The following is a 66,293-nucleotide window of genomic DNA, read 5'->3' as shown; positions in this document are numbered from 1 at the left end:
GCTGGAACTCTACTCTAACTCTTACTGCTGCAGTCAATGTGGTGTGCATGGGGGAGGTGGGGAAGAACCACAGAAGCTTCCTGCCTTATGTAGCCAGAATGCTACAAGTACTTGGGATACCCATTGAAATGTTCATCTGTCCTTGCCCCCCATGCACACCCCACTCATTCATGCTGATGCTCATTCTCTGATTGGATGTTTTTCTAAAAGATACGCTCCCGGAATTTTGTGGAAGTTCTATGGCCTGTTATACAAGCTAGACTAGATGATCACCATAGTCTCTTCTGGCTGGGATCTTTGAATCTGGTTGGTGTGGAAAGGAGCAAGGCTATTGTCCTATCTCAGCCTTGTGAGATCTCCACTTTTTAAAAATTTTCCTGGTCTTTGTGTGGATATGCTGTCCACTGTGCAGGTGTATACAGGAAGACTACTTGTACCTCTGCCCTTTTTCTGCTCTGTGTGGCTTCCGCACTGCCTGTTGAACTTCCATAATCCATAACACTGAAGAAATGGGCTGCTACCACACTTGACCAATACCCAGATCATGAAGCCGCTTGGAAGACGGTGTCAGTGACAAAACTTGGAAAAGGACTGGCTTAACACAATTACTGGGGAGGATGTGTCGGTTACAGTTTTGTACGGGTATTCATCCCAAACTTCCTGCATGTAAGGAAAAGGTCTGCCTTTTATTTAAAAAAAAAAAAAAAAAAAAAATTAAAATCAGTATTCCTATTTTAAAATTTGGCACACTCCTCAACTAGTGTGGTGGTGTAGCCTGAAGAAATTAGAAAACTTAAATGAGCATCTGAGCCCCATACCATTTAAGAATTAAGCTAAATCAGTATTACCCATTCTGATACAGATTTTTAAGAGGGCTCACACAAGAGGATTGCACTGATTTAATTAAATCTCTTTCTAAAGCAATAGTTTAATCAGTACAATTTTAGTGTTTAGGTGGTGGTCTATAGAGGCTTAAAACTGCTACTGTATTACTATGGTACAGGGCACTGAAATCTTGATTATAATGGCTTTAGAGTCCAGTTGGGAGATGGTATATGGGGGGGAAAAACACAACAGGAGGTTGTGGGAAAAGTGGACAAACAGGTCAAGGAGACTGCCTTTGTGTACAAAGTGGAGGAAGTTAGAGGGTGATGTAATAAATCGGAAAAGTGGATAAAAGGAGGAAGGCACTAAATGGTTACAATCCTTTAAAAATAAACCTGTTTTTGTTACAGTGGAGAAGATGGAGCAGTAGAGGAACTTAGAAGGATGACATGGTCAGAATTATGGGGGAAGAAGAGGCTAATTGCAGTATTCTGAATGGAGCCACAGAAAGCCAGGGAGGAAGAGGTTGCACTAATCAAGAGAAATTGGAGAGATGTATGAGAGTTTTAACTATTGTCATGGAAAAGTCTAGGTTTTGAAGATGTTGTGCAGGGAGAAATTTGAACTGGGCCTGGATGTGTGGGTTTAGAGAGGGTGGTGTTGACACCAATGTTATGGGGCTGAGTGACAAGGAAGAGGGTAGTGGTGTCAACAGTAACCAATTGATTGCATGGGGAGAGTATGGGAGGGAATACAAGGAATTCAGTTTGGGTACATTAATTTTAAGTTAGAGAGGCCAAGCAAAGTTGGGTTGACTGGAGGGAAACTGGCATAGAAATAGCACTGGAAGCTGTGAGAGCAGATGATGTCACCTGGAGGCGTAGAGGGAGGAGAGGAGTGACCCCAACATGGAGTTTTCTATAAGAGAGCTGTAGGCTGGGGAGGAGGGGAGAGAAGAGATTCTATGGGAAGAGAGGATCAGAGAAGTAAGAGAAACAAGAGAGGATGGAATTGTGAAAGCCCCAGGTTGACATCTTTTTAAGGTAATATTTCCCCCTAGCTCTTCATAGATTCATAGATTCATAGATATTTAGGTCAGAAGGGACCATTATGATCATCTAGTCTGACCTCCTGCACAACGCAGGCCACAGAATTTCACCCACCACTCCCACAAAAAAACCTCACACCTATATCTGTGCTATTGAAGTCCTCAAATTGTAGTTTAAAGACCTCAAGGAGCAGAGAATCCTCCAGCAAGTGATCCGTGCCCCATGCTACAGAGGAAGGCGAAAAACCTCCAGGGCCTTCCAATCTGCCCAGGAGGAAAATTCCTTCCCGACCCCAAATATGGCGATCAGCTAAACCCTGAGCATATGGGCAAGATTCATCAGCCAGATACTACAGAAAATTCTTTCCCGGGTAACTTGGATCTTACCCCATCTAAAACCCATCACAGGCCATTGGGCCTATTTACCATGAATATTTAATTACCAAAGCCATGTTATCCCATCATACCATCTCCTCCATAAACTTATCGAGTTTAATCTTAAAGCAAGATAGATCTTTTGCCCCCACTACTTCCCTCGGAAGGCTATTCCAAAACTTCACTCCTCTGATGGTTAGAAACCTTCGTCTAATTTCTAATCTAAATTTCCTAGTGGCCAGTTTATATCCATTTGTTCTTGTGTCCACATTGGTACTGAGTTTAAATAATTCCTCTCCCTCTCTGGTATTTATCCCTCTGATATATTTATAGAGAGCAATCATATCTCCCCTCAACCTTCTTTTAGTTAGGCTAAACAAGCCAAGCTCCCTGAGTCTCCTTTCATAAGACAAGTTTTCCATTCCTCGGATCATCCTAGTAGCCCTTCTCTGTACCTGTTCCAGTTTGAATTCATCCTTCTTAAACATGGGAGACCAGAACTGCACACAGTACTCCAGGTGAGGTCTCACCAGTGCCTTATATAACGGTACTAAGACCTCCTTATCCCTACTGGAAATACCTCTCCTGATGCATCCCAAGACGACATTAGCTTTTTTCACAGCCATATCACATTGGCAGCTCATAGTCATCCTATGATCAACCAATACTCCAAGGTCCTTTTCCTCCTCCGTTACTTCTAGTTGATGCGTCCCTAGCTTATAACTAAAATTCTTGTTATTAATCCCTAAATGCATGACCTTACACTTCTCACTATTAAATTTCATCCTATTCCTATTACTCCAGTTTACAAGGTCATCCAGATCCTCCTGTATGGTATCCCTATCCTTCTCTAAATTAGCAATACCTCCCAGCTTTGTATCATCTGCAAACTTTATTAGCACACTCCCACTTTTTGTGCCCAGGTCAGTAATAAAAAGATTAAATAAGATTGGTCCCAAAACCGATCCCTGAGGAACTCCACTGGTAACCTCCCTCCAACTTGACAGTTCACCTTTCAGTAGGACCCGTTGTAGTCTCCCCTTTAACCAATTCCCTATCCACCTTTCAATTTTCCTATTGATGCCCATCTTATCCAATTTAACTAATAATTCCCCATGTGGCACCGTATCAAACGCCTTACTAAAATCTAAGTAAATTAGATCCACTGCGTTTCCTTTATCTAAAAAATCTGTTACTTTCTCAAAGAAGGAGATCAGGTTGGTTTGGCACGATCTACCTTTTGTAAAACCATGTTGTATTTTGTCCCATTTACCATTGACTTCAATGTCCTTAACTACCTTCTCCTTCAAAATTTTTTCCAAGACCTTGCATACTACAGATGTCAAACTAACAGGCCTATAATTACTTGGATCACTTTTTTTCCCTTTCTTAAAAATAGGAACTATGTTAGCAATTCTCCAATCATACGGTACAACCCCTGAGTTTACAGATTCATTAAAAATTCTTGCTAATGGGCTTGCAATTTCTTGTGCCAATTCCTTTAATATTCTTGGATGAAGATTATCTGGGCCCCCCGATTTAGTCCCATTAAGCTGTTTGAGTTTCGCTTCTACCTCAGATATGGTGATGTCTACCTCCATATCCTCATTCCCATTTATCATGCTACCATTATCCCTAAGATCCTCTTTAGTCTTATTAAAGACTGAGGCAAAGTATTTGTTTAGATATTGGGCCATGCCTAGATTATCCTTGACCTCCACTCCATCCTCAGTTTTTAGCGGTCCCACTTCCTCTTTCTTTGTTTTCTTCCTATTTATATGACTATAGAACCTTTTACTATTGGTTTTAATTCCCTTTGCAAGGTCCAACTCTACTTGACTTTTAGCCTGTCTCACTTTATCCCTACATATTCTGACCTCAATAAGGTAGCTTGCCTTACTGATCCCTCCCTTCTTCCACTCCCTATATGCTTTCTGCTTTTTCTTAATTACCTCTCTAAGATGCTTGCTCATCCAGCTTGGTCTACAACTCCTGCCTATGAATTTTTTCCCCTTTCTTGGGATGCAGGCTTCCGATAGCTTCTGCAGCTTTAATTTAAAATAATCCCAGGCCTGCTCTACCTTTAAACCCATAAATTCTTCAGTCCAATCCACTTCCCTAACTAATTTCCTTAATTTTTGAAAGTCAGCCCTTTTGAAATCAAAAACCCTAGTCGCAGATTTATTTTTGTTAATCCTTCCATTCAGTTTGAACTGAATTAGCTCATGATCACTTGAGCCAAGATTATCCCCTACAACCATTTCCTCTATGAGGTCCTCATTACTCACCAAGACCAAATCTAAAATGGCATCCCCTCTAGTCGGTTCAGCAACTACTTGCTGAAGGAATCCATCAGCTATCGCATCTAGGAAAATCTGAGCCCTATTATTATTACTAGCACTCGTCCTCCAGTCTATATCTGGGAAGTTAAAGTCTCCCATGATCACACAGTTTCCATTAGTATTTACTTTATTAAAAACATTAAAAAGGGCTCTATCCATATCCAAATTAGATCCCGGCGGTCTATAGCACACCCCAAGCACTATCCCAGGGGAGGCTCTAATAGTTTTCTTCCCCAATTTAATTTTTGCCCAGACAGACTCAGTCATACCCATTTCATCGCTTCTTATTTCTTTACATTCTATCTTATCATTGATATACAGTGCTACTCCACCACCTTTACCTTTATTTCGGTCTTTCCTAAACAGCACATACCCTTCAATACCTGTAGCCCAGTCATGACTACTATTCCACCAGGTCTCTGTTATACCTATGATATCTGGTTTCACTTCCTGCACCAGTAACTCTAGTTCCTCCATTTTGTTACCTAGGCTCCTTGCATTAGTGTACAAACATCTTAATTTTTGCTGTTTAGCCTCACTCACATTCTGTACCCTATTAGGCACGGTTATTTTACTACCAGTATAACCTATTAGACTTGTATCTACACTGCCCTTCCTCCTACCTACAGCTGTATCCACTCTTACTTCATTTTCTTTCCACTCTATGCTGAATTCTGGCGTGGAGATTACCTGGACATCTCCCAACCATCTCCCCCAAATTCCTAGTTTAAAGCTCTCTTAATCAGTTGTGCCAGCCTCCATCCTAGAAGTCTATTTCCTTCCCTACTCAGATGAAGTCCATCCCGAGAGAACTGTCCTCTATCCATGAATGCCTCCCAATGGCCATACATCCCAAAGCCCTCCTTATAGCACCACTGCCTAAGCCATCTATTGATAGTCATAATCTTGTCACACCTTTGTTGCCCTTCTCTAGGAACAGGCAGAATCCCACTAAAGATCACCTGAGCCTCAATTTCCTTAAGCGTCCTCCCCAGCCTAGCATAGTCTCCCTTAATACTTTCCAGCGAGAATCTAGCCGTATCATTTGTTCCCACATGAAGGATAATTAGGGGATTCTTTCCCGCTCCCTTTAGAATCCTTTTCAACCTCAGGTCTACATCCCGTATCTTAGCACCCGGAAGACAGCACACCCTCCTATTTTCTGGATCAGCTCTGGTTACAGGCCTATCTATTCTTCTCAGTAAAGAGTCCCCAATCACATAGACCTGCCTTTTCCTAGTGACGGTGCTATTCTCCAGTCTATCCCCTGTTCCCTCTGGCTGCAAGTTCTTTCCATTCCCATTCTCCCTTGTAATCCTTTTTAACCCATCCTGTATCCTATTGGGGCTCATATTTGGTGTAATCTCCATTAACTCTTCCCCTTTTCCTATAGGACTAACCTCTCTTCTCTTCTTCCTTGCCCTGTCACCCTCAGTGACTACCTGCTGAGCCCCTTCTTCATTTTCCAACTCTGCAAACCTATTCTTAAGCTCTATTTCTCCTTCACTAGCCCGCCTTTTCCTCTGCCTAGTTCTTTTAGTCACATGCTTCCACTGACCACTTTCCTCACCCAGTCTCCCCTCAGAATTCCCTAGTCCTGCTTCCATCTGCAAGTCTGAGCTTTTCCCTTCAGATACCTCATGTCTTTGCTCCATAATCTGCTCAAACCCCTTCCTAAACTCTACCAGACTTTCCACCTGCATCTCCAAACCTCGGATCTTTTCCTCCATCAGCTCTATCAGACGGCACTTCATGCAGACAAAACTCTTACCAGGTGCCCCCTCCAGGATCATGTACATACCACAGCTTCCACATCCAGTCATCTTCATTGTGTCATCTGCTACATGGGTCACTCCCACTGCCACCTCTGTATCTGTCATATCCTTTCCACCTAAATCCTGTTAATCTGGGAAACACAAACCACACCAAAACACCACCACCCACAGCAAAACCAAACCCCACACGAGCACCACAAGACAAACTCCCCTTTCAAACTCCCACTCAAACTCCCCTGTTTACAGCTCTGTTTGCTAGCTCTTCAATCTGGAAACCTGGGTAGAAAGCAGTAGTGCTAATTGGGGAGGAAGGGGTTGATGGCAGCAGCAACCCCCCTCCAAAGTTCCATAGGCTGCAGAGCTGAGGGGGTCGTGGCCTGATCACTTACAAGCCGTGGTCCTATACTGAATCAGTAAGATTGCTGCCAGAGCTGTCTGATGTGGTCACAGTGCTACTGGAATTTGACCCAGCTGCCCCTCCCATACAAATGGAGGCAGGGCCAGATCATCAGTGAGTGTGACTCTGTGCACCAGGTTGCAACACCAATGCCACTGAAATTTGGCCTGGCTGCACCTCTCTGGCAGAGGGGGAGGTTGTTCCTATATGGTGGAGAGCAGGGGAGTCTGCCAAGAACTTGACTCCTGATGGCACTGGCTTATTTGGTTGGGGGGGGGGGGAGGAGATTCCAGCTGGGTGTAGGAGACCTGGAATCCCTGTGGGAGGAAAGGGGAGGACATGTGGGGACTGGAATTTGCCCTCCTTGGAAGATATACCTGAATAGTGCTGATGGCACAAAGTGGACATGGGTCCCAAATGTACAAGAATGGTGATCTCTCCCCATGCACAGGGGAGGGTTGTGTGCATATTACAAAGCCACAATGCCTAGAAGTGTGTGTTCAGCAGGGTGGAGAGAAGAGCAGCTGGCCATGGTTCCTGCCTCACCAGGTGCCTAGGGCTGCTGTGGATGGGACTGCAGTGCAGAGCAAGGCTCTAACCTTCCCACCTAGCTCTTGTGAAAGCTCTCAGCCATGTGCTCCTCCAGGCAGGGCAGAGCTTTTCTTGCACAATAACTAGACCTGGCGCCGCTAAACAATCTGAATATATTTGCTGTTTGCCTGCTGGGACAGTAGCTGTGCGCCAGCGAAAAGATGAAGCAGTCTGCTGGGGTGGGGTATGGTTGCCTTTTAGCTTCTGCTCCACAAATTTCTGTAAGGCTGCTCGAGAAGCAGAGACCACCCTTTACGCGCCCTGCCTCTTGCCAAGAGTAGTTTCTCAAGGCTTCCCTTACTAGCCTGGGGCCTTCTTGGCTCAGCTGAGAGGTGTGAGGGGTGTGTGACAAGCTATCAAAAGCAACTCCACGTGAACACTCCACGTGCACAGCCTCGAGCAATTCACTAGCCCCCCCGCATGCCATAATCTCCCTCGCCTGCTTGTGAGGAGCCCATTGCAGTGGCATTAGAATGTCATAAAAATGGCCATAGTGCATCAGCCCAAAGGTCCCTGTCGCCCAGTATCCTTCCTGTCTTCCAACACTGGCCAATGCCAGCTGCTTCAGAGCAAATGAACAGAACAGGCAATCATGCAGTGATCTATCCCTTGGGGTCCACTCCCAGCTTCTGGCAGTCGGAGGCTAGGGACACTGAACATGGGCTTGCATCCCTGACCATCTTGGCTAACAGCTGCTGATGGACCTATCTTCCATGAACTTACCTAGTTCTTTTCGAACCCTGTTATAGTTTTGGCCTTTACAACATCCACAGGTTGACTGTGCATTGGGTGAAGAAGTACTTCCTTTTGTTTGTTTTCAACCTGCTGCCTATTAATTTCCTTAGGTGGCCCCTAGTTCTTGTGTTAGCTGAACCAGTAAATAACACTTCCTTATTCACTTTCTCCACATCGTGCATGAGTTTATTGACCTCTTATCATTTGACCTCAGTTGTCTATTTTCCAGGCTGGAAAGTCCCGGTCTTTTTAACTTCTCCTCCTCCAGAAGAAGTTCCATAACCCTCATCATTTTTGTTGCCCTTCTCTGTACCTTTCCCAGTTCCAATATATTTCTTTTGAGAGGGGGAGACCAGAACTGCACCCAGTAGTCAAGGTGTCAGCCTTGAGGGCAGGCTGCTCCACCTCCAACAGCCCACGCCCTGGAACCGCAGCCTGGCCTGTTGAAGCCGGTTTCGTTAGCAGGGCTGCTCTCCGGGGCCTTGGCAGCTCCACAGTAGTCAGACAGTATCAATCCATTGCCTGGGGAGCTGTGAGCATGGGTGGGCGCCTTTGCACACCAGCCCGTGGCTGCCGGGGGCGGCACTGCAGGGGTTAAAGCCAGCGGCGAGGGCGGGGCCCCGGCTCTCACCGCAGCAGGAGCAGCGGCGCTGACTCACCTGCCCAGGTGCACCCGGGGCTTCCCGCTGTGCGGCGGCGGCGGTGGCGGCAGCGGCTGGGGCGCAGGTGAGTTCGTTCCCCCGGCCGGCGGCTCCCTTCGCGTCGCCTGCCCGCTCTGCTGGGGGCTCTCCGGGGCCGGGGCCGGGGCCTGGGCCCGGGCGGGGCTCGCTCCCGCCTGCCCTTCCGGACGCGCAGCGGGCCAGCTGCAAGGCCGGCTTTGGGGCCGCTCCCCGTAGGGCTCGAGTGGCTCCGTGTGCGCGCCGCGCCTCTCCCCTCCCCCGGCTTACTTGGGCCCCGACGGGTTTTTGCTGTCTAGGGCTGTCAGGCCAACGCTCCTCTTCGCTTCCCCGGGGCAGGTGAACGGGGTGTGGGTGCGTGGTTCAGACGCGAAGGCCTTGGCTTGCGCTAAGACTAACCTGCAGAGACGCGCGTAGAGGGCGAGGCGGGCAGCCACGCGCAGGGTTTGCTTATAGAAAAGGGCAAAATAATTCATTACCGCTCCGAGGGCGCGGGGGCCCGTTCTCCAGCAGACTGTTAGATCCCTCCAGGAACAATCCTGCCATTTTTCTCTTTCTTTCCTGGCGCAGTTCTAGTCCAAAAAGTACACACCCGCCCAAATCCAGCATGGCCTTAACGATACTGCATTATATGCTCACCCGGGCTGCTCTTCTCCCTAACGCTAAAGTAAGGAAAGAGTGTCTTTAAAAGAAAACTCTCTGCTGGAGTACGAAGAACATGGGTCACCTTTCCAGTCCTCCTGGGTAATGGTTCTTTTTCGTTGAAGCTGTTCCTTAGGACCAGGCTTTAAGCTTTTCTGTGACATTAACAGATTTTCACTATAGTAAGGTTTAGCATATATTGGATAGGCTGCTTTATTCTGAGTTAAACTCTAGACGAACATTTTGTTTGTGTGGGTGACACTCTTCCAGGCTGGAAGGCCTCTCTTCTGGAAGTAAAGCTTTTCTATACAAGAGCCAGAAAACCTAGTGGACAGCTGATTTAATCAATTGTCTAGGCATACCAGGGCCTTAAAAATCTCACTTATTGGAGACACTCCTAGCACCTAGGCCAACAAGATATGTTAAAAAGATTGTGAGCCTTTGAATTTCTTTTTTGTTGTTGACTTTAATATGTGTAACTACTGGGGGTAAAAATCAAACCTGTAGGGTGAAGCAATTCGGCATCACTACTGATTGGCTAAAAAGTTTTGTTTAAAGATGTATGTTGTTAAAAATATACCTTTTCCAAGTTAAATTTTGACTAATCTTTTAACAACATGACATAAATGTCCAAAACACGTGCACTATACTCTTGATGATAATTTGGTACAAGCACCACCGTTTTAAGATCCTCTTCAAAATTAAATCATCATATGCTTTACCACTCACAACTGATGCTAAATATTTTGTACTGTAGGAGAATCCAATGTCTGCACCCAGTTCCATTCCTAGGTTAGTGGGGACTGGAAATGTTGAGCCATGTGCCTAACTCTCTGTGTTGGGGACAAGAAGGATAGTTTGTATCATTCGATAGTGACTTTCCTTTAAAGGAAAGTCCTTAGGTTTAAAAAATTACTTATTTATGTTAACACCTTTTAGATTTTTAAAACGGTAACTTTGTAATGTTGATTGAGCTGAAAATTACAAAGTAAGCAACGCACCAGTTTCATTTTCAGCTTCTCTCACAGTAGTACAGTAATATTCCTGATGCTCCCAGAATGAGCAAAATTTAGTTGTCTAGTTGTGGTGGATTCTGAAGGTCAAACTAAACTATACTGGAAACCTTGTTTAAAGTAGGCTCTGTAGAATTGTTAAGAGGGGATTGCTGCTGGAGCGGGTCCTTACTGTAGGTTTCATTATGATAGCTGGTGAATGTATATGAATGTGATCAGACAAATATCCATGTTTATTTCCTGGTTTGGAAGTACTGAGCTAAAGCAAAGACTTACAGAAATGAAGTTCCCCAACTGTGGACCACAGAGTTCTTGCAGGTTGTAAGTAGAGAGCAGGCTGATCACATGGGGCAGCTCTGTGTTTTCAGTTACAGAATTGTATTAAGATAGCTTTAGCACTTATTTTCTTAATGTTAAATGTCCACATAAGTAATTACTGTAGTTGTCAGAGGAATGGGATATAGTCTGCATAATTGTGAACAGGAGATTCATGAGACTCTGTGTGAAAATGTGGACTGTAAAATTTGAAAACTCCTGCGAACCTGTTCTTTATTTCTGTGTGTATTGTGGGGATGACTAGGAAGGTCAACTAATGTTATTCTACAGCAAGCTGCCAGGCTGAAATGTCATTAACGTGTGTATTCATATGAGGCATCTAAACTTCTTTAAATGTTTAGCTTCCTTAATGTCATTTAATTGTAGTGAGGTTAGGACATTTGCAGATTAAACCCTGGACTTCTGGAGGTCATGAACTAGCTGGAATCCTGTCCTTTTAAATGTATTAAGCATTGCTAAATCGAACAGTAGGATAGGCTTATAATATCAGGGCAACAGTTAGGTTTTTTTTTAATATGGAGACAATACATTTAAAATGTTGAAAACATGCTACAATCTGAATCTTGTTATAGCAAAGTTATTAGCAGTTTTTATTTTAAACACTAGAGCAGTATAATCCCTGATCCTTGCTCCAAGGAGTGACCACTCAGGTCATCGCTGAAAGGGAACAAAACCTGGCTTCTAAACAAAGCTTAGGGATAAACTGGATCTTGCATGTTCTCCTGGTTGTCTGATAATTTTAAAGGGGAAAAAAATTGCAGCAGAGGTTATAAGAAAGATTTATCTGTCTAGGTAATTCTCTATATCCAGAAACACCTTACTGTGTGCGTTTAAAAACAAAGCTTTTGTGGTGCGTGAGTGACTTTGACGTCCACTTTTCTCATTCTTGTATTTTTCCCCACATCTTCTGGCAACCGTAAAAAGATAAGTTCCATGTACATGGCAAAGCTTGACGCATGCCATGTACATGGCAAAGCTATGTTTGACACTGCGCTACTATAGCAGATCCTCATGCTATTAATGGCAAGGTATGTCAGCAATTTGTCAGATGATGCTTATTGAAGTGCTAATCCTCTTGCACCTTCTTCCTTCTGTTTAGGAAAAACAGTTAGGCTGACTCTTCCTGAAGGATCCTTGTGCTTCTTCCTAAGATCACACAGTGTGTACACACACAAGTTCACGTGTGGATTCATTGTAATGGATCGCTACAGATATTTCATCTTTAACCAGAAAAGTATGGTTGTGCTGGGGTTCTTGCAGATAGCCTTTGCTACAGTGTGTGTCATCAGTGGATTAATGGATGGCACCTTCAGAACACAAACAGCGCTGAGTAAAACGAGAGCACCCGTCTGGGCTGGAATGGTAAAGTTGCATATCTTATTTTTCTGTTTACTTATCCTATTGGGGGTTATAGTTCAGAAGTTGGCTCCCTCTGGGAGAACTTCTGCTGACTCTTTTCCAGCACCTCTCTTGGAATCTGGTATTTGTCCACTGCTCTGAAAGCACAAGAGTGGAGAGGCACTGGGAAAATATTTGGGGATATTGCAAGGTGAAGGGGGGAGACCTTCAGCGGGGACTAGAATAACAAGACACACTGTAATTCCACTTTTATTTCATCAGGCATGGGATGATTTAGAAAATGAGGCTGTGGAGAGTTGCCATTTTAAAAGTTGTAACCAAAAGAAAAATGTATAAAGCTAATGACTGTATTGAGCTTCAATGTAGTGGTGGGACACAGAGGACCCCTTCATTTCATAAGATTGACTCAGTGCCCATATAACACAGCTGAACTTTTCACTGAAAATGAATTGCAGTAAGAGTACAATAATACCCTAATTGGTTTTAACTTCATTATTAGGGGCAGCACCGCTTCATTGATGTTAGGGATGAAAGCTTAATAATTGCATCGAAGCTTTATAGGTGTTCTGAGCAGCTCAGATTCATAAGGTTTCCCATATGAAAATATTCCTACTATTCATAAGTAACATACTATTGCTACAGCATAATGTGATCAGGAGTCATTGCTGCACGGTGGTGGTGCCTTCTTGGGTTGTCTGTCTGTCGACTGCTTCTGAAGAATAGGTTCTCTGTTATCTAGTCAGAGCAGGTTGTCAAGTTACTAAAGTGCAACTTGTGTAAAACTTTAAATAAACTGTACCCTGGGAGTAAAATCCTGGCCCCATTTAAGTAACTATCAAAGTTCCCATTGACTGCAGTGTGGCCAGGATTTCATTCTAGATAAGTGTAGATAACCCAAAGATGCATATCTTTTAATATGGGTTTAGGGTTGGGGGGCAGGAGAGGTGATGTAGAGGGGGATGGGAATGGAAGCCAGAAAGCTTTCATCAAAAAGTATACTAGAGCAGTGGTTTTCAAACTGTGGGTCGCGACCCAGCACTGGGTCCCGGAATGTAAGGCACTAGATCACAGCGGCTCTGGTCAGCACTGCTGACCAGGCCGTTAAAAGTCCCATAGGCGGTGTTTCCCAGCTAAGGCAAACTAGTCCCTACCTGTTCCAACACTGCGCTGTGCCCTGAGCCCCCCTCACCCCCACCCCAGAGTCTGCACCCCTTGACCCCTTCCCGCACCCCAACCCCCTGCCAGAGCCCTGAGTGCCCCCCAAACCTGCAGCCCCCTCCTGCATCCCAAACCCCTCATCCCCAGCTCCAGCCCAGAGCCTGCACTCCCATCCCAGAGCCCTGAGCCCCTACCACAGCCCTGAGCCCCCTCCTGCACCCAGAGCCCTGAACCCTTCACGCACCTCAACCCTCTGCTACAGCTCTAAACCCCTCCCAGCGCCAGCCCAGACTCTGAACCCCTGATTCCTGGCTCCATCCTGCAGTCCTCACCCCCGCACCCCAACCCTGAGCCCCTCCCACACCCCAAATCCCTCATCCCCAGCTCCTTTGGGTCACGGGCATCAAAAATTTTCTTCAACTGGGTCGTGAGAAAAAAAGTTTGAAAACCACTGCACTAGGGTACCACAAACGACTTTAACTCTGCTCTTTCGTTCCTGCCATCTTGTGCAGCCACCATATAAGGTACATTGGGTGTATGCAAACTCTTTATTTCCATGCTTTCCAATGTTTGAGGGTAAACATAACCTTACTCCAACATACATTAGTAGTTCCCTGCTCCTTTTTGTGAGTTTCTTGACTTCCACCAGATTATTTTTACTGCACCTTTATGTTAAGATTTTATCCGTTAAGTTACTGGCACACATTGACAACATCAGTTCACATTTAATAAAGCTTTATTAGGGGAATGTTTCTGTTCCATAGTGCCTAAAAATACAAACAAAATATTAAAAGTACAAAACTCATTAGTTTTTCTCCCTGTTCCTCACATGTCCCCAGATCTCCCCTCCTCACTGTCCATGTACTCCAGCCAATTTACTCAGGGAGCTGCTGACCCAAAGCATCCTCTTTCATCCTGGACTCGTACCTACTTTCTGAGTCATAGCTTCTTTCCTTTCACAAAAGAGCAGGGAACTACTAATGTATGTTGGAGTAAGCAACTTTTTAGTAGCTCACTGGTGCCTTGGCACATGTTGGCTATTGCGCAGCTTCAAAGCTGTTCTTGGGGTTGTCAATACAAGAGTTGCAATACCATATCAGACTGTGGCCCATCTAGTCTGGAATCCTGTTACTGACAGTGGCCAACATCAGACGATTCAAAGGAAGGCGTAAGAACTTAGCGGTAAGATAATCACCCAACAAATTATGTCTCATCCTGATCTCTACTAGTTAGACAAGCTTAAGTCCTGAAACAAGAGGCTTGCCACCTTTACCTCAGCCCTACCTGGCCAATACTCTGCCCCATCCTCATCTTTGTCACTCTTACCAGAGTGCACCACTTTGGGCTTGGTCTCTGGGACACTATGAAGGGTAGTAGAACTGTTTGGTCTCTGCCGCTCCAAACTGGGATTGCCAGAATACAGCCTTGCTCTGATGTCATCTGTGACTTCAGCAGGTCTGTGCTTGCAGTCCTCATCTGTTTGCCCATTCAGGGTCACAGTGATTGACACTGAAGTACAATGTACCCAGAAATCAGAAGATCTGGGTTCCAATGCTGGGACTGGCTTGCTGTTAAAGACTAAAAGTTCAGAAAACTGGAGATTTTAGAAAGTAACTTAATGTCCTGATTTGCATTTTTGATTGATGTTACCATATTTACATAAATGACAGAAAATGTCCTAATTTCCAGAAATTAAGCCGAACAAGGCTGCCTCATGGAATGAGCTTTAGAAAACAGGAATTCCAGACCAATGGTAGTTAGGTAGGTAGTGGCAAGCTTTAAGTTATGAATAGTCTGTAACAGACACTGTGACTGTAGGTCTACAAAATCAGCTTGCATAACTCAAATAGCCACCAGGCTTAACCAAAAATAGTCGGAGAAACCAGTCCTCACTGAGTCCAGTTAAAGAAAGCAAGCTTGGAGTTTCTCGGCCAAGACACTTAAGATGACATGTCAATGACAAACCAATATTAAAATGGCAAAATACTACTTTGATAAATGCCTTCCCAATTCATATGCCTCTCCCCCAGCCCACTATACACATTCTCATGACAGGAGTATACATGGGATATTTCAGGTGGATTAGCTGAGCATTAGCAAAGTTAGGGAGAGCACCAAAACTTGTGGTAATGGACAGCTATCTACAGTCTCTCTGTAATACCTTCAGCATATGCTATAAAGGTTGATGAAATTTAAACTACTATATAATTTATAAATGTGCCGACACATGTGGTGGTAAATTTTCCTAGACATGTGGTGATAAGTTTTCCTGTACTGAAGAGAGCTGTCTGTTTTCCAAATGCAAATGGTCCTTAATTCCCTGGAATATTATGTGCTAGTCACACACTTTTCACACTAGCGGAAATGTAACGCTGCTGAAATGTGAAATCTGACTCCAGAATTATAAAGCAAGGCTGGAATAACTGCTAATTTGATATTAACTTTCACTCTCAGAATGTTTCATTTTCTAAAGAAGTGACAGAATGCCATTTCTTAAACTCCAGGATCTGCACCGTTAAAACCACGTCAGTTATTGTGGCATAAAATGTCTGCTCTCTTCATAGGCTCATTCTTTTTATAAAGTGGGGTGCAAAGGTCCGAGATCTGTGTGGTCACTATGAACTTAAATAACTTTGAGTGCTTATAATTTAAAATGGCTCCTTATGGAATATATTTTCTGAAACTTGTCATACCCAATATAGTAGCATAACTGGTTAGCATGGTTTCTTTCCGGTTGCAAAATCATCTGTTTATTTTTCACATGCAGGTCATGGGTGTTCCTGGAATTCTGGCTTTATTTTCTTCCCAGAAAAAAAATCCAGTTCTTGTAAGTTTGTAGAATTTTTTTTTTAAAGGGGTAGGCGAAGGGGTGACCAGATACATCTTTTGTAAGCAACATTAAGTTGGTAGTGGCCTGGTTCACTTTATCGCACTTGGTGCTAAATCCTGCTGCAAGATCCTCACTCTGAGTTCTGTGTAGCAGTATTAAATTCTGTAGAAAAATGAGAATTCTGGCAGCATTTACTGATCAGTTATTCCAGAACATGTGATTTTTCGTAACTGATTTTAGATTCCTTCAAGCTCTGTATTTTCTAGCAGTTACTTTTGAACATACTAGAGAAATATTTCCACAAATTTAATCTGCTTGCTGAACTATATAGTACGATAGGAATTAAAATGGCATGTGTAAAGAGCTTGCTTCTTGACTTTCTGGCCAGCTAAACTCCAAAAGGATATGTTCTTATTTGTAAATGAGTGAACTGCTAAAAGACCCTTGGGGTTTTACTTAATCTAATTGCTTTAACAGACAAACATCTCTGTGGTCAAGATTTGAGATTATAGGCCATATATAATATAGAGGTGGTAGTGGCTTGGAGATACATGTTGAACTTGACCATGGTTTCATAATAATTCTTCCTGCTACTGTCCTTTGTTACGGATCTATCACTATAAAGCTTTAGGAGCTGCTGCAAATGATTTTCTATTATGATCCTGATTTTTGCCCCTCTTAATATCAAAGACTCAAAGTTGGAAAGAGAGATCTGGAAGGCAAGGTAGAATTTTTTTTTCTATAAAAGGAAGTGAATCAGACAAGGGATTCCTGACTTGTGGATCCCTTAAGAGGGGAGTAGAAAAACAGCTGGTAAACACAGTAATGAGTATTGTGGGGAGCTCTTGATGCACTGATATCTTGTTGCAAAGTCACTGGGCTTCCACATGGCTTCAGTCTATCTCTCAAACCAGCCTCAACAGAATACAATCACTGCAGCATTAAGGGTGGTGACAGAGCATTTTAAATTATTCAAGTTTGATTGTTAATATATTTCAGAGTGGCTTATTAATTTTAAAGGAAAAATAGACAATGCACTAACTCTTCCTGTCCCCACTCCCATATTTTCCTTGAATTTTTTCCTATGCAGGTGAATGCAATGATATTAGCTTCTATATTTTCTTGTTGTGCCACCATCATTGTAGTTGTCTATGCTTCCCTAACTTTAAGCTATGGTGAAGAAGATGAGATGTTCACACATGAGCCAGTTCATGTTATTCATACGGTAAGTGGCACTATTTTGTGACAAAATTGTGCTTCCTTTTGTAGGAATGTAATCCAGGCTTTGCAATTCCTTTCAGTATGTGCAAACTAGGCATACACCAACAATTCTAAAATCAGTTTATTATTGCTGAATTCAGGAAGCTCTGTGAGTCTCTGAAGAATCATGGTATAATCTTCTCCTGGTACTTGCTACCGTCCAAGAGAGAATGCAGAACTAGGTGGACCACTAGTTTTCTCTGATGTGGAAATTCTTAAGATACTGAACTCCTATCCTAGGAGACATCAATTTGGAGTAGCAAGGAACCTGGTGGTCAAAATATGTTAGGAACACGGGGTCTTCCCCACAGAGAGAACATTCAGTGGTGAAGATCTGGGTTCTTGCCTTGTAGAACATAAATGCTTTGGAGATGTTTCCCATGAGGTGGGAGTACTTGGTGGCTATTACGGCACGTAGCCTATATAAGTGGAGAGTTGGTACCGACAGTTCTTGTTATGAAATTGAGTGTAGAAGAATTAGAACAGGAAGAGTTAAGATCAAAACCGTCAACATTCTAACTTGATTTGATCTGAAACCGTTAGCCTCTTGGCCACAGAATCTATTCATACAGTTTTATTGGATTATGGAGACAAATAGGAACACCAACTAGGACTGAGGCCCATTGTGCTAGGAAATACTGAGAAATTAGAATATCTGTCCCAACTTCAAACAATGAATAACTTTGAATGGGACAGGAAGGGATGCTATTGGCTTGAGTTACTATAAAACAAATTGGGGACTCAAATGTAAACAAATGACAAGATAACTCAGCAACTTCACTAAACTGCAGTATAGTCTAGGGGTTTGAGGAAAGGATTGAGTCCCAACTCCATCAAAGCTTGCAATGTGATTTAGGCAAGTCACTTAACCTCTCTGCACCTCAGTTTGCACATTTGTAAAACGTGTAAACGTTTTCTGAATTATCAGCCCACTTAGGTACCTAGACATAGATTTAGGTGCTGACATTTAGATACTTGCTTTTGCAAATTTTCTGCTGATATCTGTTCTCTTGATGCAAAATCCTTTTGGTACCAATAATAGTTGTTGGGATTAATATATTTATGAAAAAAATGCAAATAGACCCATGCACTGCAGGCCAACTTTCTGATGTCATGCTGCTTAGGTGTGAAGTGTCTCACTGTAGACCGAGATGATTGTAAGGCAGTTGACTCGTCACCAACCGGTCGATCCTGGAGACTCTCCTAGTCAACTGTGATCTCCAGTGGCGCAGCAGGGCTGCCACTAAGGCAGGCTCCCGGCCTGGCCCCATGCAGCTCCCAGAAGTGGCCAGCGCAGCCCCGGAGGGGTGGGGGGGGAGAGGGGGGGACAGAGGTCTCTGTGTGCTGCTTCTGCCTGCAAGCACCACCCTCCCCCCCCAGCTCCCATTGGCTGGGAATGATGAACTGTGGCCAATGGGAGCTGCAGGGATGGTGCTTGCAGGCAGGAGCAGCATGCAGAGCCAAGTGCACCCCGCCCCCCCCAAGGGGCCACAGGGGCGCATTGGCCCCTACTGGGAGCGGCATGGGGCAGGCAGGGAGCCTGCCTTAGCAGCACTCCCACTGCGCCACCGGCTGGGAACCACTGGGTAAGTGCTGCCTGGCAGGAGCCCACACTTGAGCCCCCTCCCGGAGCCAGCACCCCATATACCCTGCTGCACGCTGTATCCCCTGCCCTGACCCCCCTCCCAAAGCCAGCACCTTGTACCCCCTGCTGAACCCCAGCACTCTTCCCCCTCCTGCACCCAAACTCCTCCCCAGAGCCCACACCTCCTTCTGCACCCCAGTACTCTGCCCCAGCCTGGAGTCCCCTCCTGCTCCCAAACTCCCTCCCAGAGATTGCAATCCTCATCCCCTTCTGCATCCGTACCCCAGGCTCAGCCTGGAGCCCCCTCCCATACTCCATACCCCTCGGTCTCAGCCCAGAGCCTGCATCCCCTCCTGAATCCCAAACCCCTGCCCCAGCCTGGTGAAAGTGAGCGAGAGTGGAGAGAGCAAGCGATGGAGAGCGGGGCAGTGTGTGTGGGGCGAACGGGAGTGAGTGGGATGGGGCCTCAGGGAAGGGGCCGAGTAGATCCTGGGTTGCACTTAAATTCGAAGAGATCAGTGGTCTCCAATCTTTTTACACACAGGATCACTAAGAGGATGGTCCTTCAGTATTTACTTAGTTTTACTGATGCAGCAAAGGGTACAGCAATTTCCAAAGCTAACATTAGTGAATGTTGGTATGCACTCGTGTTGGGACAAGGTGTTAAATACACTGAACTTTAAACAAAATGCCTATTAATTTCAAACTTGACTATATAGTACAAAATGGATAGGAAATTATTGTTGCCTCTGCAGAGGGTAGTACAAAGAAAAACACAAATACAGAGGGGAAATGTCTCCCATCGACATCAATGATGTTACTGAATTAATCTTAAATGAGAAGTACTTGGAGTACCTCAATGCTAAAAACAACTATTGTATTTCCCCCATTGACATATAAAAGAATAGGAAAGATTTTTACAATGGAAAGAGTAAATACGCTACAGATAAGAATTTCAGTCACTAATCAAAACATTGTTTTGGAAGTTAAGTTAAAGTTGAAGCCTGCGTTGTTTATCCATCTGACATTTCCTTTGTTTCTATTTCAGAAGTTTGTGCTTGATAAACTTGTCAAAGGAGCCAATGTAGCAATGTTAATTGCATCTACCTGCAGTGCTTTCATTGTGCTAATTATTGCTTACATGGGCTGCCGAAGTCTTCCACGTTGTTCATGTTATGACGGTGTAACTGGAATGGTATGTAAGTGCTGACTTTTTGAACATAGTTTCTAATTCTGTTGCATCACATGTGGTACATAGGGAAAACTGTGTGGATAAGGGTAAATGCATTAGTCATCTATCTGACTGGTTTATCTCAGTTCTATGCCATCTAGCCCACTATGGCTAATTCTAACAATTCAAATTGTCAAAGTGCCGTACCTTTTTTCCCTCTTCAAAAATGGAGCTGTCAAAGCTTCATGCTTCCTTCCCTCCCCCACAACCCCCAGCTTCTTAAAATTACTTTGGCCTTGAGATGCGGGACAGCCCTGATCTGATGAAAGGCCGAAGTTCTGATATCTTCTTTTAAACCCCCAAAGTGTAAGATGTGCCTTTGTGACCTTGAACTGGGGATGCCTCGTCCTAATGCTCTAAGACTTTTTTCCTAGTCCTAGTAGATCACAAGACATCAGACTTGTAATGCTAGATATGGAAAGGCATTTTAGAGGTTTCTGAAGTGTCTTAATAATCACCTCTCTTCCTTTTGAGGCCTGTATTAGGGCAGCTTGATTTACAAATGCAATTGAAGTACCAATCGATGAATAAAATAACCCCTTAATTTTAAACTCTGCACTTCCTGTAAACTATAGCAAATACAAACTCCATCATGAGGTATAAGGGTTTTACTAGTACTTGTTTGGGATGATCTGCATAAATTATGAGTAAAATGTTATCCCAAACACATACCAGTAACACTTCTTGTGTTTTAACGTACTAGATTTAAATTTAAATACCTCGCTAAGCTTATTTGTCTGTGTGCATGCACTACAGTAGAGCCAGTCAGGGACAAAGGAGTAATTTTCAGGAAAACTGTCCCTCTTGTGTAAAAACTGCAAACTTTGAAAACGTTCGACCAGCACCATAACTGACCAAGCGGATTTCATTAAGATCTGAGCTATTTATTATAAAATCTCTCTGAATATTGTGACTCCAGTTTTCTAGCTCACTTTCCTGATTTTTAAATTTAGTGTCAGGAAGGAGGACTGCTAGTGGATTCAATAAACAACTTGTACAAAATCACATTTTTTTCCTATTTCATCAGAATATAAATAAAAATTGACTACATCACATATCAAGAAAAGGAATTTGTATAAAGTATCAGGCTATCATATGTGCATGTCAAAAATGACATGTAAATCAAAAGTGGTGAATGTCACTATTTAATTCCACGTGTTAAACTATGCCCTCCTTTGGGAGAAAAGGTGATAATGAAATTTAAATCTAGTATATTTAAAATTAGCCTCGTTTCAAATAAACTAGAGTAGAACCTCAGTTATGAACACCTTGGGAACGGAGGTTATGAACACTTCAGAGTTACGAACTCTGAACAAACGTTATGGTTGGCCTTTCAAAAGTTTACAGCTGAACACTGACTTAATACAGCTTTGAAACTTTGCTATGCAGAAGAAAAATGCTGCTTTCCCTTTTTTTAGTAGTTTAACATGGCAGTATACTGTGTAAGCTATATTTGTCTCCGCTGTCACCTGATTTTGTACTTCTGATTCCAGATGAGGTGTGTGGTTGACTGGTCAGTTCATAACTGTGGTGTTCGTAAATCTGAGGTTCTATTGTACATACGAATTCAAAGTTTACTTTCAAGGATAATTTCTAAACTGGATTATAAACTTGCTTAAGAACATCCATATTTGACTAGCAATGAAAAAATTAAATATAAATCTCATCTCTAGGAATGGTTACAACCTGCTGAGGATCCGCAGCAGACTGTGGAACTGGTTTGCACTATGCAAAGTAAGTAACTTCCTCCCTTCCAACTCCTAGATAGATCACTGGGGTTTAAGGTGATCATTCCATACAGTATCATCTACTGAATATGTATTACAAGCCAAATCCTGATAGTGACTGAAAACAAAGTAATTTGGCCCAAGCAGCCACAGTATGTTGAGATATTGTCTTTTTTCCTTTCCCCCTCACATAGGTCATGGAAACAGAATCTTTAATGCCCCAGTGCAGTTTCCAGATCAAGACTTAGATGCAGAGGAAGAACTATCCAAACCACCTCCCTATATCAGACTTGCTTGAAGAATGACTAAGAATTTTAATGCTAATAGACTGGAGACCTTACCTTATATTTTGCTACCTTTTTAAAGACTTTTTTAAAAACAAAATCTGTGCACTTTTTCTTGGATTCTTTAAACACGGAATTACAGAAAGTTCAACAAAGGTGGCAGTGCAATTGTCTACGCACTCGTGGATGAAAAGATCTTGCAGGTTCTTAAGCTGATTTAGATCTTGCACAGTTAAAATACCTCATCTCTTCTGGGATGTATGAACCAGTCTTCTGCAGCTTTTAGATGAGATCCATATTTTAAGTCTAGACAATGGAATTGTCTTGCAGCTTCAGTTTATTAGTGCTAGCTTTGCGCATTCAAATATTAAATCATATTGAATGTTTTAAAATGTTTGTTAATACATCTATATTTTTCTCTTAATATATATATAAATATATATAATTTTCTCAATATAACTTGTATTTTTTCTGCCTTTTAAACAAGTTATACTAGAATGAAGGAGCCACTTATGGTTAGACATAATTTCTTATACTTCTGTAGACTGCACTGGATATTCAGCCATCTTCTTCCATCTTTCTTGGGGAACAGGCTAAAATGTCTGGAATTAAAACTTGAAATGCCGCTGTCAAACAGTTTTGTGTTTTTTAAAAAAAATCTTATTTATGTTTTATCAATGGACACCTAATAAAACAGAATTTTAAGTAGATTTCTGTCTTGTGCTTATCAGTGTCTTAACATGGTGGGAGTTTTATTCACAACAGCCAGTCCGATTCTTGAAGTGCTACAACTTCCTGTTTAACTGTTAGCATCTCTGTGCATCTTCAGTTCTACTGGGGAGTTATGGTCCTAATTCCTTGTTTGGAGGAAAAAGGGATATTCATTTATAAGTCCTGCTTTTTTTGTACATAATGTCTGTTAAGTACATAGGGCCAAGAACAAATACTAACTAAAGCTGTAGCCCAAAAAGCATGACTATAATTCCAGTGTGCTACTTTTAAAGAAAATGGATGTTAACTTCATATAAGATTTTAATGTTATAGTGGGTGAAGTGGTTTAATGCTCTAAATAATTCTATCTTAGAGAACCCAGCCTAGCTGTTGCTAGGCTAACATCATTCTCTTTCAACATGACCAGCTAATCCGCATATATTTGGGGGTTTGGTACATACTCTCCTGCCCTCTACATTCACCCTGAGGTATTTCATAGTTTATCAAACAAAAATGCACCTAATTCTGGTAATTTACAATACCATCACTAACAACTCAGTGTCTATACAAAGTGCCTGTCAATGTGTACTAATTTCTGATTGGCTAGTACTCTTGGGGTGGAACACAAATTCCAATAAATGCTTTAGTCCCTAGCCAAACCTCTTAGGCTAGCAACAGCTAAGGAGTTGGCTAGAAAAAATCACTCTGCTCTGTGGTGCTGTTGGGTTAGTGTACTGGCCTTGTAACTGCAAAATTGGGTCATTAGTTGGTATTTGACAGGTCTGATCCTAGTATCAATCACTTACCTAAGTCATAATCATGTTAAGGGTTGCAGTGGCTGTCAATCTGGGTTCAATTGACCCAGGCCTGGAATAATAGTTATGAACAAGCTAGTGACATCCCTGCCCACTTCCTTCATAAAGAATGGAAGTTGAATCATTGGAGCAGAGAGAAGGCTGACCTTATTACTTACCCTTTGGCTAAGAAGGCAGTCAGGTTTTGGAACCAAGTGTATTGTTCAGTGGGGTAATACCATTACTGCTTTAAGGCTTTGTTGTTTAATAGAAGGGTGGACATCAATACCAAGATGCGTGATGCCTTGTGGGTCTCTATGGTGACTTTTCTAGGGGTTACTTTCTACATTAACTTCAGGAGAACATCATTGTGATAGTTGATATTAATGTGTGGAAGGTTGGAACTTTCAACATAAGACTTGTTTCAAATGGCAATCACGCCAGCAGAACTCCAGTGTGCTCAGGAATTTGGGACACTTTATACTTCTCAGCTGGACAATGGTTGAGAGTTGGCAGTTTTTTAAAGAGGCATTATTAAGGGCACAAGAGCAAACTATCCTAATGTGTAGGAAAGATAGGAAGTATGGTAAGACACCACACTGGCTTAACCAGGAGAACATCAACCATCTGAAACTCAAAAAAAAAAAAAAAAAAAAAAAGAGAAAAAAATCCTACAAAATGTGAAAATGAAGTTAAATTATGAACATCATGAGTATCAAAAACACAACAATGTAAGGACAAAACTGAAGAGGCCAAGGCATGAAATGAGCTTAAACTAGGTAGGGGACATAAATAGTAGTAAGAAAACATTTTACAAATACATTAGAAGCAAGAGAAAGACCAAGGACAAGGTGGGCCCATCATTCAATGGGGAGAGAAAGACGACAACAGAAAATGCAGCAATAGCTGAAGTGTTAAATGCTTTTTGTTTGTTTTCACCAAAAAGGTTAGTAGTGATGGGATGACTAAAATAGTGATCAATGTGAATGGAATAGGATTTGAAGCTAAAATAGGACAAAACACATTAAGAATTACATCGGTTAGATGACTTCAAATCAGCAGGGTCTGGTGAAATGCATCCTAATACTTAAAGATCTCTTCAACCAGGTCCTTGAGCTGTTACCAATTACTTTTGAGAACTTTGTGGCGGACAGGAGAGATCCCACAGGATTGGAAGAGGGCAAATATAGTACCTATCTATAAAAAGGGGAATAAGGACACCCCAGGGATTATATAACAATCATTTTAACACTGGTACCCAGAAAGAAGAGTGTAAATCAAACAATACATAAGCACCTAGAAGATAATAAGGTGATAAATAATGGCCAACATGAATTTGTCAAGAACAAATCATATCACACCAACCTAATGTCCTCCTTTGACAGGATGACAAGCTTTGTGTTTTGGGGGGAGAAGTAGGTGTGATATATCTTGACTTTAGTAAGGCTTTTGGTACTGGCCCTCATGACATTCTCTTAAACTAGAGAAATATAGCCTAGGTGAATCTACTATAAGGTGGGTGCACAAATGGTTGGAAAAGCATACTCAGAGTCATTATGAATGGTTCACAGTCAAGTTGGAAAGGCATATCAAGTGGGGACCTGTAGGGATATGTCCTGCATCAATTCTATTTAAATTCAGTAATGATTTGGATAATGGTATAAAGAGTACACTTAAAGTTTGGACGATACCAAGCTGGGAGTGGTTGCAAGCACTTTGGAGGACACGATTGGAAATTCAGAATGATATTGGCAAAGTGGAGAAATGGTCAGAAATAAATAGGATGAATTTCAATAAGAACACGTGCAAGTATTACGCTTAGGAAGGAATAATCAGTTGCACAAATATAAAATGGGAAATGACTGCCTAGGAGGGAGTACGGCGGACAGGGATCTGGGAGTTATAGTTGATCACAAAATAAATGTCAACAATGTAATAATACTTTGCAGAAATAAAAAGCATACATCGTTCTGGGGTGTAGTAGCGGGAGTGTTGTAAGCAAGACATGAGAAGTAATTCTTCCACTCCAATGAGCGTTGATAAAGGCTCAGCTGGAGTATTGTGTCCAGTTCTGGGCACTACACTTTGGGAAAATGCAGATTTTGGAGAAAGTCTAGAGGAGAGCAACAAAAATGACTAAAGGTCTAGAAACCATGACCTACAAGGCAAGATCGAAAAGAATTGGTTTTGTTTAGTCTGGAGAAGAGAAGTCTGAGGGAAGACATAAGTCTTCAAGTATGTAAAAGGTTGTTATGAAGAGGAGGGTAATAAATTGTTCTTATTCACTGAGAATGGACAAAAAACAATGGACTTTAATTGAAGCAAGGGAGGTTTAGGTTAGAAATTAGGAAAAACGTCCTAACTGTAATGATAGTTAAGCACTGGAATAAATTGCCTAGGGAGGCTGTGGAATCTCCATGATTGGAGATTAAGAACAGGTCAGATAATACATAGTTCTGCCTCAGTGTAGGGGACTGGACTAGATGACTGTCTGAGGTCTCTTCCAGTCCTACATTTCTATGATTTGCAGGCTTTAAGCAACTAAAATGCAGGTGAAAATATTTGAGTAATGACTCTAACTGGATCTGGACTATTCAGAAATCACATTTCTACCTACGGTTGTATAATTATTTTTTTACGTTGTTTGAAGTGTATGTTTAATGGGGACATCTCAGGAGACTGGATAATAACTTTTTAATATTGGTTCAAATCCAGGCTAGAGAAGCAGTGACTGAAGGTTGCATCCAGCTGCTGGTTTATGTTAAATGGATTTGATGGTTTCAGTCTAGGTTGTAAGTGCAGCGGTATCTGCATCACTAATGCAGTAAACACTACTGTCAAACTTGCTAGCAGTTGTAGCAGAGCCAAAGGGATGAACAGGTCTAGAGAGTGAGCATAAAGGCAGATCCTCAAGATAATGATTAAGATCTATTGTTATCTCAACCACTGGAGCTTTGCATTCTTGTCTCTATTGCATTTGTTCTGTGAATAAAGACCTGAAAACTCCAGAGCTGTTGCTCTAGCAGCTTTAATTGTATGAAAGTATTTTTACAAATGGGCATAGCAAACTTTAATACTTGTATGTTCAAATTTGACCTTCAATGCAATTGTCACAGGTAAATCCTAAGATTATCATAACTAATAGATCAAAGAAAAATAATGTTTTCTGTTGCTTTCAGTTACAGTTTCCCCATTCTCCTGGCTTGTGTAGATCTTTTCCTCAGTAACACAGGAAAGAAACATTTAATTAAAATAAATATATATAGTGTTAAAGCTACAAACAAGTTGATTTAGAAGCAACTTGAACGTCTGAATCTCCTTTAAATTTTAAAAACTAGCTAGATTTTAAGTTGACTGACCCTTAAATGACTATTTGGGTCTTGGCTTTTTAATTACTTAATTGCTACCAGCAGAGAACAGAATATGATGTGTTGTGCCTTGTTCTTCAGTACAAATATTGGCAACGAGCAAGGTTAACAGTAGACACGAAGCATTTACTTTTATAGTCCTAGAAAGGTTATGGAAGAGCTCAAAACAACTCATCTAGTTTGTGATAAATTCCACTTATTGTTTTGTAGTCAGTATTAGCTGCTACCACAAATCCATTGAGGGAAGTGAATAAGAGTCCCTGAAAAAAATGGTGTTTAATAAACTGAGCAAGTGCATAGCGTTGATTCTCCTTTATTCTAAAATGGGATGTTTTTCTATAGAGGGAAGAGACATATTGGAAAGTCCAGACCCCAAAAAAGCACTGCTTAGCTACAGCTGTCATCTCTGTTTGGAAGTTTTGAATCCCATCCAGAAGCTTAATAACCTAATAAATGGTCAAAGGGGATCTCTGACTATAGATTTCAGAGTTGCAGTCGTGTTAGTCTGTATCCGCAAAAAGAAAAAGGAGTACTTGTGGCACCTTTATTTGCCATTCAGTGGAAGAAAAAAAAAAATTCCACTGAATGCATCCGATGAAGTGAGCTGTAGCTCACGAAAGCTTATGCTCAAATAAATTTGTTAGTCTCTAAGGTGCCCCAAGTACACCTTTTCTTTCTGACTATAGAGTAATTCAACTAACTATGTTAAAATTAGTCTTCCAAGCAATTAAACATTGATTTGTTTCTATAATTAATACTGTTTTGGTAGAACATTAACTAACAAAGGGAAACTTAAAGGTACAGACATGCAATTGCAATACCTTGCTATAGGTAACCCCTGTATATAATTTGATCAGAAATGATCACATTGAAATGGAATTGGGAACTACTCATCAAATTAATGTTATCAGAAGCAGATTCTTAGAAAAGACACATACTGAGCTAGTGCCTCAGCTCTCGTAAATCGGTGTAGTTCCATTGGAGTGAATGGAGCTTCTCTGGTTTGCATCAGTTTGGGATCTGGCCCTCTCATTGCAGGTGGCTTTGCAGGGACTCTAAGCCTGGTTCTGGTTTACACAAAGGCTCCTTAACAATCTGCTGGTAATGTAAAGAGGGTTTAAATTGGGTGTAAATTATTCTCTAACACCCTTCAAGGCATGTCCGTGTAAAAGAGAATTAGGTCCTCTCTACTTCATAAATAAAAAGGTGTAACTGATTTTCTACATCTGTTCATTGCCGGTGGGTGTAATTTCAACATGGTTATTATGGTATTGCTATGGAAATCTCTCTTAACTGCCCCACAGTTAGTGATGCATGACAGTGATCTCTTTCCACTAAAGCAAAGGAGAACAGCTGCAGCAGAAATTTTGCGTAAGTTTAGTACCCATTCAGTGTCACCCCCTCCCCCCCAATTGCCTTGCACTGCACAAAATATATTCACGATTGCAGCTTCCAGTCCTATATTGAGTAGCCTATTCTACATACTAGTTATCCCTCCTTTCCAACAGAGCTCTGACATTTCATGTTTTTCCTCCTTCCTCGCTTTCTCTGATGGGATCCTCACATACACTCCTTGCTAGAAACTCCCTTTCCTCTAGCTTCATTTGCTCCCTCTAGGCTCTTCCAAGGTAGCGGATTCCTGTGCCTCATGAACTGGCTTCCCTGGCCCCTTTGGCTATGCTGACAGACAGACAAGATTGTTGTATGCGAAGCCAGAAGGTACAGAAATCTTTCCCTGCCCACCTTTGGTAAGGTAGACTTCTGCCATGGTTGGCTGGGGGAGGAGGGTGTACGTCGGTTGGATATGATAGCATGGAACTTTGTCCAGTGGCTGACTGTGATTAAATGCTCATAAATTTGAATGTGTAACACTTAGGGAGGGATGACCTGATTAAATGCCCTTGTGTGGTGTAGTAATTCTAAAGTCAGGCTCCTGTGCAGGCATGAACTGACCCCTGATACTAAAGGTGGTAAATGACCAATGGGTTTATTTTTTTGTTTTGTTGTTTGTGCCTCACCAGACAAAAAATATAGGCCGCTTGCTATACAGGGGTGGAGAAGTGTGCAAGTGAAAGGTAAACAAGCTGTATATTTGCCTGGTTGGGCACATCTACAGGAGTGTAATAAATAAGGCCATTTAGCACCAAGGTCTCTCTTGGCCCCTGTAGTTCTGTTGCTACAATCCCCACACAAGCATGATGGCTGCTCCTTCCTACCCATAATCTGTAACACATGCAGAACTGAAAGTGGCGTCAGCTGGGCCACAAAGGCTGAGCAGAGAGAGCTGGCCCTACCTGAAAGAGGGTGGGAAAGTACAGCGGTAACCCCAGTGAGATTGGTAGTCTGTCCTAAGAAAGGGAGGTGGATAGCTGCCTGAACTGTCAAGGCAGCTACTGGCCTGGGTAAAATAAGGTATTTTGTTCAGACTGTATTTCCAAACTGTTCATTGAACTTTAGAGGGGTAGCTGATATTTTAAATGTAAGTAGATTTACGTAGCGACCTAGGCTTAGGATCCAGCCAGTCTGTCCAAAGAACAATGTGCGGTGTTGGGGCTGAAGTGGCCTTATCTCATTGATTACAATGCGCTCTCTGCACAATCAAGATTGTGTTAGTGCAAAGTATGCAATGAAATCATGTGAGCTTATTCTGGTTTCCCTTTTCAGATAAATAGAAATTATTTCCTAGTCTTCCCCAGCAGCTATAATAGGAGGCCCCTTAAATGTTTTGGACAGAACAAATCATCTAATTTATCTCATATGACTTCCAAAACGGGGGTTTCACCAGCACTTTGTGCAGTACCATCAGCTCTGCTGTGACTGTCTTTGTGTTTACAAGTTTCACATACTTACAAATCTGAGATGATGCTCTTTAACCAATCTGTAGTTGCTCAAGTATTTTAATAGTCTAGGGTCGCTTATTTTCTCTCTCTTCCATTTGTCATGTGAGACTTTTAAATACAGATGTTGCATAGATCAGTTTCTCCGTTAGTGCTAATACCTATTCAAAGAGTACATTCCGGGATTGCGTTCAAATGTTCAAAAATGAGATTTACTTAAATCCTAGAATTTAAAAAAAATACAGCTGGAGTTCTTTTAATTTTGCCATTCAAGTTGTGAACTCAAGTCACATTTTTCAAGTTTTTCTCCACAGTCGTGCTGCCTAGAAACTTTAATTAAAAAATAATAATAATAAAAGTCCTGCCCTCCTCACTTGCCTCCAGGAGCTGGAACTTTATGAAAAGCACCAAGAATTGCAACACTTCTGATAAAAGGGTGGGAGTTGGCAACAGTGATTTGAAATTGTGCTTTAGGTAGCCTGACTGTGCTATTGCAACACCCACACTAACACTTCATAGCAACAGTGAGAATGAATAATCTAAAGGTGGGAAACAAGAAAACATTTGCCCGGTTGCGGGGCTATTTCTTGCAGCTGAATGTTGAGCCATGACAGTCTAGAAACCTTTGCTGTCTCCAATTTCTGAGAGGGTTGATTGAGTGTGTGGTAGTAGAGAGAAGGAAAAGCTATTGCATGTAAAATACTGTGTTCTCCCTTCCTGGACTTTTCAAAGTAAACACAGAGGCTGCACTATGAAAGACAGCAGAAAAGGATCACAGGCTATGGCCGATGGTTCTTGGTTTCTTTATACAGACACTCTTGAAAGCAGCCATGCTGCTTTTCCTGCTTGTGCACCTAGGTTACGGTGTAGTGTAGAAATGGCCTTTGTCTGATAGCATGCCCTGTTTGCTTACAGAACTGTTTAAATTCACTTACCAAAACCAAAAACAGCCAACGTTGTGAAGGTGGAATTTAGGTTGCTACCTCACACCAGGGCTGCCTTTTTTCCCCCCTTCTGGAAGGTGAGATGACCAAAACTGAAATGATAGAAAACAAGGAGAGGCTGAGCTAATGTGTCTCTTGCTCTTTACACAACATCTGTAGTATAGAGGAACCACTGAGGCCTGGTGGGCTTTAAATAACCATGTATACTAAAGACGTATACAACTGGCAATTCCTAGCAGCGCATATACACTGCTGCTATGAGAGGATTCTGGTGGGTTCTAAAACACAGATTACAGTGAAGGCCACTGGAGCGCGCTCACAACCTATTTAGAGGGATGCTTCCCAATTTCCATATGCTATATTCTGCATGCCTTGATTAAAATGTTAGTTACAAGAGAAACAAAATACAAATTTATAGAAACCATACAATGAGCAGCTAGGGTGCTATTTCACCTGCACTGCAGCCGCATAACCTTAACTCTGTCCCTGTGGGGTTCTAGTGTAACGCGCTTTGTCTGGGGTGCTATAGCAGAAGGGACCTAGCTGTCTTTGGCAACTCACAATGAACCAAGCATGCTGGGTGGACCGAGGCAGAGAAAAACAGGCTGTTGGAGATCTGAGATCTCCTAGAGCTGAGTGTATATGCCTGTTAACCTTGACTTTAAGAGAAGGGATCTCACCAGTGTCCTTACTTGCTAGTGTGTGAAGGATGCTGTTTGAGACAACTACAAACTTCTTGGATTTGGAAGGGTTGAAAACTCCACTTGTTATAAACAGTCCCAAAGACTGAGGAGCAGTGGGGACGCTGGGAACAGAGAGAGTGAGTGTTTTGATTACGTTTTATTGAGTAATTATTGAAATAATTGAAAGTTTTTCTTTCCTTTTACATTACACCCTGTTAGGGTTCCTTCCCCACTCTGAACTCTAGGGTACAGATGTGGGGACCTGCATGAAAGACCCCCTAAGCTTATTCTTACCAGCTTAGGTTAAAAACTTCCCCAAGGTACAAACTTTGCCTTGGCCTTGAACAGTATGCTGCCACCACCAAGCGTTTTAAACAAAGAACAGGGAAAGAGACCACTTGGAAACGTCTTTCCCCAAAATATTCCCCCAAGCTCTACACCCCCTTTCCCTTGGATCTTAAGAACAATGAAAAATCAATCAGGTTCTGAAAAGAAGAATTTTAATTAAAGAAAAGGTAAAAGAATCACCTCTGTAAAATCAGGATGGAAAATACTTTACAGGGTATTCAGATTCAAAACACAGAGGATCCCCCTCTGGGCAACACCTTAAAGTGACAGAAAACAGGAATAAACCTCCCTCTTAACACAGGGAAAATTCACATAAAACAAAAGATAAACTAATCCACCTTGCCTGGCTTACCTATACTGGTTGCAATATTGGAGACTTGGTTAGGATGGGTTGGAGAAGATGGATTTCTCGTCTGGCCCCTCTCAGTCCCAAGAGAGAACAAACACGTAAACAAAGAGCACAAACAAAAGCCTTCCCCTCCCCCCGCCCCCAAGATTTGAAAGTATCTTGTCCCCTTATTGGTCCTTTGGGTCAGGTGCCAGTCAGGTTAGCTGAGCTTCTTAACCCTTTACAGGTAACAGGATGTTGCCTCTGGCCAGGAGGGATTTTATGGCACTGTATCCAGAAAGGTGGTTACCCTTCCCTTTATATTTATGACACGCCCCCCCAAATCACAGATAGCGTGAAACACTGGCTGTGATTTCTTCCTGGAGCTCGAGGGTAAAACAGAGTTAATAAGACACATGCATCTCTAAATATACTACTAACTGTATAAAAACTAATGATATTTTCCACATCTTAAGGACAATTTGGACCAGTTGATTCTGGGAAACTTTCACGTGAGAGTGCATCAGCCACTTTGTTAGAAGCTCCTGAAATGTGTTGTATTTCGAAATCAAAATCTTGGAGAGCTAAACTCCACAGAATAAGTTTTTTGTTATTTCCCTTGGCAGTATGAAGCCACTATAGCGCAGCATGGTCAGTCTGCAAGTTGAAATGCCGTCCCCAAACGTATGGGCGTAGCTTTTCCAGAGCATAGACAATGGCGTAACATTCCTTTTCACTGATTGACCAGGGCTTTCCCTCTCAGACAGCTTCTTGCTGAGAAGCACAACAGAATGGAACTCTTGATTTGGTCCTTCCTGCATTAAGACTGCTCCCACACCACGCTCGGACTCATCTGTAGTTACTAGGAACAGTTTGTCAAAGTCTGGGGCCCTTAGCACAGGGTCACACATGAGTGTTGCTTTAAGCTGGTTAAAGGCCTTCTGACACTCTTCAGTTCACTAAACTGCATTTGGCTGTTTTTTTTTGGTTAGGTCTGTCAGGAGGGTGGCAATTTGGCTATATTTCGGTACAAATTGCCTGTAATATCCGGCAAGCCTAAGAAGGATTGGACCTGTTTCTTTGACTTTGGGACAGGCCACTTTTGGATAGCATCCACTTTGGCCTGTAGGGGGCTGATAGTTCCTTGACCCACCTGGTGTCCAAGGTAAGTCACTCTGTTTAGGCCTATTTGACACTTCTTAGCCTTAACAGTTAGTCCTGCCTCCCTTATGCGCTCAAGGACCTTTTTTAGATGTTCCAGGTGTTCTGCCCAGGAATCCGAAAATATGGCCACATCGTCAAGGTAGGTGACTGCATATTCTCCCAATCCCGCTAGGAGACTATCTACAAGTTTTTGGAAGGTAGCGGGTGCATTCCACAGTGCGAAAGGAGGCACATTAAATTCATACAGCCCGACATGTGTGATGAAGCTGACCTTTCCTTGGTGAATTCATCTAGCGGTACCTGCCAGTACCCCTTGGTTAAGTCCAAGGTAGAGATGAACTGGGCCTGTCCCAGTTTCTCCAATAGTTCATCTGTGCATGGCAATGGATAGTTGTCTGAGCGAGTTACAGCATTTAGCTTACGGTCCACGCAAAAACTTATCTCCCCATCTGGTTTGGGAACTAGAACCATTGGAGATGCCCATGCACTGTGGGAGGGGCGGATTACACCCATCTGTAGGATATCCTGGATCTCCCATTCTATAGCAGTTTTAGCTTGAGGAGACACCCGGTAAGGTTGGGCTCTAATTGAGTGAGCATTACCTGTGTCAATGGCATGGTATGCCCGTTCAGTCAGTCCTGGGGTGGCTGAGAATGTCGGCGCATAGCTAGTGTACAGCTCCTTGATCTGCTGTTGCTGCATACGCCCGAGGGTCATGGAGAGGTTCACCTCTTCCATGCCACCATCATTTTTCCCTTTGTAGTAGACACCTTCAGGCCACTCAGCGTCATCTCCTTCCTGGGTTCTAAACTGACAAACTTTTAATTCTCTGGAATAAAAGGGCTTTAGAGAATTAATATGGTACACCTTAGGCTTTCAGTTTGAGGTGGGGAATGCTATGAGATAATTAACAGCTCCCAGGCGCTCTTGGACCGTGAATGGCCCTTCCCACAACGCTTCCATTTTATGGGCCTGGAGCGCCTTTAAGACCATGACCTGGTCCCCTACTTTGAAGGACTGCTCTCCGGCATGTTTATCATACCAGGCTTTTTGCTCTTTTTGACATCTTTTAGGTTTTCTTTAGCAAGGGCTAAAGAGGTTCAGAGGGTGGTTTGTAGATTGGTTACAAAGTCCAGAATGTTAGTTCCTGGATAAGGTGTAAACTCCTCCCATTGCTGCGTCACCAACTGTAATGGCCCCTTAACCTCACGGCCATATACAAGTTCAAATGGTGAAAACCCTACACTGGGATGTGGTACAGCTCTGTAGGCAAAGACCAACTTCTGCAACACTTGGTCCCAATCATTGGAGCTCTCATTTACGAGTTTACTTATCATGGCCCTCAAAGTTCCATTAAACTTCTCACCATGCCATTTGTTTGATGGTGGTAAGGGGTGGCAACCAAGTGATTTACCTCATGAGCTTCCCAAAGGCTTTCCATAGTTCCTACCAGGAAATTAGTTCCTGCATCAATAAGGATGTCAGAGGGCCAACCTACCTTGGCAAAAATGTCTGTTAGTGCCTGACACACACTTTTAGCCATGGTGTTGCTTAGAGCTACTGCTTCCGGCCCTCGGGTGGCAAAATCCATGAAAGTCAGTATGTACTGCTTTCCTCTGGGTGTCTTTTTTGGAAAAACACCCAGAATATCCACAGCTACTCACTGAAATGGAACCTCAATGTTGGGGAGTGGCTGGAGAGGGGCTTTGACCTGGTCTTGGGGTTTTCCCACTCTTTGGCATACCTCACAAGATCGGACATAGGCAGAAACATCCTTGCCCATTGCCTCCCAGTGGAATGACCTCCCCAAACAGTCTTTGGTCCTGTTCACCCCAGCATGGCCACTAGGATGATCGCGGGCTAAGGTCAAGAGCTTTCCCTGTGCTTAGTTGGAACTACCAACTGTCTCTGAGGATGCCAGTTTTTCTGATGCCCACCAGAAAGAGTTTTCTTGTGTAAAAGTCCTCTTTCTACAACAAACCGGGATGGATTAGAAGAGTTGAGAGGTGGTGGGTTGCTCTGTGCCTCTGTCCAAGCTCTCTGGAGACTTTCATCTGCTTCCTGTTTGGCCTGGAACTGTTCCCTTGATGCTGGAGGCATCAGTTCCTCAATGGATTGTGGACCTGGGCTTGGTCCTTCTGGAAATGATGCAGGTGATGGGGCTGTTTCCGTTGATGGTGAACCACTCTCCACTGGTGCACTATGCGGTATTTCAGGCTCTGGCTGAGCCTCTTGTGTAGGGTCATCTGCTGCTGCTGCCAGTGCAGGCTCGGTGGTGCCCTCTGGTGTTGAAGCTGTAGACGGGGTTGCAAGCGCTGGACTCAGTGCTGGCAATGGTTCTGGTGCTGGTTGCTTCGCCAGTTTCAGTTTGGGGACTGGCTTTGGCTGGGTCTCTGGGACTGGATCCACTACAGCCATTGCAGTTGTTGGCAGGGGATCCGATTCCACCACCTCCATCTGGGTCTCTGGTAACACAGACGGGCCCCTGGTGGAAGGCTCAGGAACAGGGATACGTGTGGAAGCTTGCTTAGTCTGGTTGCGGGTGACCATTCCCACCCTCTTGGTCAGCTTTACCTGGTTGGCCAAGTCTTCCCCCAGCAGCATGGGAATGGGATAATCATCATAGACTGCAAAAGTCCACATTCCTGACCAGCCCTTGTACTGGACAGGCAACTTGGCTGTAGGCAAATCGAAAGAGTTGGACTTGAAGGGTTGAATCGTCACTTGGGCCTCTGGGTTGATTAAGTTGGGGTCCACTAAGGCTTGATGGATAGCTGACACCTGCACTCCAGTGTCCCTCCACACTGTAACCTTCTTCCCGCCCACACTCACAGTTTCCCTTCGCTCTGAGGGTATCTGGGAGGCAGCTGGGCCTGAGGACCTTTGGTGTGACCCCGGTGCAATGAACTGTAATCTGTGGGGGTTCTTGGGGCCATTGGCCTTCACATGCCCCAGCTCATTACATTTAAAACATTGCCCAGTTGACTGGTCACTGGGGTGAGGCGAGTTGCTGGAGAATGGTGTGGTGGGACGATAAGCTGTCTGGGGGTTTCCTTGGGATGTAGGTGGGGCCTTGGGTTGCCCCCGGTGATAGGGTTTTGTTTCGGGTTGCCCCTTCTGATATTCGCTCCAAATGCTACTCGTTTTTTTCTTTTCTGCCACCTCCAACTATTTGGCTACAATCTCCTCCGTCTCGATTACAGTTTTGGGCTTTCTATCTAGGATGTACCTTTCTATTTCTCAGGAACACCCTCTAAGAACTGTTCCATTTGCATTAGGAAGGGCAACTCTTCTGGAGATTTAACTCTTGCTCCTGATATCCAGGCATCCCAATCTTTCACAATGTGATAAGCATGTTGGGTAAATGACATGTCTGGTTTCCACCTTAGGGCTCTGAACCACCGACGGGAATGCTTGGGAGTTAGCCCCATTCTGACTCTCTCCTGGGTTTTAAAAAGTTCATAACTGTCCATGTGTTCCTTCGGCATTTCAGCCGCCACCTCTGCTAAGGGTCCACTGATCTGTGGCCTCAGCTCTACCATGTACTGGTCTGTAGAGATGCTGTACCCAAGGCAGGCGCTTTCGAAGTTTTCTAAGAAGGCCTCGGTATCATTGCCTGCCTTGTAGGTGGGGAACTTTCTGGGATGGGAAGCAATACCTGGAGAAGGACTGCGAGGGTTGGTTGGTATATGCTGCTGAGCCCTTGCCTTCTCCATCTCCAGTGCATGCTTCCTCTCTTTTTCTCTCTCCTCCATAGCTCTCTTGTGGGCAGCTTCCTCTGCCTCCACCCTGGCTTTTTCTGCCTCCACCTCCAAGCGCCTTAACGCCATCTGTCTATCATGCTCTTTTTGTTTCTCTTCAGCTTCGAATCTGGCCAGCTCTAGTTTATTAGCTGCTTCAATGGTAGTCATTTTCCTGCTTTCTTGTGCTTAACTCTAGCTATACCTGAGAGTTAGGGGAAAAAAAAAAAAACTTGTGAATTTACCTGCAGGAGGTTAACTACCCTGACTTTAGGTAGAGAAGACTCCAGCTCAAAAAAGAAAAATCCCTTTGTAAAAAAACTAACACCTCTGTCTCCAGGCAAATAGACAGAAAACCCTCTAGCTGCTCTCAGCTTTAAAAAAAACCTCTTCAGGTCTGTGCTTTTGGTTCAAAAATGATCCCACCGCTCTGCCACCACGTCAGGGTTCCTTCCCCACTCTGAACTCTAGGGTACAGATGTGGGGACCCACATGAAAGACCCCCTAAGCTTATTCTTACCAGCTTAGGTTAAAAACTTCCCCAAGGTACAAACTTTGCCTTGGCCTTGAACAGTATGCTGCCACCACCAAGCGTTTTAAACAAAGAACAGGGAAAGAGACCACTTGGAGACGTCTTGCCCCAAAATATCCCCCCCAGCCCTACACCCCCTTTCTCTTGGATCTTAAGAACAATGAAAAATCAATCAGGTTCTGAAAAGAAGAATTTTAATTAAAGAACAGGTAAAAGAATCACCTCTGTAAAATCAGGATGGAAAATACTTTACAGGGTATTCAGATTCAAAACACAGAGGATCCCCCTCTGGGCAACACCTTAAAGTGACAGAAAACAGGAATAAATCTCCCTCTTAACACAGGGAAAATTCACATAAAACAAAAGATAAAGTAATCCACCTTGCCTGGCTTACCTATACTGGTTGCAATATTGGAGACTTGGTTAGGATGGGTTGGAGAAGATGGATTTCTGTCTGGCCTCTCTCAGTCCCAAGAGAGAATAAACACGTAAACAAAGAGCACAAACAAAAGCCTTCCCCTCCCCCAAGATTTGAAAGTATCTTGTCCCCTTATTGGTCCTTTGGGTCAAGTACCAGTCAGGTTAGCTGAGCTTCTTAACCCTTTACAGGTAACAGGATGTTGCCTCTGGCCAGGAGGGATTTTATGGCACTGTATCCAGAAAGGTGGTTACCCTTCCCTTTATATTTATGACACCCCCTATTAGTAATAAGGAAGTTATTTCATTCAACAGTCTCATTAACAAGAGGATTACATAGATGCAGCATAAAAGCAGTCCAGATATTGTTTGAACCTAGTGGGGTTGCATCACTGTTATACCAGCACATTATGCATCATTCTTTTAAATGTGGAGAATATTTGCCTAAACTGCAGGGTCCAGATTTTAGGAAATTCTCCAATATGTTGTTTAATTGAGATTTGTGCAGCTGGGAAAAGCAAGGAAAAGATGTCAAATGTGATGACTGGAAAGTAGCAGCAATTACACTCCATATTCATGGTGCTTCACAAGCTGCACTGATGATTCTATTTATCCGCTGACAAGGAGTCCTGATTTGGATTTACAGTGCAAACAGAGAAAATGGCATTTCTTCTTAAGGGGAAGTGAGACTCTAGATTTGCTTCTCACACTAATTCCCTTTTTTACCCACTGAGCAGCAAAAATGAGCTTTGATATAACTAAAAATCAGGTCCATTCTGAGGTCCCTATTGCTATCTTAAAGGGGTAGAGTTAAGGGTAGGCAGCTATCTTTTGTGTTAAGCACCACCACAGCTCTACATGTCCTGGTTTTCATGACATTTGGTGTGTTTGTGGGTGTGTTTTGTTTTTGTTAACACTAACATTAGTGTTACTGGGGATATGCAGTAGATCTTAGCTCAGTTTTACCTTTCCCCACCCTTAACGTTTGAGTTTTGATTTTGAAAGTCCATCCTTTCAGAAGGGTATGGGGAACAGAATACACTGTTGGGCAGTCACGTTAACTTCACCATAAAGAAGTGTGTGCACGTGAACGTGCTTGGTTTCTTGGGCTAGGAGGAAGGTGGTGGCTGACTCACCTGTCTTACAGGCTGAAGAAGACCCTTGTGGACAGGTGAAGCAGCACAGTGTGAGAATTCCAAGGTCTGGGGAACATGGCAGAGGCCATCAACTTCTGTGGAGCTGAGGCGATGTGGAGCCGAGAAGTGAGGCACCCTTTGGCTCTGACAGAATTCCTGCTTCACCAGAAGTTGAACTCCTTTTCAGCAAACGAAGAGAACTTTGTCAGCAGCAGGGGCTGCCTCACTCTTCAGATCTGAGTCTTCCCAACAGTTCGCTGTATCTTCAGAACCCATGCAATCCCATGATTCACAGTCCAGCAGCCCTACACCCCTGCCCTTGATTACCTGGCCATCTGTCACTCACGATGGGTAGAGATTGCATCCTTGCTCTACCTTCATCTCAGCTGCCCTTGCCCTCACAAATTTCCTCCTAGGCTCTACTCTGTCCCCACCCGTCACTGCCTGTTCCAACTGCCCCGTACGCTTCCTTTCACCTCAGTGACAAACCCACATCTCCCCCATGCCGACCCATCCCAGGGGCAGGGAGAGGAGAACAGCACAATCAGCCTGAGCCACAAAAGGCAGGAAGTTTGGGGAGCAGCAGCAGGAAGGAGGAGTGACCCTGGATATAAAGGCGTGGCAGCTGTCAATAACAGGAGAAGACTATAACAAGCTTGTGGGGCACAGATGAGCCTGGGACCTAGCGCCTCATGGGAGCTCCTCGGCACTCCTGCAACCCAAATAATAAACAAGAAAGGACAGTTCCTTCCACGCATTGTAACTGCTGTTATTTGGGATAGGGGTGCACAGAAAGGGCAGCTATGTGTGAACGGCAAAGCCAGAGAGCTCTGCTTAGCAGTACTCAGCGGAGTGGCAGTCAGGTCCTCATGGCTATATAAGGGCAGCATCACCTTGCCCTTCCTCAGTTTCTTCACACCCCAATGTTGGAATCAAAGGGTCGGTTGTGGAATACACATGTGCACTCAAACAACAACAGTTACAATACAGACAAGGAGACATCTTTGCTTGGACTGGGTTCCAGATGTGCATTTCAGTCAGCTGACTCACAAGCAGTTCTAGTAGGCGGTGGAGCTCAGCCTCCACTTGTACAACGTCTGCAGAATGCACTTCCCAAAGTTTGACTCAGCTTGAGCTGCTTTGGCAGTAATGATATTTGGTGAAAGTCTGCACAGAAGACCACAGAGCAGCGCTGGACATGTTCACTATTCAAAGAACATGGAGCAATGCAATTGGTGTTGCTTTCGCTGTCTTGAATGAGACTATAAATATTGGGGGGAGGGGGTCATCAAATTGGTCAATAATTTGGAGGCTGCTTCAGTCAGCCAGGGTGAACAAGAAGGCAGTGGGGGCCTCCGAATTATGCCTCACTGCATGAGCCCGTGTGACCCCCCCCCCTTCCCACAGGCTTCCTATGCACCCTGATTGAGCTTGACAGCTTTCAAATGATGTCTCTTTGACCCCTGCATGAGCCCCCAGCACACCAAGCCTCGCTGTGCCTGACCTCACATGACCCCCGACAGGCTTGTTGACGCTGTCACTCTCCAAATTATGTGTCATTGACTCTCTGCATTACCCCCAGCACTCTGAGCCTTGCTGTGCCTGACCTCATGTGATCCCCCCCTCCCCCCCCGGCTAGGCTTGTTATTCATCCTCATGAACCCTGTATGACCACCCTCCTCCCCCCTCCCGGCCCAGCACACCAAGCTTTGCTGTGAATGACCTCGTGTGACACCCCCACCACCCCAGGCTAGCTATTCACCCTGATTGAACAAGACTTCCTCCAAATTATGCCTCATTGACCCCCTGTACAAGCCCCCAGCTCTTCAAGTCCTGCTCTTCATGACACCTAGTCAATTGACTAATTGACACTGACTGCCTCCAGATTACACCTCATTGACCCCTGGATGACCACCAAGCACTTGAAGACTTGCACTCCATATCCTTGTGTAAGCCCTCTACCTTGCTATTCACTCTGATTGACCATGACTTCCCCCAAACTATACCTCATTGACCCTTGCATAAACCCCAGCACTTCTATCACCCTGTGTGACCCCACTGCCCTCCTATTTACCCTAATTCACTCAAATTGCCTTCACATTTTTCCATATTGCCCTTTGTATGACCCCCTCTCCACCTCCCAATCATTCACACTGTGTGACTCCACCTTGTTGATTCTGAACCTCCTTGACCTTGCATGACCCCAAAGTTTTTCTTAATTGATTCCTGCGGGGGAACCCCCCCCCCATGTGATCCTGGCTGACCCCCCCAAATTGATTTTTTCCATGCTCAATGATCCATGTGTGACCACCCCACCCACAAATGTGTTCTGTGATGCCCCAACGATTTCAAATATAAGAGGTACTGCAAAATGGCCTGAACACAAGCTGAGGTGTAATATCCCCTTAGATAATGAGCAAACTGAAAAACATTCTGTCATGGGAAACATGGAGGGCCAGATTGCCTAGTGGTTAGAGTGCCTGGCTCCCGGTCCCCTGCTTGGTTGTCAGGCATCAGTCTTTAAGGGCAGAGAGGTAGGGAAATCCAGACCCCCCTGTCTGATGGGTCCCTTGTTTTCATCATTCCTGAACAGGGGCAGCCCTCCTAGTAGGGAGTCTAAATTCGAACCAGTCTGTTCGTTTTGGTGCATGGCCCATCTAGTCCACTTAGTTGGGCGGCCTGCTTCCCATAGGATCTTTCTTGTGGGTCTTGAGTAGCACCTTGTCATAGTCTGAGGCTCCTTCAGGGAGGTGGCCATAGGTTGGGGAGGCTGTGACATGGCACCCCATAATGCTTTATAGAACTATGCTTATGAATGTAAATATGACATAACTGGAATAAGTTTTATGCTACATATGCCATGTAACCATGTCTTTGCAAAGGTTATGATCTACAGAATGGATTCATCCTATTTGTATGCATGTATCATTTTTATATCCGAAGTTATGAGCATTGGCGCTGTGCTTGTATTTAAAGTGTTTGCTGTAGGAAGCACATAAGACAGATTTGGTCAATAAACTGTGAAGGGGTTATTCAAGTAATTGGGCACACTTAACTAACACTGAACACTGAAAGATGCCAATCCACATCTGAGCTTTCCTGGGAACGTTCAAACTAATATGTAAACAATGGTATCGGCCTATAAAGAACTGGGTCATGCATGGACATGTGACTTGCCCATGTGACGCCAAAACTCCATCTTGTAGCTGTGATTCTACACTGGAGAAGAGAGAGGTTTCCACCTATAAGCGAAAGACTATATAAGCCGCTGGCAACCCCTCCATTTTGTCTTCAGCTGTCTCAAGAGATAGCCTCTCCACCCTAAAGGATACCTGTAAGAAACTGGAATAAAGGACAGTAACTACAGGGGTATGAGTGATTGCTGGACCCAGACTAGGAAGGGGTATAGTCTGTAAAAGAAGCTTATTGGAACATCTCTGAGGATGAGATTTACCGGCATTTAGTTTCTTACTGTATTAGGCTTAGATTTGAGTGTTTTATTTTATTTTGCTTGGGTCTGTCCGTTATTACTTTGAACCACTTAAACCCTACTTTTTATATTTAATAAAATCACTTTTTACTTATTAATTAACCCAGAGCAAGCAATTAATTCCTGGGGGAGCAAATAGCTGTGCATATCTCGCTATCAGTGTTGTAGCGGGCGAACAATTTATGAGTTTATCCTGTATAGCTTTATAAAGAGTAAAATGGATTTATTTGGGGTTTGGATCCCACTGGGAACTGGGTATCTGGGTGTTGGAGACAGGAACACTTCTTAAGCTGTTTTCAGTTAAGCCTGCAGCTTTTTGGGGACGTGGTTCAGACCTTGGTCTGTATTTGTATTTGTACAGTCTAGCATGTCTGGCACAACCAGGCAAGGTACCGAAGTCCCAAGCTGCCAGGGAAAATGGGCTAAGAGGTAGTCCCAGCACATCAGGTGGCAGGTCCAAGGTGGTTTCTGTGACCCAACCCGCCACAGAGACTGAGTCCCACAATGTCCCTGGGCTTCACCAACTCAGCTGACTTCCGAGGTGGAGGATCCTAGGTTTGCTCCAGAGTCTCCCTTGGCTGGGGAGACAGTGCTTCCTCCCAGGTGGCTGCCTTGGTGGGCAGGTTAGTGTTCTTTCCCCACATTTAACAAGGTGGCTAGCTCCTGCCCCTCTACTGGTCAGGCCCAAACTGAGCCAGGCTCTTTCCCTTTTTCCCTCCCTCCAAGCCTGGCATTGGCTGCAGGTATAAAGGGATGGGCTAGCTGAGCCCACAGATACAGCCCTGAAAATCTGTAGATATCTGCAGACCATGTTTGCGGATTGCGGTTCGGATGTGGATACAAAATTTTGTAAGGTCTGCCCACAGGATCGCTTTTATCCCTGATGTGCTGGCTGGCTGTTGCTCGGCTTCAACACATACCGCACTTAGTAGACCTAGTAGATGGTTTCTACTGTTAAGGAGGACCCTCTGAACTGCTTCCAAACATCGGCCTTCCTCCTCCTCAAGCCTTTTACCATGCAGACCGTGAAGTGTAGGTTGCTCAGCAAAGGCTAAACAACCTGGCCAGGATGCTGAGTCATCAGGTTGGGAAGCGAGGAAGAGATTAGACAGACTGAGAAGGTTGGAGAACCAACACTGTCTTGGCCAAGCCAGTGTAAGAAGTATGAGTATGGCATGGTCTAACTTCAGTCTGAGGATAAGCTGAGAGATGAGTGGGCTAGGAGAAAGGCATACATCAGGTTCAGGTTCAGATGGAAGGCATCAGTTAGAGATCCTGGAATGAGTCCCCATCAGGAACAAAATTGACAGCACTTCTTCATGTCTTTCCTTGCAAATAGGGTGATTGTTAGGGAATGGGGCATCCTGTCAGAGACCTCATCACACTGCTATTTAGCGACCACTTGCAGTTGTTGCAGAATGTCCTACTGAGATGGTTGGCCAATTTGGTTTTGAGAGCCCAGTCAATGTGCTGTTGTGCGATTGTCATCCTCCTTCCTGAAGAAGTGCCAAAACTTTATTGTTTCCTGACAAAGCTGGTTGGAGTGGGCTCCTCCCTGCTTATTCATATAATAGATTGCAGTGGTGATGTCAGTGAGCATGAGAACCACTGCTCTCCCTATCCGATCGCCCATGCATTGTAAATGGTTCAAAGTCACAATATGCCATTATGAAAAGATGCTTCCTGCTCTGACCACAAACCTTGGACCTTTAATGTCCCTATGTGTGCTCCCCAACCTACTGAGGAGGCATTGATGACCACAGTCTTGGTCGGTGGAGAATGGGCAAAGGGAACACCCTGGCACATATTGTTCTGTTTTACCCACCACTGTAGAGAGCCCACAGTCCAGTATCTCTGGAGGCAATTGGATAAGCATGTCCAATGACTGGCAACTCTGGTGCTAGACCAACCATGACTGAAGATGGCAAATATGCAATTCTGCATGCTGAACCATGTAAATTTATGCAGCCATATGGCCCAATAACTTCAGGAATACATGGACCGTGCCCAAAGGATGACATTGAAGGTCCAGACAAAGGGGCTGAATTGACTGGAATTGTTCATGGAGGAGAAAGGCCCTCAAATTCATAGATCTAGTAGGGTCCATAATGAACTTAATTTTTTGAGTTGGATTCAATGTCAGCTTTTTGTTCAAAGTCAACGCCAGTTGATTCAAAAGGTCCAGTGTAAACTGGACATGACTGAGGACTTTTTCCTCAGATCTGCATCTCACTAACCAATTGTATAGCCAATCGCCTCCTTCTGCGAAAGACTGCTAGCACCATCATGTATCTGGTAAAGAAATATAGGTTGATGATAGGCCAAAAGGGAAAAACCATGTACTGATAGTTTTGACCAGTGACAAAGAGGCTCAGGAACTTCCTGTGACCTGGAAAAATTATCATGTGGAAATAGGTGCTCTGAAGATCAAGCGCAGCAAATCAGTCGTTGTGGTTCAATATGGGAATAGTCATAGTCAGGGTAACCACATGGAATGTCATATACTTGATACACTTTAGTTGAGACTGTGAATATGGAGGCTAGGTCTCATCCCTCCCTTGGACTTGGGGATCAGGCAGTATCAGGAGTAGACTCACCTTTCCATATGATGATGAGGAACCTCCTCTACAGCCCCTAGACCACACAGAATCTGCACCTGAATAGTATAACCTGATCCCAGAGTGATTAGGACCTATCTGTCCACTGTTATTGTTTCCCAAGCACTTGTAGAAACAAGATACCCTGTCCTGAAACTGAGGAGACAGAGTTGAGACATTCACAACTGGAATGTTGCTCTGGATATGCCAGTCAAATAGGCTGCCTGCCTGCCGGTGGAGGAGGATGGGGTGATTCTCTTCTGTGAGGCTATGTCCTTTTCTAGGGAAGTGTAGCTGCCTAGCAGGATAGGATGACTGACGGAAGTATTGCTGAGAGCAAGATTGATGGTGGTGGTGTTCACTTATAAAATGACGCCTCTTTGGGGCCTGGGTGTAAAAACCTCAAAAGTCACTTAGGAATCCTTATAAGAATGGCACCAAACGGTAAGTTCTCTGTGGTCTGTAGAACCTCCACCAGGAGCTTAGGACTGTGGAATATCCACTAACTTAGGGTGGTCTCTTGAACAAACTCAGCCTGCATACCCAAGGATGATGCCATTCATCTCAGGTGGTCATGAGAAGATATAAAGTCCTCTGGTATCAGAGATGAAGACTTGGGAACCATAGCATCATCTGGGGAAAAGGGAAGCAGAACCATCGGAATCTCTTATGGTAACACATCTGACGGCATCAAGGGTTCAGGTTGCAAGAAGTCAGAGCAAGTCTCCTCAATCTATGGTTGTGGCCCAGGTAGAGAGAGTACCAGAGAAACAGAGGATATAGCCCTGGACTGAGCAGATGATTGTGACCTTGTTGAACAAGGAACCTCACAGAGATTCCAAGGAGGCCATTGTGCATAGAGGTAAGGCATCAGTGGCCAGTAGGAACTAGCCCAGGAAGCTTTTTGGCCCTGCTGCAGGAATGGTACCGATCCCAGTAATGAAGGTGATCTCGAAGAGGTCTTGATGACCTCCGAGAGTGGTAACACAAATGAGATGTCTCCCTGTTTGATCCTAAGAACCCTTCCAAGCAATCCACCTAGAGTTGCTCCTTCATTACCACTGGCCCTATTCCAACGGGTACTGCTAAACTAAGTTTTCCAGCTTCAGTGTGCTGGGCGCATGCATACCCAAGTAGAATACATGTCTGCAAACACTCAAAGAGTGAGGTTCTGCTTACCAGCTGTGCTTCTGACAGCCTGAAAGGTACATAACGGTTGCTGGGGACAGAGACGATTGTATGGGCCCCAGGTATGCCTCTACAGAGCAAGGAAGGTGGCCCTAGTGCTTTTGAAACTGATCCTTTATTTAATGGATTTTCAAAAATAGTGTTTTTATAAAACGCTTAGGTAAGCAAGGAGCCAGCGGTGGCATCTTGCAAGAGAGAGACAGGATATCTTTCACACTGCCCTTTAAGGACATACTTGGGGACAAAATGAAGTCATATGTGCACCATTAACAGGGTCAGTGGAAGCCTTGAGCACACTTTCCTGAGACCCTCCTCCCCTCCCCCAGCTCTACACTAGGAGGGAGCTGGAGAGGATGGTGGTAGTGGAGGGAAGGGAGGTATACTCTGGCTACAGCGCTTCTAGCTGTTGGAATGGAGCTGGCACCCCTAGCTCCAGAGGCAGCTTTAGGGTCAAGCCCCCGCTGCACTCCAAAGCAGGCAGGAGAGGGAGTTTGCTCTCCACTAGCATCTCAGCAGCCCAACTGCCCATGCCAGTCTTCAGACAGTGCAGACTATGACTGGAGAAATCTAGCTCCACTCAAAAGTGCAGTCCCGTGCTCCATTCCTCCAGCAGCAGGAGTGAGGCCAGGAGTTGCACACCTCTCAGCATTATAACAACTAGTTCCATCCCCCAGCCCTCTGGGCTATGTGTGTGAGAATCCCCTGACCCTCTGGGCTGTGTGTGTGAGAAACTAGTAGCTACAGTGTATTTTGAGGGGTTGGGGAGAGTGTGATGGAATACACCCCTGTATTCACACCCTACACACTACTGGAATAATCTTTGTACAAAGTGTGTCTTGCGCTGGTCAGTATTGTCCTGATAAAAATATGTGTGGCAACATTGTTGCGAAGTTATTAGATTCCCCTGTATGATGTTATTAACCTATGTTCCAAACCCCACAGGTTGAAGTCAGCAAACAGCTCCGTCCTCAACAAAAGAATGCATGCTTGCCTTAATTTGCATTTAAGCACTAAACAGAGTTATCAAGCAGGAAGAAAACAAATGAAGTTCAAACAGGTGGGGGGAGGGGGGAAGCAGCAGAGAACATCCTTCCACATCCACTCCCTGTCTCTTGGTTCTCAAGATAGAAATGCTTTTCAAAGAGGACTGAAACTATAAAAAGGAGGGGTAAACACCCCAAGACTTCTCCCCTCTCTACCCACCTATCGCCTTCTCTGCATGAAAGATGACAAAAGAAACAGCCTTTTAACTCTGATGGAGGGGTTTGGCCCAGAGTTTGGTCAGTAAACTTGCTAGAAGCATGTGGTAAGAAACTGCTTCAATCTAATATTGTTTGTTAAGGCAGGCACTAGAAAGTATTTTATATTTTTTCTTGTAACCATTTGATTGTTATGCCTCGTTACTTGTACTCACTTAAAATCTCTCTCTTTGTAGTTAAACTTGTTTTATCTGATCCAGCCCGTTTAAGTTGAAGTGTCTAGGTAACTCCATTTAAGCTAATGAGCAGAATATTATTCATTTAAGGGAATAACAGACTGAGTGCACTAGCCGAGATTAGGGTAAATCCAGAGATGTCTATTTCATGTAGTGAGAAAGTCACTCTGCAAGGGAGCAGGAAGTAGAAGTCCAAGCACTGAAAGTCTCTTTCACCAGGTTGCTGTCCAGATCAGTGAAGACTAGGGATTCCTTTTTATCTGGTTATATTGTTGATACCAACAAATAGCTTCATCATGTCCCCCATATAACACAAATGAAGACCAGGGACATTATTTACGACAAAGCCAGTTTATTAGGTTGCTGGGATTGTGCCAGTGTTTTTGTTTGTTTATAAAAACAGACAAAATATGATTTTATTTTGGTAGGATGAAAATACATACACAAAATATTCAGTACCTTTGACATCCTTTCTGTGAGTAGAACATTACTCCAGGAAGCATACTGGATCCTGAATTAAAGACCACACTGTCTCTAGGGCAGGAAAATCAAAACATGTTTGGTACTGAAAAGACTAGATTACATAGCTAAACATTATTTCATGTGGTTATGATTCAGGGCCCTTATTTACAAATTGTAAGTAATTTGCTTAAATAAAACTTATGCTAGATTCCCAGCTGCTTATTACTGAGAGTTGAACATTTATATTGTGTCTACATGATTTACTACCTTACTCTCAGTTCTCTTACTTTGGAATATTAAAAAATAAAAAAAATAAGATTAGAAAGTTTGTTGAAATACTTTAATACTATACAAACACTTCAGATCGGTCCTTTGAAAGAGGATTAAGGACATGAGTGAAAAAATAAATCCTTCAGGAGGACTGTAAACCATATTTATTTGTAGTACTACAAATACATTTAAGATCAATCCCTTCTTAAAAATCATTAAGGTCCCTAGTGTTAAAAAGCTCTTATTTCTAGAAGGACTGTAAATCAAATTCTATTTAAGGTTTGAAACAGATAAAACAGAGTTCCTTCTTCAAGTATTGCATAAATAAAGTTGTCACAGTTGTGGCATTACAAAAATAGTTTCTAAATGAAAAAAATCCTAAAAATCCTAATTCCAATATGATTAGGCCAAATAGATCTTTCTCAACCTAGAATAAAGCCAGTGGATTTTTCTCTTTCACCAATGCAGTGTGTAATAGAATAATTACATCCTTTATTACTTTTCATAGTTTGGTTAATATAATTACCTTGTTTCAGTTATTTAGTTACTATAATATGACCATCAGGATAATAGTTGACAAAGCTCTAAAATGACCTTTGTGTTTAGTTTCCAGTCAGCATCCTACAATATACATATTGTAAGCAGAGTTCCTCATTTATAAGTCTTTTCTTTGAACACATAATAATCAAGCACGCTATTGTTGTATCACTGCACATGAATGTTATATGCTGAATTAAGTTTATGGCTTACATTCCCTTTTGATGTAACCATACAGTTATGTGCAATCCAGAATGCTTTCCAATATGAAACATGACCTTCAAACCAGCATACAAAAAACAACTGAAATGAAATGGTTGCAATACTTTCTCAATACCAAGTGAAGCAGAGGATTCTAAAAATCCAACCCAGTTCACCTTTCTTCTGCAAAAGAACTCTAAGGGGTTACCCAAGCAGGATTTAACCTGAAGATCTATTAAGGAAAATCTGTTTGGGGATGAACAAAATGACATGGTAGGTCTTCTACATACTTAAATTTACATGATTCTGTATTTACATATGTTTTCAAGGATTTCCAGTTTCTCTGTTCTTTAAAGAGAATATATCATTCTAGTATAATAGTGGGAAAGTGGGAATGAATTGAACACTATTTGGAAGTTTATCGCGAAGTTCAATTATCCAGAACATCTGCCTTCATATTTTTCTGGCAGAGACCAGTTTACTACCATTAAAACATAGTGACCTTGACATTTTCAAAAGCTAAGGCACAGGTTTGTATGTGGCAACTGGGCATCGGAACTAGCACTTTTTCCAAAATACTTTAGTCCCTAAAACGCATAATAAGTTTCCTCTTCAAAATTGCGTTTTGTTTTTAAAATAATCTGAAAAAGTCAGTATTTGTTTCTCTCAACCTTACTAAAATTTTAGACTACTGGAGTACATTTATTTACCTTGGGATACACAATTCAGAGACAGCATTTGTTCTTAAATGATCCAAGTGAAGAAATTTGAATTAGGTTGGAAGATGTCATGAGAGTTATGGCTGTTGATATTAGCCTGCCACCAGACGTACAATACACCATAACATTATGCTACTTTGAGAGGGGAACATGCTGCAGTGATGCCTCTAACTCTACAACTATTCAAGTGCTGCGTGGAGCTGAACTTTTTCACTGAAATCACAGAAGCAACATGAGCTCATATAATGTTACTGCATAACAACATTCTCCAAACCCAATTCACTTTCTATGAGAGCAGTTTGATTGAGCTCTCCTCCCTGTTCTGCAGCATATGAGTGCAGGAAGTCCTGAATCGAGATTAGAAACTTGGATCCTCCCTCAAATCCCATCCCTGTGCTTTAACCAAACTATCTTTCATAAGAAGGATGCCTGTGGGATAAAAATGTGTGAACTACAAAGAATTTATCAAGTTTTAGGGTTTAAATAAGTATCTGAGATTCTCCCACCTTTGCCATGTATGAATAGCCAGGATTTGAGGTGGAATGACAAACTACTGAGACCAACGGTGTTCCCCTACATTCACATTCTAGGCTGATCTTTATTGATGGCCTTCCTTTCACAGCACACATCTACAGCTATAGCTACTTTGAGATGCAGTGGAAACGTCTAAGTCTTCTGTGTCATTATCCCAGACACCCACAAAACCAACAATTCACAACACTCATCCGCTGCTAGCCAAAGATGTGAGTCCTTTGGCTACTCCAAAACTCTGGTATAATGCAGGAGGACCAACGAAATGCTAACCAAAAAACAACAAAAATAAATAAATTGGATTATTAACCATACCATCAGTGATGGAATGCTCTCAAGCAGCAAATAACTTAAGTGAACTTGCTGCATCAAAACTTCATTAGAAAGTCTATTTTTCTGTATATGTACAGTGAAGCTTCAAGAAGAAAAGGAGTACTTGTGGCACCTTAGAGACTAACCAATTTATCTGAGCATGAGCTTTCGTGAGCTATAGCTCACTTCATCGGATGCATACTGTGGAAGCTTCAGTAATTGAGATAGCACAAAGTGCAGAGATATGAGTGGGGCACACCTACACAAGAAAAAACACACATTAAAGTGCCAAAGGGATCACACATAATTGATACTAAAACCTGCCAAGATCATATTTTTAGAGTATTTGCAAATAAGACGAGGTGATAACTGCATGAATACTGTGATCTAACACCAGCAGGTCGTGGCAGGTTTTGGCTCAGGCTTTAAATGTATCTTATCGTTATCTGGGGGTTGACTAAGCATTAATGGCTTGTGGCTCTTCAACTTATGAGCCAGTGTCATAAATATGGCTTCCACATGGTCATTGTCATTGGGGTTTTTAGCAGAGGTTTCAAACAGTGGAATACTGTGAGTATCAGCAAACTTCTGGGCCAAGTCCGTAGGCACCTGAATAGCACTTCTCAGGTCACATTTATTTCCAACAAGAATCCGTGGTATATCACCGGCAAGCAAGTGCTGTTTGCATTCTTCTATCCATGATGGCAGACTATGAAAACTGGCAATGTTGGTCATGTCATACACAAACACAACAGCGTGTACATTCCTATAATAGTGCTGCACCATGCTCTTTCTGAAGCGTTCCTGTCCTGCTGTATCCCACAGCTGGATCTAAAAGGGCAAAAAGGAACAGAGAAAACAAAAAGAACTGATTTCAATTCATGCTGGACAATGACATAAATCATTCTGAACTATGAAAACCACATAGATCATCTCTGTATTAGTAATATTGGGAAGTTTAGTTCTTGAAGAAAATTCTATGGCTCTTCACCATAGTTTTTGAAGGTTCCAAAATATTATATAAATACTGTTTTCAGAGCCACCTATTCATAATCAAAGATATGAAAAAATTAGCGTTGTGTTTCGCTTGATCACCACTACAGATTTCTGTAAGAGTTTACGGACACTGATATTGTGTAAAATCTTACACCAAAGGATATTGAAATCTGCAGTAATAAAAGACTTTTTTTGAAGTAGCAACAAATAGACATCTCTCAGCACACTCATTTTGCTGAAGAGGGTTTCTTCAGCACTGATAGTACTGAGCTGGTCAGAGGATAGAGCTCTACACCAGACATGCTTCCACACCTACAACCTTTTCAGTAACTGAATAAGGTAACATTTTCAAGGTATGGACTTCAGGAGATTTGGGGGTTTCAAAGTTAGGCACACAAGGCCAAGTTATTCACAACGGCAGATAATTGCATAGCTTGACTAGTTAACTGTAAATGTGTCATTCCCCTCCCCCCCCCCCCCCCCCCCCCCCTTTTTTAAAATACATTTGTCAGTCGTGTACATAAACAAAACAAAGTAGAGAAACTGAACTCTGGAACAAGTTCCCATCATGTCTATCTACACTGAAAGCAGACTTCCTCTGTGCTCTATAATTTAATTTTGGTCAACATCAGGAGATCAAATTGGACTAATATTTTTTCTTCCTTTAACTTCTCAGAAATTCCTCTGGAAAAACTACTTCCAGCAGAAAAACAGATTTTCTATTTTTAACCTTGTTTGTTTACTTTGTCCACTTGACAATACTTTTGTAAGTTGTGTTTCTTGTTTGCAGACGCTTTTCACACAGCAGTAAGGGAAAGTAACAATTTCAAAATAGGGAGATGTAATCGGAAACCCTAAGATTTGGCAGGGTGATTAAGGTGCAGCTGTAGTACTGGAAACTAATTTTTTTTTTAAATTGACTAGGTTTTATATGTGCATCCCTTAAAGTCTCTTTAGTTTACACAGCATTTCTTTATAAAAATGCCTATAAAATGCCTTTTACAACCAAGTAGGACACTTAAGAGGTCAATGGCACTTGACTTTCAGATTCTCTACAAAGCTATGAGGTGCACTGTGTGGAATAATAATATCTTATGCTGTTGCTAATAAAAGATGGCCAGTTTAAATTTACTATTTAATGTTACTTATAATAAAACTGTACATGGTACCATATACTTTAGCTATGGGAACATACAGCTTTGGGGCGACTGGACTGAGCATAAATGAGAGATCACTTGATATCTGTCACATTTTATGCTGTTACTTCAGTGTTTTTCTTAACTGCTTTCCTGATATATGCACAGTATTCTTGGAAAGGAGCCTATTATTGCAATTAGCACCTGAATTAAACGCAAAAAAGCTATTTTTAAAATTATTTCACTTTCCTTCTCCCTCCAACTATGATAGTGATTTGCAGTTAAGAGTCAGAGAAAAGAACATGGGGCCCTGCAGACTCAAGAATCCTCTTCTGAAAGGAACTGGATGAATCATGAGATTAGGCTATCAGCTTTACACCTCTAATAAACTAGTTTAAAACTAAACCAGTGTGACCAAGTGGTGACCAAGAAGTTGTGTGGGATGTCTATTCAGAGGGCAACAAGTTGGCATGTTAAGTCCATTTCCTAAAGAAAAAATACCAGCACCATTATAGGCAGATAAGGTTGCCCAACACTTTCCATTAAGAGACCCTGTTTATAGCTACTTATAACTTAGCCAAATTTTAGCTAATAGGGCTGAAATTTTCCATGCCAGGTTGCTCAGGCTGAACTTTTTGAAAAGTTTCAACTAAAACTGTTCAAGCTGTTTCTGAGAAAGATTACTGAAAAATATTTTGTCCATGTTACAAAATAAAAATCTTACAACTGTTCCTCTGAGAAGCTCTAGTACAGAGGTGGGCAAACTACGGCCTGCGGGACCGTCCGGCCCGGCCCTTGAGCTCCCAGCCAGGGATGCTTGCCCCTGGTCCCTCCCCTGCTGTCCTCCCTACCCTGCAGCCTCAGCTCAGCTCGCTGTGCGGCCAGCGCTCTGGGTGGCAGGGCTGCAGGCTCCTGCCAGGCAGCGCAGCTGCAAGAGCTGCTGGCCTGCCCCGGTGATCTAGACTGTGCGTCGGCATGGCTGGCTCCAGCCATGCCGAAGTGGCTGCCAGTTCTGGTGCTCTGAGCGGCATGGTAAGGGGGTGGGGCGGGGGTAGATAAGGGGCAGGGAGTCCCAGGGGGCAGTCGGGACAGGGAGCAGTTGGCTAGGCTTGGGAGTCCCGGGGGGCCTGTCTGGGGGTGGGGTGTGGCTAGGGGTCGGGGAAGTCAGGGGACAGGGAGCAGGGGGCATTGGATAGGGGGTGGGGTCTCGGGGGGGGCAGGGGGTCCCAGGAGGGAGCGGTCAGGGGACAAGGAGCGGGGGGGGGAGGGGGGTTGGATGGGTCATGGGTTCTGAGGGGGGCAGCCAGGGGGCGGGGGCCAGGCTGTTTGGGGAGGCACAGCCTTCCCTACCCAGCCCCCCATACAGTTTTGGAACCCCAATGTGGCCCTCTGACCAAAATGTTTGTCCACCCCTGCCCTAGTACCTCCATGCTTTGGAACAGAGACTTGAAGTTTGGAGGAAGGTGGGGGAAGGGCTCCCCCTGGCATCAGAGATGTGCATTTTGCCATTTCTGGAAATTCACCCAAAACTGGCCAAGTTATAAACCTCCAAAAAATTCCAAGCAGCACATGCTCAGCAGAGATTAGTAAGAGCTTTGCTGCTCAATTCTTCCAAGAGTCTACCTGCTCTGAGCATGCTCCATCCCCACCCTGCTTCTACATGCTGAACAGACTGACCGCGCATCATGCCCACAGTGCAACTGAGAACATTCCCCTGGGCTACGGGGGCTGAATAGGACTGCCCCTGCAACTACTTCTCCCCACTTCCGAGTCCATTGTGGTAAGCAAGCACCAGGAGCAGCAGACTCCTTGCTGTCAATTCTCCCCTACCTGGTACCAAGGGGTAAGGAGGCTGCACTGCTCTTGCCAGAGCTATATCTGTTTTGTGACTAAATATAATTGGATACCTGACTGAGGCACCTAAATAATTTTTTTTCACCACAATTAAAGGACTTCAGTCTGGCATCTTTCTCTAACACAAAGTTCACTAAATAACAGACCAGGGGGAGGATTTTCAGCTGAAGTAAATGGAGTTATGACAATCCACACCAGCTGAGGACCCACCCTGTTCTCTCTTACCCTTCATTTTTCCCAGAGGCTGGCTCAAAGGAAGCTATTTTTACTCAATATTTCTCATCTTTCTTGGGATCTGATTCTAGATATTTGGAAAGAAAGCCTGAAAAGCCAAGAGATTTATGGAGGGTTTTCTTCAACTCAGAATAAGGGCAGATAAAATAGGTAGCTCCTATGCAGGGACAGTGTATGGCTGAGGAGTTACAGAACAGCCTTATGATACACGATCTGAATACTAGATTTTAAAACTGACTTATTTACTTGGGCAGCTGCAGAACTTAGAGAAACTCTCCCCAAAAAAGTAGACATTATAAAAACTACACTAAGTGATAATAAAAGGGACAGTGAAGATTTGCAGCAAAGATGAGACCCAGAGCATTACTACCATTTGCTGATGCATTAGAAGAGGGGAAAAAAAGTTTTATGAGAAGCTGCAATTTAAGAACAGTTTGTTTACTTGCAGCTATTCAGACTGTGGACCTGAAATCTATGATTTTACCATTATTTTTAAATATATATTCTTGATATGTTAGCTAATGAAGCAGATAAGTGGCTTTCTGTCGCTCTCTAGTGCTGCACAAAGTTTTTCACTTTTTATATATGCATTTCTTCTGTTAGCCAGCCAACTCTTACAGACACCCCAGTATTTATCTGAGATTCTGCAGACTATACTCAGAGTGCTTTTTGTACTTTCCCCCTCCCCGGCTCCTCACAAACACAACACAGATGATTAAACACACTTTGAAAAATGCATATTGATAGACTGACATTGAGACTATGATTCAATCATTATTTAAATAAACTGTCCATCAAGGGGTTGCATTTTTGTTTAAAGTATAATGCAGCCAAGACCCCTTTGGGACATTAGATTTGAGGCAAAAACAACAACATGATTCAACTACTGAAGCTGAGGGATAGGTATTTAAACAATATGTTGACTTAACACCCTCCCCTCAAGCTAAACTAAAGAGGCTTGGGGTTGAATTAGATGGGATGAGCATTCTTAAAAAAGGCTTCTTCACCATGAACAATTTGTATGCACCGTTTACACCAATTTAAAAATATAAATGGCCTTTTGATTAAGATAGTTCATACATTTCTCTGCACCTCATTTTGCTTTGCAAATCAGTGAGGCGCTCTAAGGCATGGGATATGCTTTATGGGATTTCCTCCTTTTTATTTAATTTGTGTCATTATTTACCTCAATTAAATAAAAAAAGAGTTAAGACAATGGGTTTCTAGAGCTCAGATCAAATAGATAAGAAGTTAAAATTGAGAAGATCCTCATTTTCTGAGATAGCTTTAGTGCGTATATCACATCTAAGCACTGCTGCTTCAAAAAGACCTAAAAGTAATCAAGTCATTAGTCTACAATACAAATGTAACATGAACACTGGCTGCCCCTGTATTTTTCTTTTAAATTCCCAGGTAACAAAACCCCATAGAAAAGAATTGTGCCTGTGTTACTTACTACCAATGACACAGCATTTCCACAGCTGCAAGGGAAGTGCTCTGTGCATGAGTGGCCAGCAAAAGACCAACCATCCAGCTACCTGGAAGAGCGGAGAACAGCAGCAGAGAGGAAGGGGAGACTAATATGTAATAAATCCTTCCAGAGTAACAAGGTAAGAATTCTATTCTTAGCAGCTCCTCCAGGGCCCAGCAAGAACAGCAGCCATGCCTAGTCTAGGAGAGCGCTGCAAAGCACTCCTGCTGCGGACACAGCTTATAACAGTAAAGCTGTCCTGTTACCAGCATAGCCTACTTCCCCCCAGTGAAACAAGCTAGAATGGTAAAAGCACAGTTTTGCTGGTACAACTGTGTCTGCACTAGAGGCTTTTGTCAGCACAGCTACTGTCAGTCAGAGATCTCACCTCTTCACACCAGGGACCCACCTGCTGGCATGACTTTAAATCTGTAGTGTAGACATGGCCCAAGAGTGATTAGGCTCACCAGTTTCCCTCTCTGATCCTCCAGCAAGCATTGCTTGAGAGGTGTTACCACCATATACAAGAAAATAAGTGGGCAGGAGCCAGAAAACAGAGAAACGGGTTGAGGTTAGGTAATTAAAAAAAAAAAAAAAAGAAAAGAAAAGAAAAAAGAGGAAAGAAATATAAGAAGTTGGGGTCCTATGGATGTGCACAGTATGCTTGCACATGGCACCCTTCCTGCATGTGGCAATCCCTTATCAGCCAGAACACTGGAACTCATGACAAGTGGAAAAGACTTAATTAGAGCAGATCATCATATAGCTTTATGGGAATGGAATGAACGGAAGGAGTCTCCTGATGAAGAAGGTGGAGGACTTAAGGAACTGGTGTCCCCTGTAGGTAGCCTCCTCTAAAATATATATATGATAATATTATGGCCCTATGACCTACTAGAAGTATCTCAGAAATGAGGACCAGGCTGGATCCCCCACATTTCCTCAGCACCTACAAATACCTTATCAACAGTAAACACATCCACAACTTACATGGTGCTGTGGGGGAGGTAGATAACCCTTTAGAGGCCACCTCATGACAAGAGATGGATATCAAAAGGCCAGAGAACACAGTATCCAGTTTCTCAGCTTAGGGAAGAAAAATGTACAGTCTCAGAATAAAGAAGAGCTAAAGGAAAGATTTCTGCAGTTCCCATAAAAAAGGAAGGGACCAAAGCAGAATAGTGTAGGTCAGGGGTCGGCAACCTTTTAGAAGTGGTGTGCCGAGTCTTCATTTAAATTAAAGTGAATAAGGTTTCGCGTGCCAATAATACATTTTAAGGTTTTTTAGAAGCTCTCTCTCTCTCTAAGTCTATATATTATATAACTAAACTATTGTCATAGGTAAACAAGGTTTTCAAAATGTTTAAGAAGCTTAATTTAAAGTTAAATTAAAATGCTGATCTTACGCTACCAGCCTGCTTAGCCTGCTGCCGGCGTGGGGTTCTGTTCACCTAGGCTGGCAACAGGCTGAGCAGGGCCTGCGGCCGGGACCCTGGCAGGCAAAGGGCTGGCAGTCAGAATCCCAGACCGGCAGCGGGCTGAGCGAGGCCGGCGGCCAAGACCCCAGACTGGTAGTGGGCTGAGCGTCTCAGCCCGCTGCCAGTCTGGGGTTCCGTCCGCCGACTCCCGCCAGCCAGGGTCCCGGCTGCTGGCCCTGCTCAGCCCGTTGCTGGTTTGGAGTCCCGGACCTGCCCACACAGAGTAAGTACCTACCTTCTCCCTGGTTCTAGCCATTCTCTTCCTCTCTCTGCACTGAGATGAGAGTGGGAGTGTGCTGAGAACAGGGCTGGGGGTGAAGGAGCAGGCTGGAGGTTGGGGTGCAGGGTAGGCCAGGAGCTAGAATGAGGGAGGGGGCTCAGGGTTGGGGCAGGAGGTTTAGGTGTGGAGCGCTTACCTGGGCAACTCCCATTTGGTGGAAGGGGTGCAGGTGGGAATGTGTGTGTGTGTGGGGGGGGGGTGCAGGAGCTCCTGTTTGGTGCTCAGGGTGGGGGTGGGGATATGGGGAGTGCAAAAGTCAAGGCATGGGGTGTGGGGGTGCAGGAGTCAGGGCAGGGGGGCTGGGTATGGGTGGTGGGTGCTGGAGTCAGGGCTGGGATTGTGGGGGGGGAGTGCAGGGGTCAGGGCAGAGGGCTGGGAGGTGTGGGGGGTTCAGGGTCAGGGCACGGGGCTGGGGCTCTGTGAGGAGGGTTCAGGGCAGAGGGCTGGGGTGTGGGCTGGGGTCATGGGGGTGCTCCCAGCGCCCTGCCCTGAGCAGCTCACGGCAGGGGGCTGGAGGGGATATGCCAATTCCACCCCCTTCCCCAAGGTCCCCGGAGCAGAGAGCGTGCTGCGCCTCCCTCTCCACCTCCGTCAGCTGATTGGCCGCAGGGAGGGAGAGGAGGAGGGGCAGGAACCTAGCACGCTGGGGGAAGAGGCGGGGGAAGGGGGAGAAGACCAGGCCAGGCCAGACTTTTAATGGCATGCTGCTGTTTACTGGGGGCTCGTGTGCCATAGGTTGCAGACCCCTGGTGTTGGTAAACAGAAGGATGTGTGACTACAGAAGAGAAAATGGTAGGAAAATAAAAAAATAGAACATGAAGTGAAGAGAAAATCTTCAGAAGGGAAAAGACACACACAACCAGAGAGAACAGAAAGACTTGGAGACTTCCCAGGTGTTTTTTTAAATCAGAAGCCATGCAAACAAATGCATGTAAGTACGGAGCATAAACATCAGCTACATGTTAAGGGATAAAGGGTTTACTGTTCTTTAATTCAATGGAGCAATCCCAAGGGTATGTTTTTTTTCCCTCCACAAAACATTAACATCAACTCCTATATCCAAAAAACAATACGTTTGGGGTTTTTTTAACACAAACTTATCATCAGAGCTTGAAATTAACTCTCGCCTTTCAGTGCTTCATTGTGCCTACCTATTAGATAAATTTAGTATATTTCAGTTCCTTTGCTTTTAGGAATTTGAGGGCCAAGGTTCACCCTTGGGTCAAATTTCACCCTAAATTTACGTTTGTAAAAATAATCTTTAAACAAAATTTAAGATTCAGAAGTGAGAGAGATGTGATCTAGCTATCCAACCTACCACATTCCAAAGCTCAATTTCCCTCCTTCCTGCCCCTAGCAGTGTGACAATCTGAATGAAGTACATCTGTCATTGAAGAACATTACATTCTTTGATTGTTAAAAACTGACACTGAACACCTTGAGTTAACATGTAAAATATCCACAGTAGCTCACACCTCTCCACTGTCTTGTTATTAGATACATCTCTTATTTTGATATAGAATATTTGTAGAGTTCTCACTTCTGTTAAGTTGTTTGTATCAGAAATGATAAATCTTGAAACTCACACTAGAGATAAAGTGTCCCAGTAAACAGAATCTTGCTTTCTCCCTCTCTCTGCTGCACATCACCTTTGGGATTTATGTTTGCATTACAAAAGAAGCTTAATTTGGGAAACATTTCAGACCACTGCCAGAACAACTTGACAGCCAAAGGCCCAAATGCACATTCCAGAACAGTGGCACGCACCCATATGGCGTGAATGTTTGCACTTCACAGGGAAGATTGGTGGTGCTACACTGAAACATGGCATCACTGTTAATATGCATCTAAAGCAAAGTCACAGTAAACACTGACATCTCTCAGTAGATGAGTTTGGAAATCAAGACACTTTTTAAAGGGCTGGTCTTGTCCTTTTTAACACCAGTCAGAGGCAAAGCTAAGGGGTTATCAGTTTAGTTACACCAATGCACGTTTTTCACAAGGAATTGTGCACAAATCTGTGAAGCAGGTGTGGCTATACCACAATGGTTGGACTTCTAGAATATGGTCCCCTGATGCTTTGCTATGGAAACAAAAAAGGAGTACTTGTGGCACCTTAGAGACTAATCAATTTATTTGAGCATAAGCTTTCGTGAGCTACAGCTCACTTCATTGGATGCATCAAGTACTCCTTTTCTTTTTGCAAATACAGACTGACATGGCTGTCACTCTGAAACCTGCTATGGAAACGTGACCTGAAGGGACTACAGATCTCAGCATGCAAGAGTCGAGCTTTAACTAGGCGGACCGACAGCCCCGTACGATGGGCTCCCTAATCTGCTCAGCCTGCCTCTTTGCACCGAGGGATGGCAGCTCCTATTTACCCTACTAGGCAATCAGCTCGACGGCCATAGGAGCCCCAAGGCAGCCGCATTCTCACCCGCCGGCGCCGACAGCCCCGCGGGCTGCACGGGGGGCCGGCCGGCCCTGAAGCCCCCACGCCAGAAGGGAGCCGCTGCCGCCGGGATGTCAGGGCCGGAGGGGGAGCGGGCGGGACCGGGTCCCGCGCTGGGGGCGGGGAGGTCCCGGGTGTTCGTGCAGCGCCGAGCACAGCAGAGCCGCTCCCCCCGCGGCGGCCGGGAGCGCAGGGCCGGGGCCCGGCGGTACCTTGATGCGCTCCCCGTCGATGGTGACGGCGCGCTCGCGGAAGTCCACGCCGATGGTGGCCTCCGTGCGCTCCGGGAAGCGGCCCGCGCAGAAGCGGTAGGTCAGGCACGTTTTGCCCACGTTCGAGTCCCCGATCACAATGATCTTGAAGATGCGGGAGCGCGCAGGGGGCAGCCCCCCAGGGCCCACGCTGGAGTAGCTCAGCTCCAGCGAGGACTCCAGATCGGCCGCCGCCTCCATCCTCCTGCCGGGGGCCCGAATGGAACGGTTCGGGCCGGAGCCTCCTCCCTCGCGGGCGCGCGCTGACGGGCGCGCGCCCACCCGTTAGCCTCAGCGCGGCTCCTCACTGGCGCGCGCTCATTGCAGCGGCAACCGCTCAACCGCCCTCACCTCGCTGCCGCGGCAGGCCAAGGATCGGAGTAACAACGCCCTCGCCTGCCACGTACAGTGATTTGTGCCGCTCCCTCCGAGGGCAGGTCAAGCCTCTGATTGGCGGGGACGAGGAGACTTCCCGCGAGAACCTCCCTCGGTAGCCGCAGCGCCGTTGTATTAGAAATATCGCGAGAAGTGGGATTAAGAGTGGGGCGCTGCCGGCCCCTTCTTCAAGAGTGGGTAGGGTAGGGCGGCGTTGGGAGCTTGACTGTAACGGGGCAGACGAGGCCCACGCAGGCCGCGTCCTCCCCATCCCCCCCGCCGGCGCCGCCCATCGCCCGGTTGCACCTCCTCTCGCCCCGCCCCTTGCCCTCACCTGCTGGGCGCTCGCGTGGGTGGGGTCGCCTCGCGCCAGGCGAGCCAGGCCGCGCGCGCTGCCCCCTGGAATAATCCCCCGAGTCGCCAGCTGCGGCTGGTCCTGACGGTTACTAAATCACGAATGCAAAACCGTCAGGGTCGTTGGGTTGCCAACCCTCCAGGATTGCCCTGGCATCTCCAGGAATTATGTGATGAAACCCCCAGGAATACAGCCAACCAAAGTTGGCAACCGTAGCCCCCCCCCCCCCATATGCCACATCGGGGCTCCCATGCAAAGCGGGGCCGAGGAGGTGGGTAGAGCATGAGGTTGTGAAACAGTTACCTTCCCCCCTTAAAAATGACAGTCAGTATTTTTTTAATATTACATGTCACTGATAATGGCAAGGTAACTTTGAAACATTTCCCCCTGCCTTTGACTACTTTTCATCTGTAATCTGCCCACAGTTTTTTTTTATAGCTGAAATGATAGCTTTTGTAAAAAATAACATACTCAGAAATTATACATATTCACAGTCACTTTGAAATAATCTCTGCCCCTTTTTAGTCCAGCCTTTAAGAATTTGCTCTAAGGCCTGATCTACACTACAACGTTAGACCAACACAAGCTGCCTTGCGTCAACCTAGTTGTGCACTTAAATTTGTCTCCCACCAGTGTAAGTGCCCCGTTACGCCAACATACTACACCACCTCTCCAAGCAGTGGGGAACCAAAGTTTATGAGGTCGACACATCTTGCTTGTAGAGACTGTGTTACTTATGGACCCTAGCAGTCCTCCAGCAACTCTCCCACAATGCCTTACACTGACCACTCTGGTCACCATTGTGAACTTCACTTCTTAGACCCGCAATAGAGGTCTCCCTATGGGATGGGGAGCAGGCAGATACCGGACACAGTGTTGGTATATAATACGCTAAATGCTCTTTATTGATTACAAAACAAACCTTACTCACTCCACATTCATACACCAAACATACCAGAGTCCAAAGGTCAGAATGGTCCCGATGGCCAGTTGAGATTCCTTCCATCCATAAGATCATAAAATGCCAGGAGCTGGCAAAAACCACATCTATATCCACACGGGATAAACTACTCTTATTTGCGGAAGTCATTGGCAATATTTTATAGTCCATTCCATCACGTCATCGGTTCTTTGCCTTTGTTTACTAGGCCTTCTACCCACACAATTCCATAGAGACAATCCTGGGCAGGCCGCCATGATCCAAGTCGTGCCATTTCTTCCAATTCTTATACAATTTTATATCAATCCAGCTGGTGTTGTTTCCTTTTCTGCTGATTCTCTGTATTTTTCTCGAAACATAACAAGATTGCTTTTGCACAGAGAGTTCTAATAGTTCTTTACCTTAAGTTCTTACTTTGGTTGCCAACTTGCAATGCATGTATTCATGTCAAGCATGCTTCATTCATACCAGGCCTCAGTGACCTATAACATATTGCATGGATATGTGAATCACAATGTATATATATATATATCTATATATCCCAACACGCTGTCCCAGGGTCATGTAGACCAGAAGGTCCCTCTCCCCTTTAAAGCCCTACACATTTCTGAAATTCCTTTTCCTGATTTCCCAGTTTGGCGACCACACATAGCAGCTCTCCACTGTTTAGTGCAACTGCCTGGCTAACCATGCCAGCTGCATGCTCCAAATGCACTCTGGCTTGGAATAGACAAGAGATATTGGATCCCCTGGGTCTGTGGGGAGAAGAGGCTGTGGAGGCACAGCTCTGAACCCACTGTACAAATGTCAACAACTGCAAGCAGATTGCAAGGAGGATGCAGGAGAAGAGTTACAACTGGGACCTGCAACAGTGCCATGTGAAAGCCAAGGAGCTGTGGTAAGCATACCCTAAGGCCAGAGAGGCCAACAATCAATCTGGTGCTGAGCCACAGAGCTGCTGCTTTTACAATGAGCTGCATGCCATATTCGGTGGAGACCCCACTGCAACCCCACATACCACAAGCGATACCTCTGAGGAGCCCAAATCACAGGCCCCCGGCATGAACAGAGCGCAGGAGGAGGTGGATTAGGGAAAGGTGACCGAGGGAGCCAGCTGCCCAGTAAGCCAGGAACTGTTTTTGACTCCAACACAGTCCAGTCAGTCAAGCACAGGGTAGGGGAAGAAGCCTCAGGTAAGTGTATACATAAATTTTCCTTAGAGGAATGCCCCGCTTCCAAAGCAGCAGGACACAGGGTTTGACTTTTAATTAATTTACTTGTGCTGTAAGAGATAGTGATACAACCAAGAGAGGTAGAGTTGCTATCTGCTTTTCAGTCCCCTCTAGAATTAGACAGGGGGGCCATGCAGAGCAGTTTGGGTTTGTATATAGGGATGTCCCTTGAATCCTCCTGAGAGATTGCGATGAAAGGTGTGTGGGGATGGCAGCCTTATTTCTTCCTCCATGGTAGGACACTTTCCCACGTCAGTCAGCGTTAATTTCAGCAGGCACCATTGTAGTACACAGATTAGCAGCATACGGGCCTGTGCAGCTTCAGGATGCCAGCAGCAGCAGTGCTCTCTGTGCCTTTGTTACCCTCGGGTGAGATATCAACTAAAATCACCACCCTCTGTGGAAAATGATGCCAGTATTCAGTGCCACTGCCCTGTGCTACTAGTTTCATTCAACCCAGCCATTCCCTTCTTATTTGCCTAACCCCTGCTGGGCCATACTCACCATGACTTGCACAGTGCACAAGCATTCCCAAACAGAATTGACAAGGAGAACGTAGTACTTAAAACATTAGGAGAGCAACGGGAGTGAGTTCTGCATTCTAAGTTTCGCTTTACATATTGAATATATTGACAGTGGTACCTCTGTGTTTTATCTGCAGCTGCAGCCATTGTGGCCTTGAGGGTCTCCCTGTCTGCACCTGCAGAACGCCCAATCCAGATAAGGCGGAGAAAGAAGAGGACTCGGGAAGACGAAGGTTTCTAACCATCAGAGGAGTGAAGTTTTGGAATAGCCTTCTAAGGGAAGCAGTGGGAGCAAAAGACCTATCTGGCATTAAGATTAAACTTGATACGTTTATGGAGGAGATGGTATGATGGGATAACATGATTTTGGTAATTAATTGATCTTTAAATATTCATGGTAAATAGGCCCAATGGCCTGTGATGGGAAGTTAGATGGGGTGAGATCTGAGTTACTACAGAAAATTCTTTCCTGGGTATCTGGCTGGTGAATCTTGCCCACATGCTCAGGGTTTAGCTGATCGCCATATTTGGGGTCAGGAAGGAATTTTCCTCCAGGGCAGATTGGAAGAGGCCCTGGAGGTTTTTCGCCTTCCTCTGTAGCATGAGGCACGGGTCACTTGCTGGAGGATTCTCTGCTCTTTGAAGTCTTTAAACCACAATTTGAGGACTTCAATAGCTCAGACATAGGTGAGAGGTTTTTCGCAGGACTGGGTGGGTGAGATTCTGTGGCCTGCATTGTGTGCAAGAGGTCGGACTAGATGATCATAATGGTCCCTTCTGACCTTAGTATCTATGAACCTATGACATGTCCAGTGAGATCCTACGAGCCAGTGCTACATTGGACTGTGAGCACAGCGCCTGGAGGATGAACATTGAGGACAGCCTGGAAAAGGAAAGAGTAGAGAGGAGAAAGGTGCAGGAAAAGGAGAGGGAGATGCACCTGGACATAATGGGGCTTCTCAGGCAGCAAACACAGATACTGCCGATTCTGGTGAAACTGCAAATTCAACAATACTGGGCTTGCCTCCTTCTGCAGCCCATTGAAAACTTAATTTTGGGACCTCCCTGTACCACCACCAATGTTCCAAGTGGCATCAGGGGCCACTGCACTACCCCCCACTCCACTTCGTGGGACAGTAAAGACAATCACAGCTTCACATACACTGATTTGTGAAAGCCATCGTCGGTGAAGATGTAGCTGAAATGGACGTGAACGTTCTTTCCTCTTCATACAGTCTGTTCTCTTGATTTATTAAGTTTTAAATATATTTGTTTTAAAATGTCATGGTTTCTTTTTTTCTGCACTGAATTCTGTTACAAAAAACCTGTCTATTATATTAACTCATCTTTATTAGTTTGCAACATCTGCTACTGAGTGCTTAGCAGGTCTGAAAACAACCAATTACTTGTTACTGACAGTGTGACACAACTCATAGGGTAAGCCACAAACAAAATGAATAGATGTATTGACAATGTTATATTCCTATTTGCTCAATAATCATCATACAATTCCTAACAGGCCACAAAAGAGCAGGGCCAGTTAGAACACAGTACAACAAAATGCGTTACTGTGGCTCACTGTTAAAATGGTCTTTTAAAGTCTCCCTGAGACATCTAGCTCCAAGTTGAAATCTTCTACTAGACCTTATATCTGGCTATTCAAACGCAGCAGACAACCACTCCACCTCTGCCCTGCACCCCAGCAGAAAGGTTTCCCATTTTGCTTAACCTATATTATGCCGAAACACAGCAGGCAGCTATAAGCATTGGCATATTTT

The 66,293-nt window shown here is 44.2% G+C and overlaps 2 protein-coding genes and 1 long non-coding RNA gene across 6 annotated transcripts; 2 read left to right on the top strand and 1 right to left on the bottom strand.

The window, feature by feature from the left end:
* Positions 1 to 8,553: 8,553 nt before the first annotated feature.
* On the top strand, positions 8,554 to 22,894 carry LOC102943428. Of its 3 annotated transcripts, none has more exons than XM_037897230.2 (7): positions 8,554 to 8,814; positions 11,856 to 12,118; positions 16,041 to 16,100; positions 17,194 to 17,328; positions 19,997 to 20,143; positions 21,853 to 21,913; positions 22,101 to 22,894. In XM_037897230.2, the coding sequence occupies exons 2-7, from the start codon at positions 11,954 to 11,956 to the stop codon at positions 22,202 to 22,204; spliced, it is 672 nt and encodes a 223-aa protein (XP_037753158.1). In that variant the 5' UTR covers positions 8,554 to 8,814; positions 11,856 to 11,953; the 3' UTR covers positions 22,205 to 22,894. The 3 variants fall into 3 exon arrangements, with proteins under 3 accessions (XP_037753158.1, XP_043401609.1, XP_037753159.1); XM_043545674.1 differs by lacking the exon at positions 8,554 to 8,814 and adding an exon at positions 8,935 to 9,432; XM_037897231.2 differs by lacking the exon at positions 8,554 to 8,814 and adding an exon at positions 8,935 to 9,509.
* A 25,343-nt stretch (positions 22,895 to 48,237) lies between these two features.
* RAB33B (RAB33B, member RAS oncogene family) lies at positions 48,238 to 61,314 on the bottom strand. Its single transcript, XM_037897229.2, has 2 exons — positions 61,051 to 61,314; positions 48,238 to 51,765 (listed from the first exon to the last, which is right to left on the bottom strand). The coding sequence occupies exons 1-2, from the start codon at positions 61,288 to 61,290 to the stop codon at positions 51,322 to 51,324; spliced, it is 684 nt and encodes a 227-aa protein (XP_037753157.1). The 5' UTR covers positions 61,291 to 61,314; the 3' UTR covers positions 48,238 to 51,321.
* A 133-nt stretch (positions 61,315 to 61,447) lies between these two features.
* LOC122465594 lies at positions 61,448 to 65,797 on the top strand. Of its 2 annotated transcripts, XR_006290539.1 has the most exons (3): positions 61,448 to 61,579; positions 63,394 to 63,657; positions 64,653 to 64,837. It is a non-coding gene; the product is annotated as an uncharacterized LOC122465594 (long non-coding RNA). The 2 variants fall into 2 exon arrangements; XR_006290537.1 differs by lacking the exon at positions 61,448 to 61,579 and having other exon boundaries at positions 61,733 to 63,657; positions 64,653 to 65,797.
* The last annotated feature ends 496 nt before the right edge of the window (positions 65,798 to 66,293 follow it).

Source organism: Chelonia mydas, chromosome 4 (genome assembly GCF_015237465.2).
Source record: "Chelonia mydas isolate rCheMyd1 chromosome 4, rCheMyd1.pri.v2, whole genome shotgun sequence".
NCBI lineage: Eukaryota > Metazoa > Chordata > Testudines > Cheloniidae > Chelonia > Chelonia mydas.
Note: the sequence above shows the minus strand (reverse complement) of the source record. Positions and strands in the feature narration are given on the sequence as shown.

Coding starts and splice junctions, on each gene's coding strand:
- LOC102943428 (XM_037897230.2), top strand. CDS start 11,954: ATGGATCGCTACAGATATTTCATCTTTAACCAGAAAAGTATGGTTGTG. Junction 16,101..17,193: donor AGAAAAAAAATCCAGTTCTT/GTAAGTTTGTAG, acceptor TTTCCTATGCAG/GTGAATGCAATGATATTAGC. Junction 21,914..22,100: donor ACTGGTTTGCACTATGCAAA/GTAAGTAACTTC, acceptor CCCCTCACATAG/GTCATGGAAACAGAATCTTT.
- RAB33B (XM_037897229.2), bottom strand. CDS start 61,290: ATGGAGGCGGCGGCCGATCTGGAGTCCTCGCTGGAGCTGAGCTACTCC. Junction 51,766..61,050: donor TCGACGGGGAGCGCATCAAG/GTACCGCCGGGC, acceptor TTGCCCTTTTAG/ATCCAGCTGTGGGATACAGC.